Consider the following 72,089-nt stretch of genomic DNA (forward strand, 5'->3'; position numbering starts at 1 on the left):
ACAAATTAATTAAAAATGAAAGCTGGAATGTTTTGAGTCAATAAATATGCAATCCCTTTTTTATGGTAACCCTAAATAAGTTCAGGAGTAAAAATTTGCTTAACAAGTTGCATTGACAATAATAGTGTCAATAATATTTTTGAATGACTACCTCATCTCTGTACCTCATACATACAATTATCTGTAAGATCCCTCAGTCCGGCAGTGAATTTCAAACACAGATTCAACCACAAAGACCAGGATGGTTTTACAATTCCTCGCAAAGGGAACTTATTGGTAGATGGGTTAAAAAAGCAGACATGCCTTTGAGCATAGTGAAGTTATTAATTACACTTTGGATGGTGTATCAATACACCCAGTCACTACAAAGATGCAGGCGTCCTTCCTAACTCAGTTGCCGGAGAGGAAGGAAACCGCTCAGGGATTTCATCATGAGGCCAAATGGTGACTTTAAAACAGTGACTGAGTTCGATCCCGCTTTAAATGATGTGCAGCTTTTGAAGGCCTCATAAAGCTTTCATAAACACTACATAAATGTGTTACAAATCATCTATAACCGTATACCATGCTAAATAAAGGGTTCATAAATGTGGCATAACTGTGTGACATAACCACCAATGTAAAATGTGACATAACCAACTATGTCAAATATGACATAAACCTGTGCCTTATGAAGGGTGGCATAAGCACTGCTTAATAAAGGCCTTATAAATAATATTAAATTGAGGATTCATAAAGCAATTATAACCTGCCATGTATCTTGGTAGAGCTTTGCAACGGCAGGATGTTGGGTTCGATTCCTGGGACAACCCATATGTAAAAATGTATTCACGCATTAATGTAAATTGCTTTGGATTAAAGCGTCTGCTAAATTGTATATATTATATTATATTTCACTAAAACATTTCCAGGATAGCCAAACCGCTTTAGCTCTTCGGTGCATAGTCAATATTGGACCTTACCTCAACTTCCCCCAAAATACTGTGCTGCAGGATGACACACACCCAAGTGTAGTTGGCCCTACGTTGGTAGGGCCTTTTATAAATCTGTTTTTATTTTTTGCCTACTTCTGTTTTTTCCCAAAATTCCGTTTTCTTGGTTTTGATTTTACAGGTTTCGGATTTCCATTTTGTTTTTCTGGTTTACCCCACTTTTTCCCACTTTTTTTATATAATTTTTTTTCTGTGTTCACAACAATGCTTAAACCACATCTTTGAGGTCTGGGGAAAGTCTAATAAACTTTTTGAGTGTAGTTGCCCTTTAATTCAGTAAGCATGCCCTGCACTGTTGTTTGGTTAGCGGGTTTTTTCTATAGTGCATTAAGCGCACCTGTGATGTGATTCGGCCGCCAATGGAAAGGGTAGAGTAAAAGGCCAGCAACACTCCGTATTATTCAGAGCCCAATGAAATGTCACCATATATACATTCTACAGACCCTAGTGAGTGTTCCCTACAATACTTTTACTGCGGCACCCAGAATAGTTTTTGCTCTCAGCCAATATATTTTCTAAGTACATTGATTCGCGTTGGGGGCATTTATTTGAACTTGGAACATGTTTTAAAACCCAAATGGAATGCAAATTTCACTTACATATGAACAAATATGAATCATTGTTAACCTTTTCTCAATAGGGGGTCCTGTTTGCACTTTGTAATAATTTCGTTCCCAAATTAAACTGCCTCGTACTCAATTCTTGCTCGTACAATATGCATATTATTATTACTATTGGATAGAAAACACTCTCTAGTTTCTAAAACCGTTTGAATTATATCTGTGAGTAAAACAGAACTCGAGTTGGAGCAATTTTCCTATGAGGAAGTGATAAATCTGAAATCTGCAGGCTGTTCTGAGGTCGGTTTATTAATTTGCATGTCTTCTATTGGTTGAGATGCACTGCATACGCCTTCCCCTGGATGTCAGCAAATAGAGAGAATTGAAATGGAGTTGCTAGGCAGATCTGAGGCCTTATAAATGAGCTGGCAACGTGGGGTCCTCTCTTTCTTTCCTTCGCCATGACGCAAGACAGACCTCAGGATGGTGTTCTAGAAAGCTCCCGTTATAGCCCTTAGATATATCCGGCTCTGATTTTATTCGATATAGGTGTTAAAGACATTATAATGTTGTTATTTTAAACCAAGTTATATCAGTTTATATCAGTATATTGCGATTTTCGGGTATTTATTTGTGCTGCGTTCTAGTGAGCTGGCACGTTTGGCCCACATAGCTAATGTTTACTGCTAATTCCAAAGTTGAAGACGACAATCTATAACCGAGCAACGATTCTTTTGGACAAAGGACAACTTGCCCAAGATTCTGATGGGAGCTCATCAAAAAGTAAGAACTATTTATGATGTTAATTCGTTGTTCTGTTGAAAAATGTAAAACTCATATTCTACCATTATTTTCGGTGCGGTCTCGCTTTAACGCACGCTGTATGTCGTAGTAACGTTAATTTTTAAAATCTAACACAGCGATTGCATTAAGAACTAATGTATCTTTCATTTGCTGTCCAACCTGTATTTTTTAGTCAAGTTTAAATTTAGTTACTGATTAGATTAGGTGCCTCTCCCAAGATTTCTCCCGACATATTGTTGGCAACTTGGCTACTATTCTCATTGTATAACCACGATTTTTGCCGCTAAATATGCACATTTTCGAACAAACTCTATATGTATTGTGTAATATGATGTTATAGGACTGTCATCTGAAGAAGTTTGAGAAGGTTAGTGAAAAAATTAATATATTTTGCTGGTTTATTCGTTATCGCTATTGTTGGCTTGAATCAATGCTGTTGTGTGGTTGCCTATTGTAGTAAGCTAATATAATGCTATATTGTGTTTTCGCTGTAAAACACTTAAAAAATCTGAAATTTTGGCTGGATTCACAAGATCTTTGTCTTTCATTTGCTGTACGCTGTGTATTTTTCATAAATGTTTTATGATGAGTATTTAGGTAATTCACGTTGGTCTCTGTAGTTATTCTAGTTGCATTGGTGAAAGTTGTGATGGTGGCTGCCATGGTAAACGAAGATTTATACCTGAAATATGCAAATGTTTCTAACAAAACTTATGATATACAAAAAATATGTTATCAGACTGTCATCTGAATAAGTTGTTTCTTGGTTAGTGGCTATTTATATCTTTATTTGGTCGAAATTGTGATAGCTACCTATGCAGGAAAAAAATGGTGAAAAAAAAAAGTTGTGTCTTTTGCTATCGTGGTTAGCTAATAGATTTACATATTGTGTCTTACGTGTAAAACATTTTAAAAATCAGAAATGATGGCTGGATTCACAAGATATATCTTTCATTCATCTGGTGTCTTGGACTTGTGATTTAATGATATTTAGATGCTAGTATTTACTTGTGACGCTATGCTAGGCTATGCTAGTCAGCTTTTTTACTGATGGGGATGCTCCCGGATCCGGGATTGTGATGAAGTAGAAGTTTTAATGTTTAGATAGTCATTTTTATATACACTACATGACCAAAAGTATGTGAACACCTGTTCGTCAAACTTCTCATTCTAAAATTATGGGCATTAATATGGAGTTGGTCCCCCCTTTGCTGCTATAACAGCCTCCACTCTTCTGGGAAGGCTTTGCACTCGAAGCTGGAACATTGCTACAGGGACTTCCATTTAGCAACAAGAGTATTAGTGAGGTCGAGCACTGATGTTGGGCGATTAGGAGATGAATCAGATTCGCCGTTCCAATTCATCCCAAAGATGTTCGATGGGGTTGAGGTCAGGGCTCTGTGCAGGCCAGTCAAGTTCTTCCACACCGATCTTGACAAACCATTTCTGTATGGACCTTTGTGCACGAGGGTATTGTCTTGCTGAAACAGGGAATGGCCTTCCCCAAACTGTTGACACAAAGTTGGAAGTACATAATATTCTAAAATGTCATTATATGCTGTAGAGTTAAGATTGACCTTCACTGGAACTAAGAGTCCCATGAAAAACATCCCCAGACCATTATTCCTCCTCCACCAAACTTTACAGTTGGCACTATGCATTGGGCATGTAGCGTTCTCCTGGCATCCGCCAAACACAGATTTGTCCGTCAGACTGCCAGATAGTAAAGCATGATTCATCACTCCATAGAATGTGTTTCCACTGCTCCAGAGTCCAATGGCGGCAAACTTTACACCACTCAAGCCAAAGCTTGGCATTGCGCCTGGTGATCTTAATCTTGTTTGCGGCTCCTCGGTCATGGAAACCCATTTTATGAAGAGGCAGTTTGGAACTCGGTAGTGACTGTTGCAACCGAAGACAGACTTCAGCAGCACTCAGCTATCCTGTTCTGTGTACTTGTGTGGGCTACCACTTCGGCTCAGCCATTGTTGGTCCATGACGTTTCCACTTCACAATAACAGCACTTCCATGTCTAGCTGGGCAGAAATTTGACAAACTGACTTGTTGGAAAGGTGGTATTCTATGACGGTCCCACGTTGAAAGTCACTGAGCTCTTCAGTAAGGCCATTCTACAGTACTACCAATGCTTGTCTTTGGAGATTGCATGGCTGTGTGCTCGATTTTATAAGCCTGTCAGCAACAGGTGTGGCTGAAATAGCCTAATCCACTCATTTGAAGGGGTGTCCACATACACTACATATATACAAAAGTATCATGAATGGTTATTTACACTTTTCTATTATTACTTTTATTTTGAAAATGCCCAAAATACTGGAAGTACTTTTTCAGTGTTGCTGACTAGAAGCTGATCATGTGGTGAGTTTGCAAATCAAAAGCCCCGCTGCCACTGGGCAGCAATAAAACAAGTAAGTTAACATGTATTTATTGTAATTTAAATTAGTTTGTAGTGGTTAAGTATTGAGTTAGATAACATACTGTTGCTACCGCAATCGTTATTTAAACAATTTTAGTGACTTCACAGCAATTGTTAGCTAGCCGAAATGTAGCTAGCTAAGTTAGTAGGCTCAGCTAAATACAAATCCATTTAAATATAGCCATGTCTCATAGTCACGTAATGAGATTTGTAAATGAAAGAGGAATATAATAATACAAATGTAATGAAGTTTCCCATCTTCCCATTTACATTTTCTCCCCATCATTACGCACTCCTGCCACCATCTTTATGCACACCTGCCTTCCCCCGTCACGCGCATCAGCAAATTATTGGACTCACCTGGACTCAATCACCTGTTTTATTTATCAGTTCCCCCAGCTCTGTTCCCCGCTGCTGCATTAATGTTTGTAGGCCGTTATGTTATCCGTGGCTGATGCTGTTCCTGTCCTGTTTAGTACCTGTGCTATATTAAATGTTGACTACCCATATCTGATTCTCATCTCCAGCGTCAATTCTTATAGAATGCAGCAGCCATCAAGCGAAACATCAGGGAGTGCTGGCTTTCCGGTTGGTGGTGAAGTCGGGTCCGGGGCTGCCACTGATGGAGCCAGGGGTGCCTAAGCCAGCTGGTCGGGCTTCCACGCCCTAACTGGCTCGAGAGGTGTTCTTGTCCCGGTTGGCTCGGCAGGCGCCCATCCCACGTCAGGCCTCAGCCGGATCGCCAGGGTTTTACGCCAGCTGGCTTGCCAGGCATCTACGCTTCAGCCGGCTCATCAGGCTCCCATGATTCAGCAGGATCTTCAGGCTGTCACGCCTCAACCGGGTCGTCAAGCTCCCACGCCTCTGTCAGTTCGTCGGGCTATTACGCCCCAACCGGCTGGTCCAGCGCCCAGGCCTCTGCCGGCCCGTCAGGCTCGCCCAGATGGGATGCCAGGCTCCCCAGCATTACGCATTCCTGCCACCATCATTATGTATACCTGACTTCCCCCATCATGTGCATCAGCAAATTTTTGGACTCACCTGGACTCAATCACCTGTTTTATTACCTGCCCTATATTTGTCAGTTCTCAAGCTCTGTTCCCCGCTGCTGCATTAATGTTCATATGTCGTTATGTTATCCGGTGCTGACATTTACATTACATTTACATTTACGTCATTTAGCAGACGCTCTTATCCAGAGCGACTTACAAATTGGATATATATATATTTAACCAGGCAAGTCTGTTAAGAACAAATTCTTATTTTCAATGACGGCCTAGGAACAGTGGGTTAACTGCCTTGTTCAGGGGCAGAACGACAGATTTTTACCTTGTCAGCTCGGGGATTCGAACTTGCAACCTTTCGGTTACTAGTCCAACGCTCTAACCACTAGGCTACCTGCCGCCGCCTGACGCTGTTCCTGTCCTGTTTAATGTCTGTGCTATATTAAATGTTGACTCCCCGTACCTGCTTCTCATCTCCAGCGTCGGTTCTTACAGGCGCAGCACAGAAATGCCCTTATCCAGACAAAGGCACTTCCTAACAGGGCTGCTACATTTCTTTGATACTTTTAAGGTTGTGTCGTGTCTTTGGCATCATTAAAACTGAATAGTTTTTTTATCAAATAACTCTCTGTATTTATTATTACACGATTAAACTGATTAATCATGTAACTGTAATTAACTAGGAGGTCGGGGCACCAAGGAAAATATTCAGATTACAAAGTTATAATTTTCCTAATATAACTTTCAGATATTTTAATATCTGATCAATTAGTCTTCGAATTAATGAATTATTATTTACCTCACGTTAGTCTCATTCCAAACGTCGTAAATTGTTGGTTATCTGCACGAAAATCAGTCTTCACTATGAGTCATCCATACATCAATTGTCTTAAATCCTTTATTTACTAACTAAGTAATTCACAGAAATGCATAACAAACAGTAGATATGGTTACAAGGAAATGATAGGGGAATGTACCCTAGTGGGCTAAACCGGCATCGCGGATTGGTGGACAAAAGGGAAAAGGGGGTCGACTGAGATGAGACACTACAAAGTTGATAATTATAACAATTGAAATGCTAATCCTTTGCACATGAACACTCACTCAGTCAGGAATAATTGCAATCAATATTACACTGCTCAAAAAAATAAAGGGAACACTAAAATAACACATCCTAGATCTGAATGAATGAAACATTCTAATTAATTTCTTTACATAGTTGAATGTGCTGACTACAAAATCACACAAAAATTATCAATGGAAATCAAATTTATCAAACCATGGAGGTCTGGATTTGGAGTCACACTCAAAATTAAAGTGGAAAACCACACTACAGGCTGATCCAACTTTGATGTAATGTCCTTAAAACAAGTCAAATGAGGCTCAGTAGTGTGTGTGGCCTCCACGTGCCTGTATGACCTCCCTACAACGCCTGGGCATGCTCCTGATGAGGTGGCGGATGGTCTCCTGAGGGATCTCCTCCCAGACCTGGACTAAAGCATCCGCCAACTCCTGGACAGTCTGTGGTGCAACGTGGCGTTGGTGGATGGAGCGAGACATGTTGTCCCAGATGTGCTCAATTGGATTCAGGTCTGGGGAACGGGCGGGCCAGTCCATAGCATCAATGCCTTCCTCTTGCAGGAACTGCTGACACACTCCAGCCACATGAGGTCTAGCATTGTCTTGCATTAGAAAGAACCCAGGGCCAACCGTTGGGCCCTCATACCACCCTCATGGAGTCTGTTTCTGACCGTTTGAGCAGGCACATGCACATTTGTGGCCTGCTAGAGGTCATTTTGCAGGGCTCTGGCAGTGCTCCTCCTTGCACAAAGGCGGAGGTAGCGGTCCTGCTGCTGGCTTGTTGCCCTCCTACGGCCTCCTCCACGTCTCCTGATGTACTGGCCTGTCTCCTGGTAGCGCCTCCATGCTCTGGACACTACGCTGACAGACACAGCAAACCTTCTTGCCACAGCTCGCATTGATGTGCCATCCTGGATGAGCTGCACTACCTGAGCCACTTGTGTGGGTTGTAGACTCCGTCTCATGCTACCACTAGAGTGAAAGCACCGCCAGCATTCAAAAGTGACCAAAACATCAGCCAGGAAGCATAGGAACTGAGAAGTGGTCTGTGGACACCACCTGCAGAATCACTCCTTTATTGGTGGTGTCTTGCTAATTGCCTATAATTTCCACCTTTTGTCTATTCCATTTGCACAACAGCATGTGAAATTTATTGTCAATCAGTGTTGCTTCCTAAGTGGACAGTTTGATTTCACAGAAGTGTGATTGACTTGGAGTTACATTGTGTTGTTTAAGTGTTCCCTTTATTTTTTTGAGCAGTGTATATTTTTGGTGCTGAAACTCGGGAGTATGAGCTGCAACGAAGATCAGAGGGATGACTGACTGAAATTTTGGCATCAAGCAGAAAGAATGAGATGAAAGCGGAGTACCATCCGAGTTGCCACAATACGGAACTGGATTGAACTGGAAAAAAAATAGTCATATCCGGATAACAATCACATTGTTGGAATTGATGTCAGCTAAGGAGGACAGCTTGTTTGAACTTGATCATGGAATTGAACAGTTATCTCCCTAGGACAGATTGGAGGTGGATATTGCATGCACAGAGGATTACAAAGAACGCGTTATCATGCTGAACAGCCATGCACAACGGGTGATAAAGAAAAAACAGGACCTCAATCCACTACCAGCACGGGTGAGTGATGCTAGCTCAAACAGACCAGAGACAATCAGTAAGGCTACCAAAGTTGATTCATGAGAAATTCGTTGGAGATGTCAATATGTGGCAGGAGTTTTGGAGCCAGTATGAGACTACTATTCACAACAAAGATTTACTGTGCAATAAAGAGAAGTTTACCTACCTGAAAACGTATCTCACTAGAACAGCTGCAAATGCAGTAGCAGGACTGATGTTAACAGTCTGCTCAATAGCAGATTTGGAAGGAAACATCTTGTGATTAGTGTTCACATGTCAAAGCTGCCGAATCCCACTCCTGTGAAGAAATCCTCTGACATAAATGTATTAAGGCAGCTATATGAAATTCAGATTAGAAGCTTGGACTCACTGGGTGTAGTGTCAGAAACCTACGGAAGCGGAGGGATCACGTGACCCCTGAACGAGATGGCCGCATGAACTAAGAGCTCCGCACAAGTAGTTTCCAATTCCTAATCTTACCTCCACTTCAAGTTTTTAACTCCTTTAGCTTTAGTCAAAAAGTCATGGCGGCTACAAAGGCAACATTACAGGTGACATTTTTACCCGGACTCGAGCATTAGCGACGGAAAAAGCCTCCAAGAAGCAGCTAGCTTCAGAAAAAGCTAGCCCCATTAGCCAGGAGCAAGAGGACCCGTTCCCCCCCTCGAGGCCCAACGAATGCCAACCTCGCACTCTGTCGAAGACATCCTTTCTGAGTTGAGATCCCAACGTACAGAACTCAACATTAAATTAGATGCCATTAACTTTCAGCTCAGTGCGATAGGGGGCAAGGTGACAATCCTGGAAAATGCTTTGCCTGACATAAACAACAAGATAACCATAAACGCGGGGTGCCTGGACGAGGCAGAGGGGCGAATCCTATCCATGGAAAACTTATTGACAGACGCCATGGAAACAATAGCATATGCTAAAAAAAATAGAGCATCTGGAAGATAAAACAGAGGACCTGGAAAACAGGGGGTGAAGGAATAATTGTGTTCTATTAAATCTGGGCGTAAAAGAAGGGGGAAACATGCCACTGATCCGCTACCTGCAAGACAAACTTCCCGAGTGGCTCCACCTGTCCACCGACAGGCCCATAGAACTCGAGAGAGCTCACCGAGCACTGAGGCCCCCACCAGCAGCCAGACAACCACCGCGCCCAATCACCATACGTTTCCTGAGATTCACCGACAAGGAACGAGTCGTACAGGCGGCGAAAACCAACACCATTACAGTGGGATACGCCAAACTCACTTTACACCAGGATCTGTCAGCTGGAATACGCCGAAAGCGCTGAGAGTTTGACGAGGTGAAGATATACTCCATTGACCGGGGCATCTTTAGGGGATTCAAATACCCAAACGAGCTCAGGATTCTTCACCAAGGAGCCCTGCGACACTTCAAAACTCCCGAAGAGGCAAAACGTTTTTTGAAAGACAACATCCTGGTCAATGAGAAATGGACCAATGACTAAATGCGATTACTGTTATTACTAAAGGAGGTAAGACAACATATAGCCAATATCCAAAGACCCACCTGCCCTGCTAAATGTCATTATAGCCGTCTAATCTATATTTATTTTCCTTTAGCTGAGAGGGATAGGCTCTATAGCCTAACCTAGGCCTACTAATGTTTCAGCCTACTTTTAGTTCCCTTTTTTTGTTGCTATTATTCCTTGTGGTTCCCTATTTCCTAATATCCCAATGCCCCAGGGCAGTGATTGGGGACACTGCCCTGTGTAGGGTGCCGTCTTTCGGATGGGACGTTAAACGGGTGTCCTGACTCTCTGAGGTCATTAAAGATCCCATGGCACTTATCGTAAGAGTAGGGGTGTTAACCCCGGTGTCCTGGCTAAATTTCCAATCTGGCCCTCAAACCATCATGGTCACCTAATAATCCCCAGTTTACAATTGGCTCATTCATCCCCCTCCTCTCCCCTGTAACTATTCCCCAGGTCGTTGCTGCAAATGAGAACGTGTTCTCAGTCAACTTACCTGGTAAAATAACGGTAAAATAAAAAATAAAATAAATAAAATAAATAAATGTCCCTTGGGGGAGGTATATGTAGGCTGGGCTATTGATTTTATTTTCTCCCTCTTTTAACGTTGTCATTTACTCAATGCGGGGCGGAGAGGAGAGGATGAGGCATTTCTTTGATGGGGAGGGGGAGACGTTGTGCGTTGCTAACTGTTCCCGTTTTTTTTTCTTTTTCGGAACACAGAATTGAGACTGAGTGGGGGGTGTAATAGATCCATCGGGATATGTCGAGTTGTTTGGGAACTCGGCTGGGGTGTTCAGAGATTGTTATTTTATGTACAGCGTTTATTTTCCTTTTATGTGAACGCAGCTGTAACTACTATCCACCTTTACCCAGAGATGACTTGCACTAAAGTTCGATTACTGTTCGATGTTGATGACTAGTACCTTAAATCTATTGACATGGAACTGCCATGGTCTAGGTGCAATAAAACAGAAAAAGATACTATGTGCTCTAAAAAAGGAAAAAGCAGACATTGCGTAATTCCAAGAGTAATAATCAAACAGTAGAGGTACAGCCATACTTATCCATAAGAATATTCCATTCATAATTGACAAAACATATCTGATCCGGAGGGGAGATTTATTTTGATAACTGGGTCACTGTATGGACAACCAATTACTATCTTAAACATATACGCCCCTAACACAGATACTCCTGCTTTCATGTAAAAAATCATAACCCTGTTCAATGAGCATTGTGTTTCCTTTGGCGTGGTGGCCGGAGATTTTAATTGTACCCTTAACCCAACCCTAGACAAATAATCTCAAGTCCCCACCACAAATCCCAGATCTGCAAAGATGTTGAACTCTCTTACTAAAGAGATGGGACTGATAGATATCTGGAGAGAGACCAATAGCTCATCTATGGACTATACATACTACTCTAATGTCCATAACACCTACTCCCGTATAGATTACATTTTAATCCCAAAGAGTTTTATAAATTCCGCCACGTGTACAATCGGACCCATAGCACTTTCAGATCATGCCTCTGTCCACCTCCACTTTGACCTCTGCAAAACCATCCCGAGGTCAAAGAGCTGGAAATTCAACACCTCCAAGTTATCAAACGAAGCGTTCCATACATTGGTAACTACATGGATAGACAACTACACACAAGACAACAAAGATTATCCTGTTTCTCCGGCCACAATGTGGGACACTGCCAAAGCCACACTAAGAGGTCATCTAATTGCATATGCTTCCTCTAAGAAAAAAGCAATGGAAGCACACAGGCTAGATCTTGAGAGGGAGCTGGAATGCTGTGAAAAAGTACATACACAATCCCCAGACAGCACCTCCTGGAGTCAACTTAAAGCAGCCAAAGCCAAACTGAATGTGGACTATACTCGGGAGAATAAAAAAAACTTTTCTTTACTAAACAGAAATACCATGAGTATAGCAATAGGCCGAGTAGATTGTTTGCTTATCAATTAAAAAAAGAGCAGTCAGAGTGTACAATCATGGCTATTCGGACAGCAGAGGACGAGGTCACATTTGACCCAAAAAATATCAATTTAACTTTTCATGATTTTTACTGAAAACTACAGTATATACCTCTGAGAGAAAACACACGGAGGCAGAACTCCACTCCTTCCTAGAGGGAATCCCGCTACCTAAACTATCAGAGACAGACCAAGAAGATCTCCACTCCCCCTTCACTCCTGAGGAGATCCTGGTGGCAATTACCTCCATGCCACCTAACAAGTCCCCAGGCCCAGATGGATTCCCCAGAGAGTTCTAAAAAGCTTTTTGGCCCCAGCTTAGCCATATTTTCATGCCAATGCTGGAGGATTTTTGCAAAAATGGAGTTCTCCCAGACTCAATGCACACAGCTCACATTGGAGTGTTGCTCAAAAAAGACAAGGGCCCTCTATCCTGCTCGTCCTTCCGGCCCATAAGCTTGTTGGATTTTGACTACAAAATAATTACCAAATTGCTCACCAAAAGACTAAATACTCTTCTTCCCAAAATAATAAAAGCGGACCAAACTGGATTTATTAGAGACAGATACTCTTCTGATAACATTCGCCGTCTTTTAGATATTATTGATCAAGTAAACGCACAGAAGACCCCTGTCATGCTGGCTTCACTGGATGCTGAGAAGGTGTTCGACAGGATGGTGGAGCTTTCTGTTCTCAGTCTTATAAAAGTTCAATATGGGCCCAAACTTTATTAAATGGATCAAATCACTATACTCTCATCCAAATGCCATGGTGACTACTAACGGACTGAACTCTGACAGATTCCCCTTGGGACGGGGCACAAGACAAGGGTGCTCGCTGTCCCCCCTACTCTACTTGTTGGGGGCGGAGCCTCTGGCAGAGTTGATAAGGAGCAATCCAAGTATTATAGGTGTTTCTGCAGGCGGCCTGCAGCACAAGATTTCGCTTTAAGCGGATGATGTCTTGCTCTACATATCCAACCCTGAGAAATCCCTCCCATTTTAGACACAATTGCTCAGTATGGCACGTTTTCAGGTTATAAGATCAATTTTAACAAATCCACTGTCTGCCCTCTCAATATTACACCAGCTCTATGAAGACACTATGTCCATTCCAATGGAAGACACAGGGGTTTCAATACCTTGGGATATTCATAACACCAGATCTGAATAGCCTTTTCAAGGAAAATTATCTTCCACTCCTGGACCGAATCAAGAACGATCTCCAAACCTGGATCTCCCTCCCAATTAGCTTAGTAGGAAGAATTAATGTAATCCGTATGAACATCCTCCCTTGACTGAACTATTTATTTCAGATGCTCCCATGCTATCTTCCAGCTTCCTTTTTCAAAACAACTACCCAAAGCATCACCAAATTTATATGGGGCAATAAAAAACCTAGGACCAAGTTCTCCACTCTATCGAAACCTGAATCTAAGGGTGATCTTGCTCTTCCCTCCCTTCAATTGTACTACTGGTCTGCCCAAATCCGCAACATGCTAACATGGATCACAAACAGACAAGAGTCAACGTGGATTCAGATAGAAGCCCAATCCTGTGGTTCACTGCCACTAAGCTCAATTATATTCATTAATAACTTTAGTGAAGTGGGCAACATAGCCAAAACCTTTGTGATTTACAGCACCCTACTAGCGTGGAGGGACTGTAAGAAATACCTGGGCATTTCCTCCCAAATATGTTCTCACTCGCCTATAGTAGGCAACCCAGTCTTGCCAAAAGCCCTGAGGGATGCCAACTTTAATCTTTGGCATACTCTAGGAATCAGGACCTTTTCAGACCTATAAAACCACTACACTGAAATCCTTTCAAGAGCTCTGCAGGGAATTCAATGTGCCAAGATCCCTTTTTTTTATATCTTCAAATTAGACATGTCATTTCCTCATTTACTTCCAAGAGGAGGTTTAGAACTCAGTTGAATGAAGTTGAAACCCTTCTTGTCACAGCACAATCCATTAAAGGCAAAATATCTTATATCTATAGACTCCTTTCTGAGAAAGGAGGCTCCTCCTTTACTCCTTTGAAAATAATCTGGGGAAAGGACCTTGGTCTAACTATCAGTGATGAGTTATGGGCGGAGGTTTGCGACAGGGGTATACTGCTCCTCTACTAATGTAAAAATGAAAGAATCTAATCACAATATTAAAAAAAAAAATTGTATTACACTCCCTTGAGACTCAATAGAATGAAAACAGACATTTCTCCTAACTGTAAAAGATGTACCTCTGAAAGTGGAACCTATATGCATGTATTTTGGAGCTGTAGAGAGATTGCCAGATTTTGGCAATCTATACATACTGCTGCACAGAAAATACTAGATGTACAGTTTGATATGACCCCGTGTATCTATCTTCTTAACGCCCAGCAGGACTTTGTTCTTGATCCTGACAGAGAACATTTGCTTATGACTATTACACACTTTGCTAAGAAATGTATTCTTCTATTGTGGGCCTCTAATACCTCTCCTACATTGAAAATGTAGATTGACCAGATTGTTGATTTTCTCCCTCTTGAAAAGCTCACTTATGACCTCCGCAAGAGACAGCCCAAGTTTAATAGACTTTGGTCTCCACTACTCAACTATATTTCAAATTGGACAGAGTGAATGGGGTGATTAGGGAAATGAGCAGATACATGTTGTGTAAGGTGCTGTAAAATGTAAAAACTAATTATTTGCTCGTCATCTCAGCTAAGGCTGGAAATATCTAATAAGAACCTTGATAGTGCTACTGCAAGTTTTATATATATATATTTATTTATTTATTTTATTATTCTTTAAAAAATATATATATAATTTTTTTATACAGTATATACACTGCTCAAAAAATAAAGGGAACACTTAAACAACACAATGTAACTCCAAGTCAATCACACTTCTGTGAAATCAAACTGTCCACTTAGGAAGCAACACTGATTGACAATAAATTTCACATGCTGTTGTGCAAATGGGATAGACAAAAGGTGGAAATTATAGGCAATTAGCAAGACACCCCCAATAAAGGAGTGATTCTGCAGGTGGTGACCACAGACCACTTCTCAGTTCCTATGCTTCCTGGCTGATGTTTTGGTCACTTTTGAATGCTGGCGGTGCTCTCACTCTAGTGGTAGAATGAGACGGAGTCTACAACCCACACAAGTGGCTCAGGTAGTGCAGTTCATCCAGGATGGCACATCAATGCGAGTTGTGGCAAAAAGGTTTGCTGTGTCTGTCAGCGTAGTGTCCAGAGCATGGAGGCGCTACCAGGAGACAGGCCAGTACATCAGGAGACGTGGAGGAGGCCGTAGGAGGGCAACAACCCAGCAGCAGGACCGCTACCTCCGCCTTTGTGCAAGGAGGGGCACTGCCAGAGCCCTGCAAAATGACCTCCAGCAGGCCACAAATGTGCATGTGTCAGCATATGGTCTCACAAGGGGTCTGAGGATCTCATCTCGGTACCTAATGGCAGTCAGGCTACCTCTGGCGAGCACATGGAGGGCTGTGCGGCCCCACAAAGAAATGCCACCCCACACCATGACTGACCCACCGCCAAACCGGTCATGCTGGAGGATGTTGCAGGCAGCAGAACGTTCTCCACGGCGTCTCCAGACTCTGTCATGTCTGTCACATGTGCTCATGTGCTCAGTGTGAACCTGCTTTCATCTGTGAAGAGCACAGGGCGCCAGTGGCGAATTTGCCAATCTTGGTGTTCTCTGGCAAATGCCAAACGTCCTGCACGGTGCTGGGCTGTAAGCACAACCCCCACCTGTGGACGTCGGGCCCTCATACCACCCTCATGGAGTCTGTTTCTGATCGTTTTAGCAGACACATGCACATTTGTGGCCTGCTGGAGGTCATTTTGCAGCGCTCTGGCAGTGCACCTCCTGGCACAAAGGCGGAGGTAGACTCCGGCGGTTGTAGACTCCGTCTCATGCTACCACTAGAGTGAGAGCACCGCCAGCATTCAAAAGTGACCAAAACATCAGCTAGGAAGCATAGGAACTGAGAAGTTGTCTGTGGTCACCACCTGCGGAATCACTCCTTTTTTGGAGGTGTCATACTAATTGCCTATAATTTCCACCTTTTGTCTATTCCATTTGCACAACAGCATGTGAAATGTATTGTCAATCAGTGTTGCTTCCTAATTGGACAGTTTGATTTCACAGAAGTGTAATTTACTTGGAGATACATTGTGTTGTTTAAGTGTTCCCTTTATTCTTTTGAGCAGTGTATATTTATTTTTTTAAATTCTAAAGTCTGTCACATCTGTGAAGCAAACCAAAATGTTTTTATATGTTGATATCAGTATTTTGTCTCCCCCATACCCCAACTTCTTATCTTGCCAAATTTTTAAGGCGTTTTGTTTACACTCCTACTTGATGGTATATATTTTTTGTTGGTTGATTGTCCAATTACTTTTGAGCCCCTAAAATTGTGGGGGGGGGGGCATATAAAAAGTGCTGCAATTCCTACACTGTTCACCTGATTTGGATGTAAATACCCAAAAATTACAGCTGAAAGTCTGTTTCCTTTCAAATCCATTGTGAGTGCGTACAGAGCCAAAATGATAATGACTTGGTCAATGTACAAATATTTATGGACCTGACTGTATGCACGCAACCACTCATTTACACTACTGATTACACTACACACACCATTGTTAATTGTATATAGTTTAATTTAGTTAATAAATATATTTTTGTTATTCCTTGATCTCTGCGTTGTCTCCCTTTTTGTTACAGGCTATGAACCGGTTCGTGACACTCTATACATCCCACTTTTCATGTGTCTAGGATCAAACCTCTGTCTAACAGCCCTTTGTCTCCTGTTTCCAGGCCCACGCATCTTCCCCATCTCATCGACGGCAATCTGGCGTACCAGGTGAGGCGCCTCCTGAGTGTTCGACCTCAGGGATTCCAGTACCTGGTTGACTGGTAAGGTTATGGCCCAGAGGAGAGGTGCTGGGTCCCCGCTAAGAACATCCTGGACCCAGCCCTCATCACTGAGTTCTGCTGCCGGCACCGCGGTCAACCAGATATGTGCCCAGGTAGGATGCCAGGTGGCGCCCCTAGAGGGGGTAGGGGTACGGTCACACCCTGATCTGTTTCACCTGTCATGTGCTTGTCTCCACCCCCCACCAGGTGTCTCCCATTTCCCCCCATTATACTGTGTGTACTTATACCGGCATTTTCTGTTGGTCTGCTGCCTGTTTGTCTTGTCAAGTCTTACCAGTGTGTTCTCCCGTTTTCCAGTATCTCTAGTTTCTGTTTTCTAGTCCTCCCTGTTCTGACCATTCTGCCTGCCTGCCGTTCTGTCCCTGTTTGACGCTGTCTTCGATTACCAACCTCTGCCTGCCCTCGAGTCCAGTCGTCAGGTCACTGTACAGCTTACAGCAAACAGCACAGACATCACTGAACCCATCTTTCAGAGTGATCGCCTGGATAAAGATATTCATAGCTGACTCCCATGAACTGACTGCTGAATACTGAATACTGGATCAAGGTAACAGAAAACAGAGTTTTAGTCAGAAGATCAAACTACTGAAGGCAGGAAAAAGCCTAAACGATGACTGTAAAATCAGAGAACTGAAACTGTTCCTGGATGAACACAAACTACTCAGTTTAGGAGGAAGACAGCAACAGTCCAACTTCACATTCAGAGAGCAGCACCCATGGGTTCTGCACAACAAGCACAGAAACTCAGAAATGCTAATACAGTACCATCATGAAAAATGTGATGCATTCTGGAGTAAGAGACACTCTAGTACAAATCAGAGAGCGATACTGGATCTTGCAAGGTAGGCAGCTAGTCAAGAGCACAGTGGCAAGATGTATAGTCTGCAAGAGATTCAAGGCAAGGGGCGGACAGCAGGTCAATGCGCCTTCACCAAAAGACAGAACTGAATCCCCACCATTCGATGTCACAGGTGTGGATTTTGCAGGACCACTCTACGTGAAAGAAAATGGTTCTGTGAAGAAGTCATAAGTTGTGCTGTTCACTAGTGCTGTAACCAGAGCATTGCAGTTGGAACTAGCCTCAGATCAGTTAACATAGTTATTCCTGTTAGCTCTGAAAAGATTAATCTCAACGAGAGCATTATACAATGTAATCTATTCGGACAATGCAAAAACATTCAAGAGAGCTGATCAGGACTTGAAAGAGCTGTGGAAGGCAATCAAAGAGCCCCAACTTTTGCCGTTCTTCTCGGAAAGGGGCATCACCTGGAGGTTCATTGCCAAGCGAGCAGCCTGGTGGGGCAGATTCTGGGAAAGACTCGTCAGGTCAGTGAAAACATGCCTGAGAAAGGTTCTCGGGAGAGCTTCGTTAAACTTTGAAGAGATGTGCACAGTCCTGACTGAGGGTGAAGCTGTCCTAAATTCTAGGCCTCTGACCTTCGTGCACAATGAAGTGGATAAACCACAACCCCTGACACCAGCACGCTTCCTAGTGGGTAAAAGACTAACCTCTTTGCCGCCCAAGCCATTTCCGGCTGACGCTCAGCACCCAACGCTCAACAGCGAGGAAATTAAACTCAGATGGAAGTACAGGCAGAGACTTGTGACCAGCTTCTGGAACAGCTGGCGAAGAGACTGCTTGCTGGATCTAAAGTCAGCACACTGCTGTGACACACCACATTCCACACCCAGACAAACTTGGAAACTAGGAAGATTTATGAACTGTTTCTAGGCCGAGGTGGCCTGATTAGGTAACGTTCAGTTCGTACTGCCTCAAGGACTTTGTTGAGAAGGCTTATTCAGTTGATATACTCAGTAACCCATTGCAACGTTAATGGGTTACAGAGTTAATGTTTACAGTTAATTCATTAGAATTCATGTGATGGAGATTGAGAGAACTATGTACATATTTCTCTTATTTTGGTTAGTATTGGATTACGCTATTGATTGCAAGTACCAGAATGCCGTGTGACAGGAAGTAAGAAAAACGAGAACGCGCCAGTTACATACAATTGACAAATGATTATCCTGGCTTTCGCTATCAACTTTCTTTTATTGTTTTGTAGAATCTAAAGTGGTGGCTGTATCATGTTATGGATATGCTTGTCATCAGAAAAGTTTTTTTAGGATAAAAATAGATGGAATAGACCTAAGCGCAGGCAAGATCCACAGGAAAACCTGGTTCAGTCTGCTTTCCAACAGACACTGGGAGACAAATGTACTTTTTAGCAGGACAATAGCCTAAAACACAAGGCCAAATATACACTGGAGTTGCTTACCAAGATGACATTGAATGTTCCTGGGTGGCCTAGTTACAGTTTGGACTTAAATTGGCTTGGCAATCTATGGCAAGACTTGAAAATGGAGGTCTAGCCATGATCAACAACCAACTTGATAGCTCTTGAAGATTTTTTTTAATAATCATGTGCAAATGGTGACAATCCAGGTGTGCAAAGCTCATAGAGACTTACCCCGAAATGTCTCACAGTTGTAAATCGCTGCCAAAGATGGTGAGAATTTATCTGTTTAATCAATTTTGTATTCAGGCTGTAACACAACAAAATGTAGAATAAGTCAAGGAGCGTGAATCATTTCTGAAGGCACTGTACATGTCGTCTCCTTTCATTTGAATGTCTTTCAGTCTCACACCTGAACATGAATGTGTGGAATAATTACTACAAACAAAGCTTTGATGTTCATTGTCTGAGCTCTCTGATGGCCATTCACCTGAGACTGAACCAGACTGAGACAAAGAGAGAACCGAAAGTTGTGCTTTTCCTTTGTTTCCTCTTTGACTTCATGCAATCCAGTGATATTTTACATAACTGTAACCCTTCCTATAAGACTGATAGCTACACACACACACACACACACACACACACACACACACACACACATGCACACACAAATATTTTGAGTGTGATAAGTACATCATTCCTTGAATTGCCAGGAGAGGGGGCTATATATATTAATTGTGACATTCATGATTTCTTGTTTCTAGTTTTTGATTGTGTACTTGTTTGTCATTTTTACTGCACCGTTAGGAGCTAGTACAAGCATTTCGCTGCACGCGCTATAACATCTGCTAAACTATTTACACAACCAATACATTTTGATTTATATCTGTGACAGCTACGGTTTGTAGTTTGCATGGTGCACACACCCAGTTGCAAAGAACTAAGACTTTTTGGAACATGGATCATGACACCATCTCAAACTATGACATTGTTGGTTCATTTAAAGTTTGCATGTGAGTATTGTACTGGCAACTGAGTGAAATATATTTCTCCAAAGTGACTATTTACTGTACATAGATTGCAATGTATTGCTTGTATACAGTGTCTTACTGTGATATGAATGATCATTTACTGTTTTGCCTTAGTCAGAAGTGGTGAGGTTCGTGTGTGTGTGCACGTGTGTGTGAATGAACATGATGACACCATCACAAACTACAACATTGTTGGTTCAGTTGAAGTTTGCATGTGAGTATTGAACATACGCCCACAGAACTGTTGATATGCTTTGAAATATATATTTTATTTTCTACATCAGTTTAATTTAGTAAATACTTTCTTAACTTTTCTTAACTGCATTGTTGGTTAAGGTCTTGTAAGTAAGCATTTCACTGTAAGGTTTACACCTGTTGTATTCGACCCATGTGACAAATACAATTTGATTTTATTTGATATATTGACACTACAGTAACATTCATGGTGAGTTTTTTTCATGGCACTACACATACAGTAAAATGTGAATTATATGACAGCTACTGTATAATAGCTATACATGCTGTTACTGATACCAAAGGACAATAATATTATTCAACCTATTATTTCTAATTGACCTCCATTTGCTGTATGGTCTCTACTCACAGATGTCAGATCTTACTTTGATCCGCCTGTTGCAGGATAACTTTCCTGCAAAATGTGACATTTTAGACTTGATTTTCCCTTACGAAAAATGTATCAACCCCTACAAAAACCTGATTAATTATAATCTACATAATAATTCACATTTCCTGTTGCTGCAGGATTATTTTCCTGGTTTAGCAAACTGGCTCAAATTAAGATCCTACATCTGTAATTGGGTTTTTTCCCACTTTTATATGAATGACTGGATATTTGTTGAGTTGAGCTCCCATCAAATATCATCAAGGATAATTGTATTTGCATGCTGTACAGATACGCTATCTGGGGCGGAAGCTAGCCTAGTGGTTAGAGCCTTATAACGTCAGTAACCGAAAAGTTGCTAGATTGAATCCCCGAGCTGACAAGGTAAAAATCTGTCATCCTGCCCCTGAACAAGGCAGTTAACACCCCTGTTCCTAGGCCGTCATTGTAAATAAGACTTTTTTCTTAACTGACTTGCCTAGTTAAATAAAAAACATCCTATCTTACCGTGTGTGTGGGTGTGTGTGTGTGTAGTGCTGCTGTAAACCACAGAGCACAGGAAATCAGTACATCAAACATACCGTTGTCTCTCTCCTTCTCTCTCTCTGACTGACGTGTTCTTCCACACTCTATCTTGTGTCAGTTAATAGTTAACGGCGACAGAGCAGAGTTGTCGTGGCACCACGACCTCGACACCTGGAAAGTTCTAAGCTCCCTCCAACCTGGGCACCCCGGATCAGCTGACTCACCATGGGAAACTATATATGTGGTACACTGAGGTGAGCACACCCTGACGAACATGCACACACACACCAAACACGCACACATTTGGTTTGTTCTTGTTAGTGTGTTCTGCTTCTTTCAAAACTGTCTTGCAGTAGTTGATCTATTTTGAAAAAGTGGCTGTAAGTGTGCATGACATTCTTGTTGGTCTCCGAGAGATGATGGCCTGTAGCTGACAGGGCATATGGCCTCTGTCTGAATACATATACAAGCATGTGTACAGAGCTTCCTGTTGCAGCAATAGTGTTGAGTAGGGCCTGTCTAGCAGCATCTTCCAGGAAGCTATTTTTAACAATAACTTTGCAGTGAATACTCATTAAAACTCTTTAATAGCAATATGTTGTCCTTTGAAGTGCACACATTGTAACAGCTCTCTCCCATTTCTGTTGGATGACCAATTAAATGTACACTCTTCTCTGTTGTTAGAGTGTGAGTAGTGAATTACATGTATAAACTTTGTCCTCTGTTTCCTTTTTTCAGGAAGAAGAAAAATAAAGATGGTAATACTTCTATTTCTTTTATAAGAGTATGTCACATTTTCTTGTTATGCTTTAAAGTATTTGTTAAAATTAAATAAAAACATGGCTACGTGTATGATTCTCTTCAGGAGATGACAGTGATGATCATAGCAGCCCAGACACAGAAAAGAAGGTATGAAGTACAAACAATATTTGGCATGTCCAAACACATGGATGATATGACACTGAGTTGAGTACAGGATTAGGGTCAATTTCATTTAAATTCAAGAAGTACAGTGAAATTCCAATTATTTTCAATGCTTTTCAATAATACATGCATGTGTGTGTGTATAATTCTGTCTCTCGCTGGATCACAGTTAGAAAATAACTTTTTTGGGCTCTTCAAACAAGTAGCGAAGTTGTAAGGGATATGGATGATTAATAATAAGTATGTTAGATAAAGTTCACAGCATGTTTGTTTTGCTTGTCAGGTGAGAGGTGGATTCTGAAGTATAAAAGGCTGTATTCATGGTTCAAAAAGTGTGCACAGAAGTAGATCATAGTCAAAACTGCTGTCTGATATACACAGATAATGTGTGTCTGTGTGCTACATATTCAACAAGTACAGAAGCTTCCTTATGAGTCTAAAATTCTCCAATTCACCTGTGATACATTCTCACTAGATCAGTGGTCATGGGGGAGAGGAGTTATTTAAAAAAAAGTATATTCTATTTTAGCCAACAAGTTTTTCCTGATCAGGTCACATGGTCAGGGATAATTCCTGGCCCTTATAAAGGAAAAGATACAAGGAAAGGAAGCTTATTTAGGACAATTACAACCTAACTTTTGTTTCACCCCATTGTTTCCATTTTGTGACAGGAAGAGGATGTGACATACGCCACCATTGACCATAGCAACATCAAGACAACAGGAGTCATCGTGGATTCTTACGCTAACGACTGTGACTACGCCATTGTTAAACTTCCAACTTGCCCCGCCCACCAGTCGTTAATTAAAGAAGACTGTGCAGATGACTATGTCCTCATGGGCTGACCTCATGTATGTGTATGTGTGTGTGTGTGTGTGTGTGTGACATTTTGAAGGGGGACAATGTAGATGCAAGGTGGACACAGGCATGGGCAAAGCTGGACAGCACCTTTCTGAACCAAAGGACCCTAGATATGACTATGATAGCGCCCACAAATGGAACTTTTCTTGATGCAGTGTGGTTGCAGGAATTATGTGCTTCTATAGTTGTGTTTAATTATGTTTTACAGTCACATTATGCTTATGTTAATGTATACGTTTTTTTCCCTAAGAGAAACGGATGCTTTAGTTCAGACTTTCTATGTGGTTTATTTGGCCTCTTGACAGAGGGAACAATGCAAAAAAATGCTATAGCTATCATACTGACCCTTGAGATACAACTACCAACCACACCACACACATACACCCTGGGCTCGTGCCTAAGATAATGTTTAGTACCGCAAAAGAGAGAGATGAGATGTTTATGGTTTGTGATAGAAATACGTGTTTGAATTTTATGCAAAATATTTTCTTTGCACAAATCTATTTGAATGAGATACAGTAAGGTGAGAGCGGGATTGGAGATACTGTTGTTTTGTGAACCGGTCTTAGTTGTTTCTCAAAATCACCAGGATCTGTCCGATCGTAAATCGTATCCATGATGGATCAATGATGGATGCAAAGATGGATTAAATCAACATTGTTAGAACATGCCACTTTTGTATCCTTACGTTTATAACATCAATGGCAACTATCAACTGCAGACAATTTTCTGCAACTTCAAGATTGAATCAATTAATATTTTGGGGCTTCTTTAAAACTGAAGAGCGGAAGACAAGAGTTACTGTCAAAGACTTAAATGGCCAATAATGTGGATCCTTAGCAGGTAAAAAATAGAACCTCTGTCAAAATAGATCAATTTAGCTTCCTTCCTTAGCTTTAGTCAGCATTATTCACAAATCACATAATAGCCTACAGCTTAAGTATGTTAACCAAAACATGTTTCAATTCAAGGTCCATGCTCATCAAAATGGATCATATGGACTGATAATCAGCAGGTGATTGTTTCAAATCCTAGGTGAGCCACACTATAGATTCAACCTGTATGTTGCTTTGTCACTCTGTATCACTAGGCCTACTTATACTGGACTTCCTTTACTAGTCTCCTACACTACTCCCTTGATCTGTCTTTTTTTTCTTCTATTTTACCTTTATTTAACCAGGTAGGCAAATTGAGAACAAGTTCTCATTTACAATTGTGACCTGGCCAAGTTAAAGCAAAACAGTTCGACACATACAACAACACAGCGTTACACATGGAGTAAAACAAACATACAGTCAATAATACAGTAGAAAAATAAGTCTATATACAATGTGAGCAAATGAGGTGAGATAAGGGAGGTAAAGGCAAAAAAAAGGCCATGGTGACGAAGTACTTACAAAATAGCATAGCAAGTAAAACATTGGAATGGTAGATTTGCAGTGGAAGAATGTGAAAAGTAGAGATATAAATAATGGGGTGCAAAGGAGCAAAATAAATAAATACAGTAGGGATAGAGGTAGTTGTTTGGGCTAAATTATAGATGGGCTATGTACAGGTGCAGTAATATGTGAGCTGCTCTGACAGCTGGTGCTTAAAGCTAGTGAGGGAGATAAGTGTTTCCAGTTTCAGAGATTTTTGTAGTTCGTTCCAGTCATTGGCAGCAGAGAACTGGAAGGAGAGGCGGCCAAAGGAAGAATTGGTTTTGGGGGTGACCAGAGAGATATACCTGCTGGAGCGCATGCTAAAGGTGGGTGCTGCTATGGTGACCAGTGAGCTGAGATAAGGGGGGACTTTACCTAGCAGGGTCTTGTAGATGGAGCCAGTGGGTTTGGAGACAAGTATGAAGCGAGGGCCAGCCAACGAGAGCATACAGGTCGCAGTGGTGAGTAGTATATGGGGCTCTGGTGACAAAACGGATGGCACTGTGATAGACTGCATCCAATTTACTGAGAAGGGTATTGGAGGCTATTTTGTAAATGACATCGCCGAAGTCGAGGATTGGTAGGATGGTCAGTTTTACAAGGGTATGTTTAGCAGCATGAGTGAAGGATGCTTTGTTGCGAAATAGGGAGCCAATTCTAGATTTACCTTTGGATTGGAGATGTTTGATGTGAGTCTGGAAGGAGAGTTTACAGTCTAACCAGACACCTAGGTATTTGTAGTTGTCCACATATTCCAAGTCAGAACCGGCCAGAGTAGTGATGTTGGACGGGCGGGCAGGTGCAGGCAGCGAACGGTTGAAGAGCATGAATTTAGTTTTACTTGTATTTAAGAGCAATTGGAGGCCACGGAAGGAGAGTTGTATGGCATTGAAGCTCGTCTGGAGGGTTGTTAACACAGTGTCCAAAGAAGGGCCAGAAGTATACAGAATGGTGTCGTCTGCGTAGAGGTGAATCAGAGACTCACCAGCAGCAAGAGCGACATCATTGATGTATACAGAGAAGAGAGTCGGTCCAAGAATTGAACCCTGTGGCACACCCATAGAGACTGCCAGAGGCCCGGACAACAAGCCCCCCGATTTGACACACTAAACTCTATCAGAGAAGTAGTTGGTGAACCAGGCGAGGCAATCATTTGAGAAACCAAGGCTATCGAGTCTGCCGATGAGGATGTGGTGATTGACAGAGTCGAAAGCCTTGGTCAGGTCAATGAATACGGCTGCACAGTATTGTTTCTTATCGATGGCGGTTAAGATATCGTTTAGGACCTTGAGCGTGGCTGAGGTGCACCCATGACCAGCTCTGAAACCAGATTGCATAGCGGTGAAGGTATGGTGCGATTCGAAACGGTCGGTAATATTTTTTTTTTTACTTGGCTTTCGAAGACCTTAGAAAGGCAGGGTAGGATAGATATAGGTCTGTAGCAGTTTGGGTCAAGAGTGCCCCCCCCCTTTGAAGAGGGGGATGACCGCAGCTGCTTTCCAATCTTTGAGAATCTCAGACAACACGAAAGAGAGGTTGAACAGGCTAGTAATAGGGGTTGCAACAATTTCGGCAGATAGTTTTAGAAAGAAAGGGTCCAGATTGTCTAGCCCGGCTGATTTGTAGGGGTCCAGATTTTGCCGCTCTTTCAGAACATCAGCTGACTGGATTTGGGAGAAGGAGAAATGGGGAAGGCTTGGGCGAGTTACTGTGGGGGGTGCAGTGCTGTTGACCGGGGTAGGGGTAGCCAGGTGGAAAGCATGGCCAGCCGTAGAAAAATGCTTCTTGAAATTCTCAATTATAGTGGATTTATCGGTGGTAACAGTGTTTCCTATCCTAAGTGCAGTGGGCAGCTGGGAGGAGTCATAACTGGGTTTCTAACATCACTAAATTTGTGAAAGCAAGATGGAGGAAAGTTCACCATGAGTTTTCACATTATTGTATTCCCCTGTCCTTCTTTGAGATTTGTGGTTAGGAAAGAGGTGAACTCATAGAAAACGTCTTCATGGAAAGGAGATCTAAGCTGCAGTCCAAGCACGTCATTTTTAACCCCTCAGCCCTTGTGCTAGCTACTTTCGCTTTGGGGAATCCGGATGCAGTTTGATTGCCATCTTAAGTGGAGGTCCAATTCACTAACGTTGCCCCCTCTGCCCTCGATTTAGCTTGAGGTAGCGAGGGAAGAACTTCGATCACTTGTGGGGTTGCTATGACTTTTTAATGATAACTGTAGTCACATGTTGTTATGTTGTCTTGATACCATGCTGTGTTGTCATGTGTTGCTGCCTTGCTATGTTGTTGTCTCTATATGTAGTGTTGTGTTGTCTCTCTTGTTGTGATGTGTGTTTTGTCCTATATTAATATTGTATTTTTATTTATTTTTTATCCCTGGCCCCCGTCCCCGCAGGAGGCCTTTTGGTAGGCCATCATTGTAAATAAGAATTCGTTCTTAACTGACTTGCTTAGTTAAATAAAGGTTAAATAAATTATATAATAAAATTAATAAAATAAAATAAATAAAAACACGTCATACTGCGGTAGCGGTGAAGTGTCAAATTTAGCTAGCTTGCAATTTTAATTTATAGATTACATAGATTTTAGCGTTGGCAAATTGGCTTAGTCTCCTAGTGAGGACCCTGTAAAACGTAGCTACTTTCATAAAGGGATTTTGGGGAATTCTGAAATGTATTGGAATAAATTACTATAAAACTAGCTAGCCAACTAGCTGACAGGAGTGCTAGCTAGCTAAGTTAGCTTGCTAGGTACATTAATAGCTTTAGGTTGGTTGTTTTTATGCTCAATTTCAAGATTTCCACCATGGACGTTGCTTCTCCGATCATCACTCGCTGGGACGATGTAAAACGTCATTCAAGGGCTGAGGGCTGTCTACTTTGAATTTGGAATGCAGACCAAAACATACCCTCTTTCTCATAAAATTAGTTCACCAATATTCTCCAGCAGAGGGTGCACATCCCCTGCTTTATGGAAAGCACTCAACAGTATGCCAACGACATTAATAACTAACCCAAGATAGTTCATCTGTGTTGTTTACAGTGGGAGCAAATTATGCATAGTGGGCAGAACAAGCAATGAGGTGGACAAAGTCATGCACGAGCTAGCGAGATCCTACTGGCGCAATGTAGCATGTATTTGCATATTTCCATTAGGGAACGCCTCCATTGTGAAGTGTGCATGTGTGCAAACCCAATTCGACCTTGCACTCTTAAAACAACGCAATTTAAAAAAGAAAAGTCAAGTCTATAAAAATTTTTGGACTGTGTTCATAACATATTCTAGTTTTAAGAACAGAAAAATGTTTCATCAATGAGAACATTTGCAGAATGTCGGTCCAGTTTCAGCTAGTTCCAACCTCTCACACAATCCGTGACTGGACTTTCTCTCACTCCCATATTTGATGATGAGAAAACTTTCTAGACAGATGTTTCAGCTTTATAGCCCCTGTGTTGTTTCTGGGGTACCCCATTCTGTCTGTGAGTATACTGTATCATGTCACATCCTATGAAATTGACCAATACAAACAAACATACAGTAGTGTAAAGTACTTAAGTAAAAAATACTTTAAAGTACTGCTTAATTAAGTAGTTTTGGGGGGTATCTGTACTTTACTTTACTATTTATATTTTTGACAACCTTTACTTCACCACATTCCTAAAGAAAATAATGCACTTTTTACTCCATATATTTTCCTGACACCCTACTGCCTCTGATCTAGCGGACTCGCTAAACAAAAATGCTTTGTTTGTAAATGAATGTCTGATTGTTGGAGTGTGCCCCTGGTTTGCATAATATAAGCAATTTGAAATTATTAATACTTTTACTTTTAATTTTGATACTTAAGTATATTTAAAACCAAATACTTTTAGACTTTTACTCAAGTAGTTTACTTGAGTCGTTTTCTATTAAGGTATCTTTAGTTTTACTCAAGTATGACATTTGAGTACTTTTTCCACCACTGCAAACACACGTTTTCCAACTCAAAAGCAATTGATTAAATTCAAAAGTTTAGTTGTTATCTTAGTTCTCAGAGTCAAACTCTTGTCTCATGAATGTAACCACAGAGAATGTTGTGTGTACTTCAAATCCTTTCCCCATTAACTCTGAATGTAGGTTTCAAATGTAAAGAATCTGTTTTTATTATTTAATAAACTTGATATCTAAATTCAATCATAAATATAAACTCAACAAAAACACTGTAATTACACATCAGTATTATATAAATTGAGATTTTGATTAAACATCTCAAAATTGCACTCTTCCCCATGATTTGCAGATGACAGGAGTGTGGGAACAGTCAAATGTGTGTTATGAGAGCAGTGGTATACAGTTGTGCTGACTACACAGCAAGTCATAGTTCTCATTATGAAAACGCTAAACTGGAAAGAGCATCTCTCATCTGCCCACATCTCTTTGGTTGTAGAAAAGTCTGTTTTTGGCCATTTTCTCACGTCAGTCAGGAGTGATCAGATCTGTGAGGTTTTCCTTTTGTAACAGAAGCCCTGTGTCATGTCCTCCATCATTCCCATGTTTACTGGATCAGTTTCTTCAACCTCAATGTTCTCAGAGTGGCGTGCAGAGGTGTGTGTGTGTGTTATGTCAACAGGTCTGCAGAGGAGTTGTAGATTAAATTGACACTTTGTGTATAGATGGCGTAGGGTTCTACTTCCTCCACATAGTCCTGTGACTGAGAGAGAAACAGACTCATCACTATTTACAGTAAACTGCTATCTACGCAAAACATACAGGTATTAAGGTAATGTAACGTAACACAACGTAGGATATAGCTCATACATACCGGAGGAGCCTCGGGGCTGTGAATACACAGATAAAGCTCTTTATTATACAAGCAATAACATTGAACCAAATCATTTTTATCATAAAATATCAAAATCATTAGAATAATGAATATTCATACCTAATTCTGCAGGGGTGTTTTCGTGTGAAGTATAAACCCCCCAGAATAGCCATGATGAAGCTTATAGTTGCCATGGAGATTATGACTAATCGCCAGGGTATGACGACTCCTGACAGGGAGAGAAAATTACAAATAATCAGAATCAGAATACATTTCCCACTGGGCACACCACGTAATTTCAACATGGAAATTTGGGTAATATTTGGTTGAGATGTTGATCAATGAGATTTCAACGATTATTCACCTACTCAAAAAGACAGCCATACGTTTGATGAATACCCAATGTGTTATCACTATGCTTTTAACCATCTAAAAGCACAACCAAATTCCAATGGAAAACAATGTCTGATTTTTGGTTTCGTTGTCATCTAAATGTGTTATCGCTGCGCTTTCAACCATTTAAATGGGAATACAATGTCAGATATTTTGTATTTATACAAAAGTACACAGTGCAAGTGATTATTGCTGTTTGAGATTCTGCCCAGATTATTATAGCAATTGTGAAGATCTCCACAGACCTGTGATTTTTTTGCATGCTATCTCGATCATGCACGCTTTCTATGATTACGTAAGAATATATTTATAGTTAGGCTACAGTAGGCAATGGATGTACTACTCATTTTAAGGTTGAATAAATACTGTTAGGCCTACATTAGTTTGTAAGACAGCCTTAACTGTATGCTATGTATTTACTGTATAGTTATATTGAATAGTGTTTGATTGACAACGCAACCAGGGGAGGGCTTACATTTTATGGGCTCTTCACCAACCTTGCTATTTTGTTTGTTTTTTCGCATTGTTTGTAACTTATTTGGTACATAATGTTGCTGCTACCGTCTCTTATGACCGAAAAGAGCATCTGGACATCAGAACAGCGATTACTCACCTTGAACTGGACGAATAATTAAATGAAAAAGTCGCATCTCTAGGGTAGGTGCGACGCTAGAGTCCCACCTGGCCAACATCCGGTGAAATTTCAGAGTGCCAAATTCAAAATACAGAAATACTCATAATAAACATTCATAAAATATACAAGTGTTATACATCGGTTTAAAGATGAACTTCCTGTTAATCCAGCCGCTGTGTCAGATTTCAAAAAGGCTTTACGGCGAAAGCATACCATGCGATTATCTGAGAACAGCGCCCTGCTTACAAAAGCATACAAACATTTTCCAGCCAAGTAGATTAGTCACAAAAGTTTGAAATATCAATCAAATTAACCACTTACCTTTGATGATCTTCATATGTTTGCACTCACAAGACTCCATGTTACACAATGAATGTTTGTTTGTACCTCTTTATATCCAAAAAAACTCAGTTCTGTTGGCGCGTTTTATAAAAGCCTGAAACAATGTCTAAAGACTGTTGACATCTAGTGGAAGACATAGGAGCTGCAATCTAGGTCCCATCCATTTATATGGTGGATAGGCTTTCAATGGAAAAACAATCAATTCAAAAGAAGGCCACTTCCTGGATGGATTTTCCTCAGGTTTTCGCCTGCCATATCAGTTCTGTTATAATCAGACATTATTTTAACCGTTTTGGAAACTTTAGAGTGTTTTCTATCCAATACTACCATGCATATCCTATCCCAGTTTACTTTGGGCACGCTTTTCATCCGGGCGTCTTAACATTGCCCCCTACCCTAGAAAGGTTAATGAGGCGGACGGGAGAGATTTACTCCAGACACCCGAACAGGCGTCATTCTCAGGAGAAAGAGACGGAGGTTTCGCGGAAAGAGATCGGGGTGCCTTGTGGACGATGATGATTGTGGACTACAGGAACAGGAGGACCGAGCACGCTCCCATTGTCATCGATGGGGCTGTAGTGGAGCATGTTGAAAGCTTCAAGTTCCTTGGCATCCACATCACCAACAAACTAACATGGTCCAAGCACACCAAGACAGTTGTGAAGAGGGCATGACAAAACCTCAGGAGACTGAAAAGTTTTGGCATAGGTCCTCAGATCTTCAAAAGGTTCTACAACTGCACCATTGAGAGCATCCTGACTGGTTTCATCACTGCCTGGTATGGCACCTGCTCAGCCTCCGAACTTAAGGCACTACAGAGGGTAGTGAGCACAGCCCAGTACATAGTCATTTAGCTCAGTTACCTTCACTTTCTTGGGAACAGGAACAATGGTGGCCCTCTTGATTTCCAACAACAACGAGACGGCCTACAGGGAGGAGGTGAGGGCCCTCGGAGTGTGGTGTCAGGAAAATAACCTCACACTCAATGTCAACTAAACAAAGGAGATGATCATGGACTTCAGGAAACAGCAGACGGAGCAGCCCCCAATCCAAATCGACGGGACAGTAGTGGAGAAGGTGGAAAGTTCCTCGGCATACACATCACTCACAAACTGAAATGGTCCACCCACACAGACAGCGTGGTGAAGAAGGCACAGCAGCGCCTCTTCAACCTCAGGACGCTGAAGAAATTCGGCTTGTCACCAAAAACACTTACAAACTTTTACAGATGCACAATCGAGAGCATCCTGTCGGGTTGTATCATTGCCTGGTACGGCAACTGCTCCGCCAACAACCGTAAGGCTCTCCAGAGGGTAGTGAGGTCTGCACAACGCATCACCGGGGGCAAACTACCGGCCCTCCAGGACACCTACACCACCCGATGTCACAGCAAGGCCAAAAAGATCATCAAGGACAACTACCACCCGAGCTACTGCCTGTTCACCACACTATCATCCAGAAGGCGAGGTCAGTACAGGTGCATCAAAGCGGGGACCGAGAGACTGAAAAACAGCTTCTATCTCAAGGCCATCAGACTGTTAAACAGCCATCACTAACATTGAGTGGCTGCTGTCAACATACTGACTCATCTCTAGCCACTTTAATAATTAAAAAATGTATGTAATAAATTTATCACTAGCCACTTTAAACAATGCCACTTTATATAATGTTTACATACCCTACATTACTCATCTCATATGTATATACTGTACTCTATACCATCTACTGCATCTTGCCTATGCCGTTCAGCCATTGCTCATTCATATATTTTTATGTACATATTCTTATTCATTCCTTTACAATTGTGTGTATAAGGTAGTTGTTGTGAAATTGTTAGGTTAGATTACCTGTTCGATATTACTGCATGGTCGGAAATAGAAGCACAAGCATTTTGCTACACTCACATTAACATATGCTAACCATGTGTATGTGACAAATAACATTTGATTTGATTTGGGACCAAGCTTTCTGCCATCCAGGACCTCTATACCAGGCGGTGTCAGAGGAAGGCCCTAAAAATTGTCAAAGACTCCAGTCACCCTAGTCATAGACTGTTCTCTCTGCTATTTGCAATGCCCCCCTCTTTTACGCTGCTACTCTCTGTTATTATCTATGCATAGTAATTTTAATAACTCTACCTACATGTACATACTACCTCAATTACCTCGACTTACCGGTGCCCCCCGCACATTGACTCTGTACCGGTACCCCCAAGACAGTATGTAGCCTCGCTATTGTTATTTTACTGCTGCTCTTTAATTATTTGTAACTTTTTTTTTTAATTGTGGGGGGTGGTATTTTTCTTAACTGCATTGTTGGTTAAGGGCTTGTAAATAAGCATTTCACTGTAAGGTTTACACCTGTTGTATTCGGCGCATGTGACAAATAACATTTGATTTAATTTAAAGAAAATCTAAAGAATGGATAGTTTCATCTGAGCAACTGGCTTAATTCTATTCTTTAACTATTAACTATATTTTTGGTTTAGTTGGGGATGTAAATCCAACATATAATTTGTTAACCTGTCAACAATTTAATAGGCCATTTACTGTATTGCAAAAGTGAATTGTGTTTGGTTGTCAATGCAACATTTGAGGGGTATTCAGACCCCTTGACTTTTTTATACATTTTGTTAGGTTACAGCCTTATTCTACAATTGATTAACTTGTTTTTCCTCTCATACATCTACTGTACACCCAATACACCATAAAGACAAAGCAAAAATGTAAAATTTTTGATAATTTCTAAGATAAAAAAAATGAAATATTCAGTACTTTGTTGAAGCTCCTTTGGCAACGATTACAGCCTCAAGTCTTCTTACGTATGACACTACAAAATTGGCACACCTGTAATTGGGGAGTTTTTCCCATTCTTCTCTGCAGATCCTCTCAAGCTCTGTCAAGTTGGATGGGAAGTGTTGCTGCATAGCTAATTTCAGATCTTTCCATAGATATTTGATCGGGTTCAAGTTCGGGCTCTGGCTGGGCCACTCCAGGACATTCAGAGACTTGTCCCATAGCCATTCCTGCTTTGTCTTGGCTGTGTGCTTAGGGTCTTTGTCCTGTTGGAAGGTGAAACTTCGCCCTAGTCTGAGGTCCTGAGCGCTCTGGAGCAGATTTTCATTAAGGATCTCTCTCTGTGCTTTGCTCTGTTCATCTTTGCCTCGATCTTGACTAGTCTCCCAGTCTCTGCCACTGACAAACATCCCCACAGCATGATGCTGCCACCACCACGCTTCACCGTAGGTATAGTGCCAGGTTTCCTCCAGAAGTGACTCTTGGCATTCAGGCCAAAGAGTTCAATCTTGCTTTCATCAGACGAGATAATCTTGTTTCTCATGGTCTGAGAGTCTTTAGGTGCCTTTTGGCAAACTCCAAGCGGGCTGTCATGTGCCTTTAACTGAGAAGTGGCTTCCGTCTGGCCACTCTACCATAAAGGCCTGATTGGTTGAGTGCTGCAGAGATGGTTGTCCTTCTGGAAAGTTCTCTCATCTCCACAAAGGAACTCTAGAGCTCTGTCAGAGTGACCATTGGGATCTTGTTCACCTAAGGCCCTCCCTCCCCCGATTGCTCAGTTTGGCCGAGCGGCCAGCTCTAGGAACTCTTAGTGGTTCCAAACATTTTCCATTTAAGAATGATGGAGGCCAATGTCTTCTTGGGGACTTTCAATGCATCAGAAATGTTTTGGTACCCTTCCCCAGATCTGTGCCTCGACACAATCCTTTCTTGGAGGTCTACGGGCAATTCTTTGACCTCATGGCTTGGTTTTTGTCTGACATTCACTGTCAACTGTGAGACCTCATATAGACAGGTGTGTGCCTTTCCAAATTATGTCCAAACAATTGAATTTACCACAGATGGACTCCAATCAAGTTGTAGAAACATCTCAAGGATGATCAATGGAGACAGGATTCGCCTGAGCTCAATTTCGAGTCTCATAGCAAAAGGTCTGAATACTTTTTATTTTTAATACATTTCTGTTTTAGCAACATCATTATGAAGTATTGCAGAGGATTTTCTTTTATTTAATCTATTTTAGTGAAAGTCTGTAACGTAACAAAATGTGGAAAAAGTCAAGGGGTCTGAATACTTACCGAAGGCAGTGTATATTTTGTGCCACTGACTTAGGGCTCTATTCAATCCGCATTGTGGAAGTTCAGCTTTACAGCGCGATTGAAATTTAGAGGCAATGTTCCCACTTTAGCTGAGATTGCACAGTAAGCACTGCATCTGTTGGCTCAATCGGAAATTACATAAAAAATTATAGTGCAGAGTGGATAACGCTTCAGCTTTACAAATTGAATAGTGCCCAAGGTCTGTCTTTAATTCCAGTAGGTCTACAAAGGTATAATTGATATGTTGGGTCCATGTCTCCATCTCAAACAGGAATCAAAGTTAAAGAATAGGACTAAATCTAATCAAACTTTATTTAAAGTGCATTTAAAGTTTAATTTCATATAGTCATATTCTTTAACTTAGATTTTTGGTTGAGATGGAGACGTGAATTCAACACATGAATGATTCAATTTGAAATCAAACCAAGATTGAAACCCTAGGCCTATATGTATTGTCTATTTTTCGTTGCATTGAAACAATAGCTGTTGATGACTTTGCAAATGCTATACAATATATATATAGGCCTAAATCTATTTTTTTATGATACAGTGTATGACGTATAAAGTATGGTTACATTTCATTTGCTCTGTCACGCCTATCCTTTGGAATGACTGATATCAACAATGAAAATATTTAGTTATGAGGAGATCTCCTTATAATCATTCTCACAGTAGCACATTGGTATTAGTCAATGGCAAATATCAAAGCTTAAGCAAGCCTGTGTTTGGTTAAAACCCTGGATGGGAGACAAAATGAATAGATGTTAGATAGATCAACTCTGCAGTAGGTGCTGCCCAGCCTTTAGTTTTTTTTCTGATAGTGGACATAACGTTGAAGATCTGACATTGTTTCAAAGGTACATATTCAACATATTTTAATACAAGGTTTGTTTATGCTGAAAATGGGTTACAATGATGACTAGAGCCCTTGGGGATTCTATGGTTGAAATTCCACCCTCAAAACAAGTTGATTACTTTTTTCAAATCCAATGTATTTTCCATGTAGATTCCGCGTCACAATACGTTGACAAATGACTCTGAAACAACGTTGATTCAACCAGCTTGTGCCCAGTGGGTTACCATCATCCCATCCTATTTCATTTACATTCAATCTAGTAAACTTTGTCAATAGACTCTGAAGGATTTTATTGACTAAAAAAGCTACGATGTTCACTCCTATTCTAAAAGAGTGAGATATTAGTCATACAGTGTCCTTCTAAATACAGTGTCCTTCTAAATTCTAAACAGTCAGTCTATACCTGGTGTCACCATATGCACCTCCTCCCAGGAGGGATGTATGACAGCACAAGTCAGGTTGCCCATAGCAATCCCCTCAGGCAGGACCAATCGACTCTCTACTGTGTTGAAGCCATCTAGGTTCAATGTAGTGGTTGAAGTAGAGTTCCATTTTTCACTCCAGCAGATGGAGGCAGCTGGTTTCCCACCTTCAGCCAAACACACAGCCACCTGCCTACTGCCCTCCCACTCTAGCCAGGCAGACACACTGGGAGGGGCTGCACACAGGGGGAAGAGGGGGGAAATGGGCATATTGAGAACAACACATGTATTTTGTATTTTGCAATATAGAGAAATGAAAGCACACAGAAGTCATGCTAAACATTACAGATCTATGAAGGTTTCTTACCTATTAGTGATACATCAATGTTTGAGGCGTAGCTTCCTGCTTTGTACACCGACTCACACTGGTAGATTCCCTCATCTCTCTTTGAGAACTCTGGAATCTGTAGGTAGGATTCACCCCTGGATGTGTTGAGCATGGCTTTTCCATCATTGCATGTGTTCAGATGTTGGTTATCATTACTAGATGATATTTGACACGTTTTTCCATCCAGTTGTATTTTCCAGATGGTGTAGATCATCTCACTCCAAGTCTTATTGCTGCACTTTAACATGGCATTATTCCCCAGGTGGAAATGTTCACTCCTGGCAGCTAAAGAAATACTATTAAAATAACTACTTCAAAGAATTGTACTTATTTAAATCAAAATGACTTTTGGATAAATGGACGGTAAATGAATAAATGGTTTCATATTAAATGCATGTGTGATACAGTTGTATGAGTATTATTATAGGCCTACGTATATGTATCATTATCTTTTTACAATACATACAATATATAGAGGAGCTTGATGTGGCTATGTCGGATATTCAGACCTATCTCTGAGTCATGCAGACTATCAGGCCTCATTCCAAGGAACAGGAAACTTTTTTGAATCATTTCCTCTTTCTCCTCTCCTGAAACATAAAGCCCTATCTCTCTCTGACCATAAATGTGGCAACATGCTAGTGGCGATTAAACAGGTTTGGTAAAAAAAAAAAAATAATACCAATGACGCTGTGTTGTAGGCCTAGAGGCACAGCGGAGGTGAGGAAAGGGGAAGTGTGAGAGATCACAGAAATGTTGTGGTTATATCCTGAGAGAATGATCAAAGTGCATGTTAGTGGCAGATCATGTTAGCAAAATGTTATTAAGCATTCAACATCATCAGTTAAACATGATTTCATCAAGTGTAAGTTCAATCAATAGAAAAGCATGTCTTAGTTCAGGGGTCGGGAACCTTTTTGACTAAGAGAGCCATGAAAGCAAATAATTTGGAAATGTATTTCAGTGAGAGCCATATAATATATTTTAAAAGTGAATTAAACTAAATGTCAGTATAATAAGCCTCTGAATTTGTCGAAGTGCCGATTTACATTCGACCGTTTCATCGATGTAATTTTGTCATTGCAAATTAGACACACCGCAGAACCTGCTCTCTCCACAAAGGCGAATTCTTCGGTCCATTCGTCCTGAAATGTACGATACTCGTCATCTTTTTTTCTTTTCGCCATCTTCTTCGTCGAAGGGTTAGCTTTGAGCTAATGACCGAGCAGACTGATTCAAAAGGAGGCGTTTACCTGTTTTACCTAGCAACGGCCAACGTAGGCCAGTATCATTTAATTAAAATAATGGACAATTGCTCCTGCAGCCCTGAACAGGACATGAGCAGTGAACAATCGATGGATGGATTAAAACAAGTGAGAATAGGCCTCCCGGGTGGCGCAGTGGTCTAGAGCACTGCATCGCAGTGCTAGCTGCGCCACCAGAGTCTCTGGGTTCGTGCCCAGGCTCTGTCGCAGCCGGCCGCGACCGGGAGGTCCGTGGGGCGATGCACAATTGGCTTAGCGTCGTCCGGTCTAGGGAGGGTTTGGCCGGTAGGGATATCCTTGTCTCATCGCGCTCCAGCGACTCCTGTGGCGGGCCGGGCGCAGTGCGCGCTAACCGAGGGGGGCGGGTGCACGGTGTTTCCTCCTACATATTGGTGCGGCTGGCTTCCGGGTTGGAGGCGCGCTGTGTTAAGAAGCAGTGCGGCTTGGTTGGGTTGTGCTTTGGAGGACGCATGGCTTTCGACCTTCGTCTCTCCAGAGCCCGTACGGGAGTTGTAGCGATGAGACAAGATAGTAATTACTAGCGATTGGATACCACGGAAATTGGGGAGAAAAGGGGATAAAATGTTTAAAAAATAAAAATAAAAAATCTTTTTTTTTTTTTTATATATATTTTTTTAAATCTGCGAGCCAGATGCAATCTTTAAAAGAGCCACACCTGGCTCGGGAGCCATAGGTTCCCGACCCCTGTCTTAATTGATCAGCAAAACAGTCTAGAGGAAGAAAAGTGGTCATCTGAAAGCCAAAAGTGGTCATCTGAAAGCCAATGTCTTATAAAATGTGTCTTACAAAAAAGTGATAGTTGAACAGTTGGAGGTTTATAGTCATTATTAGAAAGTTCAGTTTGTTAGTTAAGTGTTTTACTTTAAAAAAAAATTGCAGTACATAAAACTTTCCGCTCTTAAAACACCTCCCAATGTTATACATAAGATGTGATATCATGGGAGGATGACTGCTAGGTTACTGAAGTTTCTGAAGTGGGATGTTTTCTGGGTCACACACTGCTCTTTCATTCTTGTTGATGTTTACTTTAGACAAGTATATAACTTCTGTGGTGGTTACAGAAACCCACAGGACCCCTACACACTGCCTGATTAGTAATGTCACTTTCCTCAAATCAATCTCCTCTCAAATACAGGGGAAAATATGTTAGGTAATCTGTAAACCATGCCACACCAACACACCCAAGTCTCTAGCGTGTGATACGCTGCATGTTCCTTCCCGTGGTAGAAAACAATGGAACCTTTTGTTTAAAACATCTTTATATAATCACCCAAATCTGTTCCACTGACTTTGTCTTCAGTTTGACCACAACAGAGTAGTCAGAACAGAACTCTCGATACACATGCCATAGAAATCTAGAGCCCTTGGGGATTCTACCAGCAGCCGACAGAGTTTACAATTTAGAACGGGGGACTCCTTAGTCAGAGCAGTAGGAAAATATAAAACATATATTTTGATCAGTATTTTTTGGTCATAAAATAAATATTTTGACTGTATGATATAATCATATCTATTTTAGGGTATCTATGGATAAATGCTTTGAATTTTGTATGAATAATTTAACCCTTTACACCAGTGGTCACTAACTGATCTCCAAAGCATTCCTAGTCGATCACCAAACATTTTTGTAAAAAACCCAAAGCAAATAATTGACTTCCGATTTATGTTTTTTTTTTAATTGCACTGTTGGCGGTAGGTGGAGAGTATATTAAGTGCACCTACAGACCTACCACTGGCCAATCAGATAGCTCAGATCACCGTGTCTGCACAGTTACCTTGAGCCATAGACTGTAAAAAGAAGCATTGGATGCACAGCAAAGTTGATACTGTGAGATTTAAAAACGATTAAAACCATGACTAGAGAGAGACTGCTGTTTTTATGAGTAAGTTCCTGTTTACGTTGTTATTCAGCATTGTCAACAATTTAAGCCATAACATGCATGTTCTCCCTACTTCCACTCACGCTACAACCAGCACTACAGCTGCAATGAAGGAGTACAGTATAACAAAGTGTTCTAATAAGCTTGCATTGTTATTATTAGCAGCTTGTGTTTGTTTAATATCGAGCAATATTTCACTTTCTCTGGTCATAGGAGTAACAACATGAATTGGTGCATGAGTCAGAAATAATGCAATGTGACATCAGTTTGAAGACTGTATGCCTTTTATCTCAGCGGAGGGAGAGCAGAGGAACGGTGAGTCGGGTGACAGGCAGCCTCACTGCTGCTCCCTCCCTCCCCTCAGACTGACCATTAGATTCAGGCCATTAGTTCAGTAAAAAATATATACAGTATATTTATAATAATACAACAAATAATATATTACCAGAGTGATCATATGCCTAACATTTTTTTATATAATTTCAAAATGGTCTGAGAAGAACAACATTGGCAGGTCATTTCAAGCATAGCCAGTGGTAATATATTGGGCCTATAGCCTACTGCACAAACCTTGTTGATACAGAACTGTATTTATTTAGTTAATGTTGAATAGGCTTACGTTTATTAAGTCATGTTTTTTTTTAAACAGAGCGGTTTGCATTTTGATTCAGAAAGTGATCTTGACTCAGAAAAGGTTGGTGACCACTGCTTTACACAGTTCTCAAAATTAACCAAAACCAACCGGATAAACAAAATGAAGTGATGAGATCAAAATGAAGTGATGAGATTCTCAAACCTGTTTCTAAGCTCCAGGTTGCAGAAACAGCCAGGAGAGAGATGACTCCTATAATCCATGTCTTCCCCATCTCTCTGGTTGTTCTATATGGCTCCTGACAATACTCCTGTACTCCTTAAGACACTGCTGCTCGTTCCACCTGTCCCACCCTAAAAACAAAATCGTAAACTCCCCCCTTGGACACTATACCGTTATCCCTGAACCCTAAACTGGCTGTATTATTGTTCCATTCTGTTTCCTCTTGTCTCAATGTGTTATAACTGTACTGTTTAAACTTTCTCAATGCTCTCTTCTCTTTCCTGCAAACTCTAAGTCTTAGTTGATATCTGCTCTCTGTCTCTGTCCTGATCTACTCATTTGACTCCTTTACTGATGTTACTGTAACAAGCCCCTAAATAAACTAAATAATCCCTCCCTCTCTCTTCCCCTGCTTCCTCTGTACAGCTATCTCGCTCTCATTCTCCCACACACGGTGACGGTTGTTGACTCAGACGCATGTTTCCTCTCCCGCCTGTCACATGACCACAGAGTGCCACACAGCCTTTAAAGTCTCTGAAACAGCAATAACTGCAGGTGCCCTGCCAAAACTCTTTAAAACACTGGTTATCATACTTCTTACTGTCATTCTGTTCCAAGTCACGGATTTTAATTTGTCCAATAAACTAATCCAATCTGTTACTTGGATTTATTGCACCAATTACTGAAATGGTTGTTCCAGTTTAAATGGTTTAGATAGTATCCTTTCTTATTCGTCCAGACCCGGAAGTCATTCTGAATGCAGGTGAGTAAATATTCCAAATGTTGCATATTCCCATGCTGGTTGGATTCCAATAGTAATTACACATCACTTTGCAAGCCATCATAATGTGACTTGCAGGCCTGAAAACCATCAGTTTCATGCCACTGTATTAGGATAAAACTAGGCCCTCAAAGTAATACCTTTTTAAAACCTGTATTGTGTTTAAGAATTTAATTTGAATGATAGCCTATTTGCTGAGGAACTCACTCGATGAAGGCCACAGGACTAAAAATGGATGAATGTAACAACCATGTCTCTGCCACTAAGAAATACAGTCATGGGTGGTAACTCTACAATTTACTCGAAAGGTGAGGCAATGGGGGAAATAAGCAGTGTGTTAATGTAACATTGAAAAGTATGGATTAGTATGGACACTGGACTAGCGTTCAGTGTTGATTTAACACTGGATAATGTGCTGTGCGGGTGGCATAACAGCCAACAGGTCTTTGAGGTCCTTACATTACTTTAAGTCAAAATGTTCCTAGTTTCATGTTGATACATAATTATTGGTACGGCTTTATAATTACTAATCGGCTCAGAGTGAGCACTCATTACCAGCTAATAGATGTTTAGATGGTCTGTTTTATGTGCTATACGTGTTTGTGTTGAACAAACACTCTCCATATGACTGTAATGATCTCGCTCTGCAGAGATGCCATCACACTCAACAGGGAAGATGTTGATGACTCCTCCATCACATTGAGCTTTTCAAATGGGAGATTAACTGACATGAACAAACATTTAGCACATTCGGGGTGTGGTCGAACAAATACCCCCAAACAGATATGATGTAGTCTAGCAGAACAACAACCTTTTACCCCTTGCAATCCTGTTGACATCAGTTACATTTTTCTGAACCACAGAGGGGAGAGATGAGGAGGATGTGGGGAGGAGGGGGCATTGGTTTTGTCTGTGCCACTTATCTGTATGTTCTTTGGAAACGTAATTATGTGCAAGCTAGCAAAAAAGGACAATTAAAAAGCTGATGATAATGAATGAATCTAAAGTTGATCAAAAGCTGAACACTATGACCACTCAATTCGAATACTATATTGTATGTGAACTAATGTTCAACAATGCCTTGTGTTCTAACTAAGGATGGGTATAGGTAGGATTAAAGTTGGATATCAATAATATGCCTTGTGGCAGGCACTGTGTTCAAAACGGATACTTAATGTAAAACTGTTTTATAAATAAAAACACGTACATGATTTAAGATTCAGTACATTACAGCAATATAGTGCATATCGATCAGATGTCACAGATGTCAAAGCAGCAGAGCTGCCAACTCTCACGCTTTGGCGGTGAGACACGCATTAGACCATCTTCTCACGCTCACACGCCACACCGCTTATACCTCAAGCATTGAAAAGTACTGTTTTTATTTGTCTAATTAGTCCATTGTATAGTCAATATGTTAACTTTTCAACTGTGCTCCAAATCGTTTTGAAATCGGAGCATCTGCGCCTGCAATTTAACATCACGAGCGGAACCTCTGTCATTCTCATGTCCTGGCAAAGCACTGTGAATCGCGGCACATTGAAGCATATGATTGGCCTAGTTGCGTAAGAGATCAAGGGGATTGAATGCGCGTTTTAAATAAACGCTCCTCAAGAAGAGTGGAGCTGAATGGAGAGAGAACATTCTCTGCTGAGTTTATTAAACCGTAAAAACAGCAGCACTGTAGCGCTGTCTTATGTACAAGGATGTCAACAAATGTAGGTTGCTGTAACTCCCGTCCGTATTGCAGAATGCAGCCTTTGACAGCATAAAGTTCGATGTAATCCACAAATGCATTAGTTTCATCGTTTGGTGATTGGCATTTAGTCTGTGACAACTCAAAGGCAGCAGAAAGACGTACTGTATGTTTAAGCAGGGATGTTTGGTAGGGTAAACTGATTTTTAACAATGAAAATAATTTTGCCAAACAGATTGTAAACCAAAAAGTGTAAACTTGATTCTAGAGGGGGGACAATACATCGAAAATTAATTTGGGTAGTGTCCAGGGGCAGATTTATGTAATCTTGTCTTCAGGAGATTTTATTATCTATTTACTTTAATTAGTCTGATCAGTGGAACAATATTCATTATTAACAATGGGTGTTAAAATACAGGGTAATTGCTGTGCTTGTCAGCAAGAACCCTTCTGTTATTCCCCACACTTAATTTATTATTCCACTTCTTCCCAATTTTTCCAGTGTAATCACATAGTTGAAGTCTGATATGCCTACTTGGGGCTTTGAAAATTAATTAGATGAGGTTATGTATTTTTGCAGCCATTCATTGACAGTTATGCATTGGATAGGAAATGCTCCAGCCCTCAAATACAAGTTTTGACATTTTAGCTTTGTACACATGCTAGGCAGAGATGGTAAGTGGACTCACATCACATAAATGCATCCTAATTTGTCTATGTAGAGTAAGTTGATGGTAAGGACTTGTAGGCATAAACCACCTGAATGTTGATCAATTAGATGTTTCTTGATGGTTGGGTGATTTGAGAAATTAATTGTTATACAAAAACATTTTCAAACACCCAGCACTTGGGAAACATAGATCAGGGGTGGCCAACACTCCTGGAGAGGAAACAGGATTTTCTTCCAGCCATATTTTAAAGAGATAGTTTACCCAAATTACAAAATACAAAATGTTTGTGTCCTTACCTTGTAAGCAGTCTATGGACTGCAATCTATGATTTGGCTACCCACTGCCATACACCATTAGTATTAGTATTTCCTGTGCGGAGCTTTGGTGTAGTGGTAACATGTGTCACATACAACTTTCCACCTGAGAACAGGGATCAATCTCTGCTTCCAACCTTTCCACTGTTTCTCCCACTTGCCTGTCTCCCCATTTCATTACTGTCTGAATAAAGTGTCAAACCACCTAAAGAATATTAGCATACTTAAAATGTAATCCCCCCAAAACATTTAAAGTAACAAAGTCATTGAATTTTGAGTGTTCGTTTAATGTTCAAAGCATCAGGAATACAGTTGGGCCCAGCTTCCCGACAGCGATGGAACTTGGGGCTTTCGAGGGTTTTAACGATGCATCTTTCTTACAACGGCCGAAGATGTAACATGTGTTTCCCAAAACACCACGCAGAGAAAATATTTGTTAAGTGCGTCATTCAGGCATGTGTCGATACTGATAGGATGGAAAGAAAGGAAACACTTCTCTCGGATCAGCGTTATCCATTTCCATCTTACCTTAACATTCTAAATCAAGATTTGGCACATAATTTCGCACGTTACACCTCTTGAAATATATAGAAGAAAAATGTACAGACAGTGACGTACAAATAGCTAAATAAAACTCAATTGAATTAACATTAAATATATTTCAATATCAATCATATATAGGTCTATGTAGCCTAAACTATTTATTTTGTAATACAGTAATCTTTGTTTCCATTTGAAGAGTCTTTATACCCTTTGCTTGTTATGCAAAGAAATGGAAAACTTTGTATTTGTAGTCACTGTCACATTTGTTCTGAAGTTATCACCAGTCACAGAAAGACAGATAAACATCTTTATTTTGTTTTTAGCAGAGATCTTCTGTGTATAAAGTGATATGGAAGGGCAAAAAAGCATCTAATGACGTACTTAGCTGTTCTATGAGAGGTCTGAGACAGTTGTTAAATAACAAGCATTTCAAGAGCAAATTTAGTAACAATGGTTTTGGGAAACAGCTATGAGATTTTAATGATATGGTTTTAATGATAAACGTAGCATTAAGATGCTTTTGGGAAACCGGGCCCTGACCTGTGGTTTACATTTACATTCCACCTTGGTCATAGGTCTAAGCCACGTCAAAATGCGTTGAATTGCAGGAAAATAGCTCTAAAACACATTTTCCTGGGGGAGGAACCCCAGACCCCCCTCTAGGGGTTTTGCCAGGTAGCAATGAATATCACATAGCAAATCTCACTCCAAGCTTTCTTGAAAAGTTGGCAGCCCTGAATTTTGTTTTAAGCACTTCACAAAATGTCACCTGCCTGTGTTTTTACTACATGAGAGCCACATTGTGAAGAGCTACTGCAACTAATAATCCAACTATTGTCTGTTTTTATCTTCCTGGTTTGCTTCAGTGGATTAAAATGAGTCTTGCTATGACAAGATTTGGTCATAGCTGTAGATCAGACGAGGGTGAGCTGGCAACCTAGAGGAAGTCCTTTTTTGCCCACACAGCAAATCCTCCAGTATTAAAAATAAACAGAACACTGAGAGTGTTCAGTCTATGGACCCATATAGACACTGGAAGGAACATTGTTAATTTAACACAAGGCTTAGTGTAAAGCCTTATTCAAATATTTCCCAGAGTGCCTTGTGACTAAATTGTAGTTACCGCCTAAGACTGTAATTGTTAGTGACAGAGACATGGTTGTTGCATTAATCCATTGTTGGTCCTATGGATTTCACCAAGTGAGATCCTAAACAAATATGTTATCAAAATATATATGTTTAGGGCCTATTCACAAAATAGATGGCAACATGAGGATGGAAAATGATGTGGAAATATTGAAGCAACATCTCAAGACATCAGTCAGGAAGTTAAAGCTTGGTCACAAATGGGTCTTCCAAATGCATACTTCCAAAGTTATGGCAAAATAGCTTAAGGACAACAAAGTCAAGGTATTGGAGTGGCCATCACAAAGCCCTGACCTCAGTCCCATAGAAAATGTGTGGGCAGAACTGAAAAGGCGTGTGTGAGTAAGGAGGCCTACAAACCTGACTGAGTTACACCAGCTCTGTCAGGAGGAATGGGCAAAATTCATATGACTTATTGTGGGAAGCTTGTGGAAGGCTACCCGAAATGCTTGACCAAAGTTAAACAATTTAAAGGTGATGCTACCAAATACTAATTGAGTGTATGTGAACTTCTAACCCACTGGGAATGTGATGAAAGAAATAAAACCTGAAAGAAATCTTTCTCTCTACTAACTGACCTAAGACAGGGAAAATTAACTGGGATTAAATGTCAGGAATTGTGAAAAATGTAGTTTAAATGTATTTGGCTAAGGTGTATGTAAACTTCCGACTTCAACTGTATGTTTGTGCATGTACATTGATTGATTAATTAATTAATCTTATGCTACTCAAATATAAATTACAAACATTTTCTAAACTGATCCAATATGTTACTTGGACTTATTGCACCGGTTACTGAAATGTTTTTTCCAGTTTAGATGTTTTAGGTAGTCACATAGCTAAGGCTACATTTACACAGCCAGCCCAATTCAGATCACATCTGAAAAAGATCTGAAGTGATTAGGCAAAAAAACAATTAGTGGGAAAAATATCAGAATTGGGCTGCCTGTGTAAATGCAGCAATAGTTTTCCCAACCCTGGCAGTCATTCTGAATACAGGATGTTGTTGATTCAAATTCCAAAGTTGGATATCCCCACACTGGCAGAATTTCAATAGGAATTACTAGCTTAATTACTGACTCTGTCATACTGACTCTGTCATACGCGTTACATTTTTGTTGTCCTAGGCTACATGACTAAAATGCTAGTTCACTAGCCTAACTTGCTTTCATGGACAACGGCCAGCTAGTTAACATTAGCCAGCCAACTACATCTAGCTACATGTTGAACGTCCATCCTCTCAGGCCAGGGCAAAATGTATGAATTTATGGCTGGATCAGAATCGCCATTATAATCATTGGCAGTACGGAGGTTTAAGTAAAACCAGAAGTCCAAATCCCTATCTCCATCCATGGCTAATTTAGGAAAGGGACACTTCTAGCTGGCTAGCTAGGAGGACACACAACGAGACACAACGAGATGCAACAATTAATGTTTTCTGTCAGTGACGTTTGGTTTCTAATGTGAGGGGATTGGTGTGTTGCCAAATCCAAACTGGCTTCCCTTTAACCTTTTTTTGGTGCACCAGGACCATTCACAGCTGAGCTAAGTTCAGTTTGGTGGCAACAATGTTATACTGTTTTAGACCAGACTGCATAGACATACAGAGACAGAGGGGTGCTGTTTCGTTCGCTTGAACGCTTGCTCCGATGAGATAAATTCAGAAACACAGAGAGACAAAAAATTATTTTGTATATTCTTTTCTTGGTCATTTTTTGAGGGAAGTCTGGCTTCCCTTGTCATCCACGAATACATGCCACTACTGGCTCAGCGGCTCCAGAGACATGCGCCCAGCCTCTGACCACCATCTGTTATATGCGGTTATATGCGGGCAGGGAAATAGATCATGAGTATAGAGAAGAAAATACGTTTAGAACTGATAATTGATTGCATGGTGCAATAGTAAATTAAATTAATTGATTATTGAACGTTATGGTGGACACAGCTTGGTAGAACCAAAACATATACTACTTCTGCTCAACAAACTCAAACTCGAAAACGCAGCGTTTGGGGGGGCTGCAGTTCACGAACTACATTGTGTTTATCACCCTCACGGCAGTCAAGCAATGCATTCTACCAAAAGTCGTTCACAATCTAGTCAGGTTGCGGCCACAACTAGACCTTGTTTCAAATGTATCAATAAATAATCTTATTTGTATGCATAGCAATCAATATATATAGGCTTACGCTGTTTAAAGCACACATTTACAAGTCTCGATCTCAAGTGACAGCTCCAAAAAGCCTCCTATGGTGAACGACGTGAACGAGAGGCTTGTAGAATCGTATATATTTTGAGTTTTCAGTTTCTTGTTCACCTTTAGAGGGTCCTGCCTGCGTTGTGCATTACTGACTCAAATTAACAAAAATGAGTGAAGATTCATTATTTGGACTGAACGAGTCAATAACAACAGAGTCAGTAAAATGAGCCGAACTTCCCATCCCTAGCCTGATCCTCTCTGGTGATGTGAAATTCCTATTAGAATCTAGCCGAAGTTAGGCTATACAACAGTTCATCTGCAACCTGCATTCAGAATGCGTGACATTGTGAGAAGACTTAGACTATCTAAGTCATTTAAACTGTAACAAACATTTAAGTAAGGGTTGCATGCTGGAGAATTTGGTAATGATGGGAATAGATTTGGTTCAAAGTGATGTGTATCAGTTTCAGGACCCTGTATTAGGATAAAACTAGGCCCTTAAATAAGGCCTTATGACGTAGATATGGTATTGTGTGAAATATTGTTCTATTATTATTCATAACATATTCACTTAGAATCTCACTTGGTGAAGTCAATAGAACTGGAATTGGATGAATGCAATAAGAATGTCTCTGTCACTAACAGCTACAGTCATGGGTGGAAACTGTACTGTTTACTCAAAAGGCAAGGCACTCTAGGAGATATTTGAATTAGATTTATATAACTCGTTTCTACCAACTGAGCACTTCATATGGTACGAGGAAAAAAACAATCACCTCGCCCACCTCCAACGTGCATCATCCACCTGGGTGATGCCCCTAGGTGATGCATAGCGACCATTTTTATGCCGCAACGCTCACCACCACAATGATATGCCAATTGGAAATGAGGGGGATGATTAGGTGGCCTTGATGGAATGGGGCTAGGTTGGGAATTTAGCCAGGACACCAGGGTTAACACCTCTACTCGTAAGAAAAGTGCCATTTTTAAATGACCAGGGAGTCAGGACAACCATTTAACATCCAAGACTGCACTCTACACAGGGCAAGGGTGGTATGCTGCTGGCAATTGACTTGAGTAAAACTAATCACAAACGTTTTCCCATTTTTGAATTTACTACAAACACTTACATCAAACTTCCAAATTATATTTCTTGACAATAAAAAAACACATATCCTTTAGAATACATATTTACACATGTAGAAACCTGAGGCAGTGACAAGTCACTGGTTTTTATTGCCCATCTTGAAATACCAGTAAAATACATTTAACATGTAATATAATTGGAAATAGGCCTAGAACAAATCTGAGGTTTATACAGTTCATCATAACAGGCTAGACCAACTAATCAATCAGTTCTTCAACGCAATGCTAACCTGTGGAGATCAGGGCCCGTATCCACAAAACATCAGAGTAGGAGTGCTGATCCAGGATCTGTCCACATTATCTTATTCACTATGATTTAAAAAAGGCAAAACTGATTCTAGATCAGCATTCCCACTCGGATATGCTTTGTGGATACAGACCTAGAGATCCACAGCTGTAGTTCTGTGGGGTAAAAGTAAATAAAAAGTCCCCTTACTATCGACACTTTATACTGACACAATGTTAAATAATTGGTTCCCTGTGTTTGGTTATAGTATGTTGCCATTGCCCTGAAATTGAGAAGTCTCACGACCAGGTTTAAAAAGTAGCGGTGTGATCAAGGTGTGATGGAAAAGAGCTTCAGATAGTGGACAGTCTGTGTCCACTAAAATTGCTGGTGAATCCTCTGACATCTTCAAAGACTGCTGTTCTATAGTCTGTCTTATAGGCAGCTAAGTATTAGAATAAGGTGTGCTAGATTAGGGTTGGAGTGAAAATGTACAGGATGTTAGCTCTCCAGGAACAGGGTTGGAGAGCTCTGCGACTAAGCAGTGTGTTAGTTGAATGTTCCGGTGTGGGTCCACAGACTCAACACTTTCAGTGTTGATTTAATACTCTGTCTAACACACTTATAATTTTTTTTACACAAGAATTTGCTGTGCATAGTCTTAGTGATGTTGAAGGCTATTATCTGCAGTACAGTAGCTTGAAAATAAATTAGATAGGCATATCAAATCAAAACAATACAGGCATTATCCTTACACTGATATCACTACAATTCCATGTAATGTATTGTGTTATATGGTATATTGACTCCAGAGGATACTGGTGGGAGGAGCTATTGGAGGACTGGCTCATTGTATTGGCTGGAATGGAATTAATGGGACGGTATCAAACACATCGGACATATGGAAACCACATGTTGGGCTCCGTTCCATCGATTCCATTCCAGCCATTACATTGAACCCGTCCTCCTATAGCTCCTCCCCCAGCTTCCTCTGATTGACTCATGGCACACACACACACACACACACACACACACACACAGACACACACGTCATTCACTCACATAAACTGTTTGTCCGGTTGGTGTGTGTCCATGTGATTACAGAGATGACTCTCCTGACCTTGTGGTTTGATTTTGTGGTGTTAATGTTGTTGTGGCTGAACTGTTCAATGTAATTTGGCCTGTGGAAATGTTTCTGTAGTAGACCGCACACATACCCACCAACACATCAGACCATTACTATATACTCCTAAGCCATTTCCATGGCTGTACTTTTGGTATCGTTTGATCCTCTATGCATACAGGAATTGACCAACCGAACCAGATGAAGATATTAATTTCATTAGAGTAAACTTGGCTGTCATTTTTGTTCTTGCTGACCACTTTTCAAACCAATGTCTTAGAATCAGCAGGTTTCAAACATCATTTTTCGTATGTATTGACGCTCAGTTCTCTTTTAGGGTTTCAAGTCTGTGTTGAGACTGGTCCTGTATAGATCAGTCTGGACCTAACAGTGCTGTAAACACATTCTCATTAACGATGATCACTGCTCGCATTCATTTGGGTACATGTGTGCATGCGTGTGTGTGGATGCTCTCTGCTCTTCTCTGATAGAGCTTGGCAGTTTCCTGTCAGTTAGGCAGAGTCACAGTCCATTCCCAGAACTGACACAATGTCTTGAGTGGAGTCTGCCGTGACAATCACAAAAGCCATAGCGACAATACAACTGCATGGACATGGGGAGAGTCCCCAAGGAGCTAACATAAACGGTGGACTGAAATTAGCTATCACAAGCACCTATAACTTCTGAAAAAGAAAATAAGACGGAGCAAACTGTCAAAACGATGACATCCGACCGCGGCCTTGTGGACAGGCTATGCTAATTCTACCCTGATGTCCTTGATTGCGATCACCGCTATGTGTTGTCATTTACAGTAATTGCATAGCGTTTGTTGGTAAAGTGTTAGTGGAAAAATGTGTGTGTGTGTGTGTGTGTGTGTGTCGGCTTGTATTACTATCCTCGTACCAGAAATTCCCAAAAGTCCCCACAAGGATAGTAAAACGTTGAAAATGTTCCTTCGTGGGGACATTTCCCACACCCCCACAAGCTTTTTTAAGCTTAGGGGTTAGGTTTAGGCTTAGGGTTAGAATTGGGGTAAGAGTTGTAAGTAGAAATCAATTGTAGGTCCCCAGAAGGATAGTAGAACATATGGTGTGTCTGTGTGGGTGGGTGAGTAGGTGGTTGTGTGTGTTCTTTTCAAACACATGAGCCACAAAGGCCATATGTGGTGTTGCAGAGATGCATAAACCCTAATTAGTCATGTTTTCCATTTGGTTGCCACTCTGCCTCCTTTTTCTTTGCACTGACAGCTTTTCTTTCCTGATTACTTTAGCCAAACTGTGGGAAAGACAAAGGCATCACTGACCCAAATACACAAATACAACTTCTGACATCAGATGTACAGGAATGAAAGTTCGAAGAAAAGCCTATTCAATAATATAATATAATTTAAAAAATATATACAATTCCCCCGCATCTGATTTTAAATTAAGATAATTAACCAAGAGTGATGAAATGGTGGCCAAAACACAAGCCTGCAATTATGTGTAATACTGCCCCCAAGCTGGCAAAAATGATTAGCGTCTCGAGGAAGGGCAGTTTACAATCTCCATGGTTACGATGTGGCTCAGATCTTGAAGTTTGACAGCTGCCTATAGTAGCTAGCTACTTTGCTTGATAGCTTTCTATCTATCCTCTTACTATTTTTTTGTTTGTTGATGAAGTGGTTTTAAACCGGTGCAAAAATGAGTATATCAGTAACTCGAACATTTAATAAGCAAAATGAAACCAACAAAGGTTTTACACAACAGCGGGTACACGACTATCTATATGGTGAGTTAGCTAACGTTAGCTAGGTAAGTTAGCTGGTTTGCAATAATTATCTAGACAGTTTGCAACCGAACATGAACTGTTTTTGTTGTGGATGTTGCATTACAGACCCCGTATATACTGTGTCCGGGGAAATGGACCATGCAAGGGCCAGCTTCAAAGCACATGCATCCGTGGACCGGGTGGTAAGTTAATCAACGTTAGCTAGCTAGCATAGCAACCTCGACCTAAACCCTTACTTTCAAATGACCTTTCATGTGATTACAGATTCACAATCAATGCTTATCGCTCTCTTCATTCGTCAGTAATGTCACATGTGTCCATGACTCTAATGCAATACCTAATAGGACTTTTCCTGACCTCTGGTTCCCATGACAGTTTTTCATATCGTGCATAACTGCAAGGATTTATTTTGAAAATAAATTCAATTCACACCTGGTGAAATAATGTTAATATTATTAACCCTGTAATTATTATTAATTTGACAGTAACCCTGTAACCCAAATACGGTCACCGTAACAGCCCTAACCCTGTGAAAGACCTCTCTCCATGTCCCCCTGCTCAGAGGAAGGTTCCAGAGTATGGGTCCATGTTCAGTCACCTACCTCACCACCCTCGTTACACCTTGCGTCTGGACACCACTGACCCTGTGCCCACTTTTATTGACCGCCGCTGGCGAGGGTACACAGAGCAGCGCAGAGAGGCAGTTCAGCAGCTGGCAAGGTAACACACACACAGACACACACATGCTATCCCTACAGTAAATACATATTTGGATACTGAAGTAGATAGATTCAAGTTAAATTCATACACCAAATATACAAATGTATGTGGACACCCCTTCATATTAGTGGATTCGGCTATTTCAGCCACACCCGTTGCTGACAGGTGTATAAAATTGAGCACACAGCCATGCGATCTCCATAGACAAACATTGGCAGTAGAATGGCCTTACTGAAGAGCTCAGTGACTTTTAACGTGGCACCGTCATAGGATGCCACCTTTCCAAAAAGTCTGTTCGTGAAATTTCTGCCCTGCTAGAGCTGCCCCGGTCAACTGTAAGTGTTGTTATTGTGAATTGTAAACGTGTAGGAACAACAACAGCTCAGCCGCAAAGTGGTAGGTCACACAAACTCACAGAATGGGACTGCCGAGTACTGAAGCGAGTAGCGCGTAAAATCGCCTCGGCTGCAACACTCACTACCGAGTTCCAAACTGCCTCTGGAAGCAACGTCAGCACAATAACTTTTCGTCGGGAGCTTCATGAAATAGGTTTCCATGGCCGAGCAGCCGCACACAAGCCTAAGGTCACCATACACAATGCCAAGCATCAGCTGTAGTGGTGTAAATCTTGCTGCCGTTGGACTATGGAGCAGTAGAAACGCATTCTCTGGAGTGATGAATCACGCTTCACCATCTGGCAGTCCAACAGACGAATCTGGGTTTGGCGGATGCCAGGAGAACGCTACCTGCCCCAATGCATAGTGGCAACTGTAAAGTTGGTGGAGGACTAATAATGGTTGCGGGCTGTTTTTCATGGTTTGGGCTAGGCACCTTAGTTCCAGTGAAGGGAAACCTGAACATTGCAGCATACAATGATATTCTAGACAATTCTGTGCTTCCAACTTTGCGGCAACAGTTTGGGGAAGGCTCTTTCCTGTTTCAGCATGACAATGCCCCCGTGCAAAAAGCATGGTCCGTACAGAAATGGTTTGTTGAGATCGGTGTGGAAGAACTTGACTGGCCTGCACAGAGCTCTGACCTCAACCCCATCAAACACCTTTGGGATGAATTGGAATGCCGACTGCGAGCCAGGCCTAATCGCCCAACATCAGTACCCGACCTCACTAATGCTCTCGTGGCTGAATGAAAGCAAGTCACTGCAGCAATGTTCCAACATCTGTTATAGCAGCAAAGAAGGGATCAACTCCATATTAATGCCCATGATTTTTTAATTAGATGTTTAAGAGCAGGTGTCCACATACTTTTGGTAATGTACTGTATTTCATATACTTGATTTACTTGATAATTAAGGCACATGTTTGTCTTTTTGTTCTTTGTTAGGGTCATTCCTGGTGCTCAGTTTCAGGTCAGAGGGCACAAAGACAGCAGCGTTTCAGGCATTGATCGTTGGAAGTTTTTCAAGTGGTGAGAGAGAGCACATACCCGTAATGCGGCAGCAGGACATTGTGGGATCAAGAGTTAAAGAATGAATGGTGTCAGAGAGGACACCAGGGCCTGAAGGAAGACTCAGGCATCAAGTCATGACAGCATCAGAGGTCATTTGTATCATGAGAGTCAAATCACACAACCGTCATTATCCTCACTGTAGCACCAACGGCATGGTCACTGGATAGAATGTTAGCAGACCAACGTGTTATCTTTCTCTGTAAAAAATAGAACCAATTAAAACCAGTAGTTATGATTTTTGTATCAGTTCAGGTGGATTTGACTCTGTTTGAGTGTGTAGTGTTGAAGCCTTATCCCATAGTAAAGTAAAACATTGATTGTTTCTGATTATGTTTTTTGTATTCCTTTCCCTCCCTCAGCCCCCTGATCCCCTTTGCACAGCAGGTTCCCCCCGATGTGGTCTTTGCATTGCCCAAGTAAGTCATGCTGCCAAAGTCCCCTGAAAAATGCTGTAAACATATTAGGAACCCCTCGCTTCTCTATCACTCTCTCTCCCTTCCTCCCTCCACTCAGAGCTAACCCATACTCTACAGTGGAGGGGGGTAGTGAGCAGCTGCCCACTCCATTCCAGCGCACCATGGGAGTGCAGACTGACTACAGGGACAGTGAGGCCCAGACGGACCCCTACACCCCCGAATACGTGGTACGGCCCGGGACGGCCCCCCCAGAGCTGTTGACACTGGCCACACTGACATGGGGTACATACGAGCTTCAGAGACCCTACCGCTTCACCTCCTGTTGCACCTCTACAATACTTATACTGCAGGACAGGCCATTCTGACCCATCCTCACACATGTTCCAACACTACACAACTCCCTTTACCCTAGCCTCATCACCTTGACTCCTCTGACCCTATCTCTCTCCCTCTACCCCGACAGGTCGTGGTCTTCCGGCGGGACTGGCGGAGGTGGAGATGATTGAGCGAACCAGGGTGAAGCGGGCATGGGAGGCCACTCTGCCCCCCATGAACGACCTGAGTCAACTGGACAAGAGGAAGAGGATGATGGATGAGATGGAGAGGAAGGAGTGGGCCTTCAGGGAGGACGAGATCCAGAAGTGAGGGAACGAGAGAATAAAGGAAGGAGTGCACCACACAAGCAGCTTCAACTACTCTACCATCTTTTTTTTATTCTTTCCCTCCTGCCCTCGTCCACCCATCCCTGCTCTCCCTCCCCTTGCCCCACTGTCATTCTACCCCAGGCTGCAGGAGGCTCGTCTGGCCCTGCTGATGGGTCTACTGAGGCAGAGGGAGGAGGTTCAGCAAGAGGCCACGGTGGACAGGCTGGACCTCAAGTACTCCCAGCACCAGAGAGACAAGGAGAGCAAGCTGAGCAAGATACGCAATGACTACATCGTCTGTAAGACAATGGGTGTTTCTCAATATGCATTCTACCGTGCTCCACACTCTCGTGCTCCTAGTGCATTCTCCGATGACTTTCTTTTGAGTACTTCTTGTGAGGATGAGTGTGGAGAATGTATAAAACATTACATTTGAGGAGCACACACACTCCCCCTACTGTATTAACTCACGCTGCACCTCCCCATTCACTGAACTTTCTTCCAGCCACGACAATGGCAACAATAGACAAAGCAAGATATACACAAAGCAAACGTTTTACTTCGTAATTATCAGCTAGATATGTACATCGTAATAATCTAGCTAGCCAGCTAGTTAAACAGGCAAAAAGAACCTAAAACTAATGTTATGTGGGTAGCTACCAATTCTTCGTGGCTAGCTAGCTATCCAGTTAGCCCTATTGACTTAATATGGACTTGGGACTTACTCATTCACTTAACCGTCTTCCAGCTAGGACAATGGCAATGGAGACAAAACAAGATATACTCAAAGAGTAGTAGCTAGCCAGTTAGCCCTATTGACTTATTATGGGTTTGCGATCTACGGTACGTAGGCAGGTTAACATGCCAAAATTAACACAGCATGTATTTATTAACATATCAAGATAAAATATTGTAGTCAGGCAACATATGAGATGTGAATAGGCAACATTTCATTCTGAAGTTGAAGTGTATTTTCTCTCGCTTCAGCTCAAATAATGGCTACCAGTGTTGTCAATACATTTTGCGTAATTTTTTACGTGGTTGTGTCATATTTCTTTGTATACTTTCCTTTGAAGCCTGCATCGTTGCATGCTTAAAAATATGTACAAACGGAGTACGCATTCGAGAAGTGCCCTCCCTGCTCCGTTTAGCATACTTTGATTTGGACTCATATTCCAACCCTCTCTTGGTCCAATTTGTGTGCCCGGAGGACGGTAGAATGCATTTTGAGGAACACCCAATGTCTGACTTTTGTCTAAGGCAATGATGCATAGAAAATCTGCGTATATTTACATTTAGCATGTCATAAATCACTGTGATATACTCTGATAAGTGTTCAAACGCCTCTAACCTTCCCTTTAACTTTGATTTAATACGATGAGAACAGTAGGGCTTAAAGATTAACTGTCTCTCTATCGTTCTCCTTCTATTCCACTCTTTCTCCCTCTCTCCTTCCCCCTTTCTCTCTCTCTTTTCCCTCCCTCTCTCTCCTCTCTCAGCAATGAGGAAGCTGACGGCAAAAAGAAAGAATGTGGAGGGAAAGCTAAAGCGCCGTGACATCATCAAGGACTACTCCAACTACTCATCTCAGACGTACGCCCCTCTGTCCCGCATCGGCCTGTTCCCTGACCGCCACTCCCAATGCAACATGGTCAAGAGCCGCTACCTTGATACCTACGAAGGTTTGAGTGTGCTGATCTAGGATCCGTTTGATATTTCAAGATCATTATGAATAAGATTACATGGACATGGGGGACCTGATCTTAGGTCAGCAATCCTACTCTGAGAAAAATGAATACAGGCCCTGAATCTCAACGTGATGGTGTTTTAATAATGCCAGATCATCAAAATGGCTAAGATAGAAGGTAGTGAGCTCTCTTCCTATCTGTCAATCACAGGTCTCCTGGAGCTGGAGGCGGGACTTCCGGTCTCAGTGACAGAGCCATGTATCAAAGCCCCCGTACCCAAAGTCAGCAAGGGCTTCGTCAAACGCTCTGCACGCAGAGAGATGGAGCTCATGAAGACACACCAGGTCACAAACACAAACACACACACACACACACACACACACACACACACACACACACACACACACACACACACACACACACACACACACACACACACACACACACACACACTCTCAAAAGATGTATAATACTATTTTTGTCCCTCTATTTGCAGGCTCTGAAGGAGGAGAAGACTCGTGTAGAGGAGAAGAAGACCCTGCGCTTCCTCTTTAAGACAGAGAAATCTGTTCCTCGACCACAGACCCCAGTGGTGGACGAGCCCCCTGAGGTACAGTACAGTCTGTCTCAACACACCGTCTGGAGATGTACACTATCCCCCCTCACTCACTATGTGGTCTGTAGCACATCTCTTCATTCTCTCTTCACCCTGTCATTCTGGTGTTTTTCCAGGGGGACGAGGAGAGAGAGTTGGCTGTCATCTACTTGCAGAAGCTGCTGAGGGGAAGAAGCATTCAGAACCAGGTGTGTTTTTATGAAGAGAATGATAAGCTCTATGATAAACCAACCTTTCTCTGTGTGTGTCTGATGTTATGGGATGCCATCTCTGTGCGCTGCTGTCTATCTGTATGTGTGTGTGTCAGATGTTTGAGGGGAAGGAGAAGCGTCTAGAGCTGATCCAGGAGCTGAGAACCACTCATGCCCTGCAGAGAGAGGAGCAGGAGCTCCAGAGAGCAGACACACAGCACACACTGGCTCTGCAGAGACAGAGAGAGCAACACACACACAAGGTGAGAGAGAAAACACACACACAGACAGGTACAGACACCTCTTCCTCCCCCATCCCTCACTCTCCCATCTTTCTGTCCCAGGCATCCTTAGTGGAGGGTTACCATGCAGGTGTGGCAGGGGCGGAGCTTGTGGACATGCTGGACTTCCTATCGAAGGAGCTGATTCGCCTACAGGAGGAACGCAGGATCCATGCCTTCACCTTATTGGCCGAGAGAGACAGGCGCCTCCGAGAGGCCGAGGAGAGTGGGCGGAGACAGATGGAAGAGAGGAGACGTAGAGAGGAGGATGAGATCTTCAAACAGGTGTCTGTCTGTCTGTCTGCGTGTATGTGTCTGTCTGCCTGCATGCGCACGCCCGTGTGTCTGTCGTGTGTGTGTGTGTAATGCCTGTACTGTCCTGTAGGTGATGAGGGTTCATCAGGAGACAGTAGATCTGTACCTAGAGGACATCATCCTGGGGACTCTGGACCAGACAGCAGACCAACAGGCCAGACAGGAGATACGCAGAGTGGCAGAGGAGGTCAACAACATCGCCTACGCCATGGAGGAGACGTACGACACACACACACACACACACACACACACACACACACCAGGGTTTCCGTTAGCCGGTAATAGCTGGCTTTTGGCCTATAAAAACATAGAAAAGCTGATAACTAAAATTGCCCCTATCCAATTGTCCAGAAGAATAATAAAAAATACCTTTGTGATATAATGCTTTTTAGCCTATTCATTGATGGAAATACCAGTCAATGTAAATACATTTGACTGGTCATACTTAGCGGTCTATAGGTCAATTTGCGTAATTTAGTGGAATTAAATTGGCGTGTATAGGCAGTATTTACAGTATATTTGTTGTGTATCTTATTTATCATACGAATACAGCGTACAGATACAGAGCCTTTGAGCTGAAAATCTGTCAGACAGCACGAGAGCTGCTGTGTCAGCATCTCAAATGACAACGGAAGACAAGCCTCATCAGCGCTTCACACACCACCTTGCAGTGAGCTGGAGGCAGTAGACTATGCACTTTGGAAATGTACTTAATTGTTTGAAACCTGAACATTTTAATAGATATTATGAGGCATGTCTTACCTTGCTTCAAAGTAGCCTGTTAGATCTCTCTTTCTACATTTCTAACGGATATTTTCATCTCTGTCACATGAAACAACTCGCATGTGCGGTGCTCTTTAGACAACAGTGTTTTCCAGCTAATTGCATTATGGAATGAACATTCACACGTAGCCTACTGCCTTGTGCACATCGCTTATAATATGAAGAAATAATAGTTGATCAACATTTTAAGCTAAACATTCTCATCTGTTGCATTAGGCTCATTGCTTTTTATTGTAGTCTGTTTGAATAGGCTATTTCTTTCTCCACAAGCTGACCAATAGAATATGTAAACCTTTCAACTCTGGGGATATTAGATTGACAGGCTGGTGATGTTGCTGTTGGTTACTGGTCTTGTTGATGAGGAAAAGCAAATGTGGACAGTTATTCTAACATCTTCAAAGTGCACGTCAGAATTCAGTGAGAAGGACGCACATTGTTGCATCCTCGACTTGCATGTTCTGTTAATATGAATTACTATCATCTAAATGTGATTTCTGTCATTCTGAGCGCTGTGGGTGGACACCCTAATCAGGTTATGCACCCACTGCATATGGGTCCAGCAGATTTCTCAATTGTCCGGCGCCACATTTTCCTATCTGAAACCCTGACACACACGCCATCTAACATACCATCCATACACACTGTATCTCTGTATCTTTGTATTGCACAATGTAAAAGCTGTCCCCTTGTGTGTGTAGTCGGAGCAGCCTGCAGTCAGAGGAGATCGTAGCAGAGCTGGTGTACAGCTTCCTGATCCCTGAGGTGCAGAAGATCAACGTCAGAGACAGAGGTAGGCCGTTTATTCCCAAAGCACCCAGTACCATCACATGCTGATAATACATGATAGCGTAGTAACACAATAATAAATACATAATAATCATTTAGTCTCTTCTGTCTTTCTCTCTATCTCTTCATCTACCTTTCTCTCTGTCTCTCCTTCCTTTCCTCTCTCTCTTTCTCTCTCTCTCCCTCCCCTTCCTTCCTCCAGTGCGTCAGAGCCAGCGCAGGCACCTCCAGGCGGCTCACCAGATCATCCACGGGGATGAAGAGAGCTCCGTGGCCCCTCCTCCTGGCTCCCCTGGGGCCCAGCGCCCCCCCTCGCCCTCGGACAGGGCCTCCAGCCAGCTCCTGGAGGAGATGCTAATCCATGTGGAGCAGGAGCTGGAGGGAGCAGGTAGGGGAGAGGAGGAACGCAGGGAGGTGGGAGAGGCACAGCAGAAAAGAACCATCTGAGAATAGATTCATTTCTCAACAGTAGAGAAAACACTTAGTGTTTCTTCAAGCAATGCATCTCCAAAGAGTTCAGTGTCATGCTTTTGATAAAATAAAACTGTATTTCATTATCATTGTGTTTGGCTTGTTCTTACGTGCTGTGCTTGATAAAGTGAGTTGATAAGAATTTTGAAAAAGCTGAGTCTAAGATATTTTTTCATGGGTCATTGGGTCAGAAGTTGACTAGATCAAATATATGTATTGTATGGGTCATGTTACTAAAGGCTCTTACTACAGGCTACTGTCTACAAAACATGTCGTCCCATGAGTATAGTGTGGGGGAGGCTGTGGTTGTCATAAACCCCACCTATTTCTACAATTTATCTTCTTAAAATGTGAAACCTAAACCTAACCTTACCCTTAAGCTTATGCCTAGCCGTAAATCAAGACCAAAAAACTGGAACCGTTTAACTCCGTTTTGTTTGTAGCCACATCTTGTTTGGACAGCATTGTGTCAAGTCACTCTGGTTCACACTGACCATGGCGTGTGCAGAAAGTAGCCCATCACTTTCTCCAACTGATCTGTCGATAGCACCTGCTAAATTCAGGGCATCAATGTTGTTGAGAAAAGTAGCAGAAATGTTGTAGTTCTTGATGGCTAAAGTTAGGTAGAAAGGACTATCAACACATACTGAGCAGCTCACGTTATAGACAGAAGCACACTATATGGGAGACCAATCCAAACTCATTTACTGGCATGTCCAGCCCAACCATTATCTCAGCCAATCATGGCTAGTGGGAAGGTTCCTGTTTAATGATCCCCTCCCCTTCCAACAGGCAATCTGTTTGTTTACGTCTCCATGACTGCGTTTACACAGGCAGCCTCAATTCTGATATTTTGCCCAATTATTGGCATAAGATTTGATCTGATCGGTCAAAAGACCAATTAGTGGCAAACGATCAGAATTGGGCTGCCCCTCATGAGGTTATAGATGGCTCTGATGAGGACAACAGCCTCCTGGTTACCGTTGCCACTGGCAATAAAAACAACACATTTAGAATCAAGGCAGATAAAATAGCAATAGTGGGCTAGGTGCTAAATACATTTTATATTGGGACTAGCACTATAAAAAATACATTCTGTAGAAGTGGGTTTTAAGGCCCGTTTTAAAAGTTCAGAGTGAGCTCTCAGATGGTCAGGGAGAGCATTCAATAGGTGAGTGGCAAGGAGCACAAGGCTCGGTCCTCCATATTCGGAAGGCTTATTTTGGGGTCTTGAAGCAGTAGAGAGTGGCTTGAGCGGAGAGTGCTAGGTTGCTTGCTGATTGAGATGAGGATGCTGATGTAGGTGGAGCTCAATCCATTCAAGGCTTTAAATACAAGCAGGAGGATTTTTTAGCCGATCTTGTAGCCAGTTGAGTTGGGCCAGGATCGGGGTGATGTGGTCTGACTTCTTGGTCCTGGCCAGGAACCTGGCAGCACTGTTCTGGATAAGTTGGAGCCTATATGGTGCTGTGGCTGGGAGGCCATCAAACAGTGCATTGCCATAGCCAATCTGAGAGAAGATGAAGGCATGGATGAGTTTCGAAATTGTGTAGAAATGATAATAGACCAACATTCATGCAGTTTCTTGACTGTGTCCAGCTTGTTAATAATCACCTAAATGAAAGCTAGACAGTCAGGGAGCACTGACATTAAAAAAAAATTGCACATTTTGACGGCGAAGAAATGTATTTAAAAAATCTATGCAGCCCTCCTGACCTCGCTGAAGACTGAATGCGGCCCCCGGGGCAAAATGACTTGGACATCACTGATCTAAGAGGTCAGCTAAGAGACAGCTGTCGGCTGTCTGATGTTTTCCAATCTGAAAAAGTGGTTTCCACTTGAAAATAAATAATTGGCCAATCACTGACCCTTTGTAACTGTCAGAGTATCAGGATAATGTGATGAAGATTTCTCAGGTAAACAAACAAGTAGAGTCAAGGTAGATGTAATCATGTTAGGCGAAGAGCCAACTTTTATTTCAGTCCCTGTTATTACTGGATGTTTCTGGTGTACCATGTAGTCTAGTGCTTGACTCAGGAGTTCATGGATGTGTTTTTCTAAAACAGTGTTCCTTTTTGTTTTTCCTCGGTTCAATCCAAAGCCTGGAAGATCTGTATTGTAGCGTGGTTGAAATGTAAAAGTAATTTCAGATTAAACCAACATGCAGTGTTTACTGTGAGTGCAGTCTACGCGAACGTAGAAACGTTGACTTTAAATGTCAATCACGCTATAGCGCAGATTGAATCTAGCCCATAGTGAGGGTTATTAGATTGATGTAGTTTCTTTATCACATCACGTGACTGTAGATCATTAATACCCTGTCTCTTGCATGTCTCTCTTTTTTACCCCATTCCCACACTTTCTCTTTCTTGTCTATTATTTCCATTTTCTCCATCACCTTACACACCCCATCCTCTCAATTCTCTGTACCGCTTCCCTCTGAACCCTTTTTCTCTTTCTTTCTCCCCCCCCACACTCCGTCTCCCCCTCTCTCACCCTCCTCACTCCCACCCCTTTCCAAATCTCCCTCTTCCTCTCCTCCCCCTTCTCTCCCTCCCTCTCTTGCTCTCTTCCTCCCCTCGTCCCCCTTTCTCTGTAGTAGTTGGTTTCAGCGCCACCTGCTGGACCTTCTATGCGGTTCCACTACACCCTGAGGAACCTACAGCTGCAGGAGTGTTCTCATCTCCCTCTTCTCTCCAGGAAACATTAGGCCACACACATACTCATTACTATGCTCTGACTTTGCTTCGTTCTTCCTGCTTTCAATACATTTAAGTACATCCAAACTAGTGAAGAAAGACAGTGAACTTAGTTTAAATTATAAAGGACTTTCAGAGACAGTAGTAGTTTGCTCCCAAAATGCTTATGTGGTTGAAAATGCTGTGTCCTGATTGGCAGATCGCCTGGGTGTGATCGGTCACAATGTGATTGACTGACTGCAGGAGAAGCTGGCTATCGTGCTGAAGGTCCACGTCGACTCTAAGAGGCCCAAGCCTGAGAAACAGTGAGTCTCATTTGAAATATTGGATTTCATTGAGACATGAGACAGAGTCATGTGTCGTAAAGTATTCCGTTGGATAATGTGCCTCCCCACTGGGCACACACTGGTTGAATCAACGTTGTTTCCACTTCATTTCAATAAAATGATTTTGAACCAACATGGTATAGGCGTTGAATTGACATCTGTGACCAGTGGGTAGTGATGCTATGTCTTCATAGTGACCTCCTGTCCCCCTAGCCTGCTGTACCCTAACATTCTGGTGTGTCTGACAGATATGAGGACTGTGAATGAGGAGTATACCAAACAGGTCCTCCAGATTCTGAACATCCAGCCAGACAACTCATTTGACCCACTCATCCTGCAGGTGGTCAGCAAGGACCCCTGAGACAGACGCACACAGACAGGTTTCAACAAGGACACCTAAATCACTTTGACAGCGAGCTAAATCACCCATCCTCAGACTGATATAGGATGGATGCCCAAAAAATGTAACAGGGATCAACAGAGACATCTAAACCATGGATCCAGAGATCTGTAAAACTGCCTATGTGGCAAGAATTAAGCTTTTATTTAATTAAAATATATGACAGTTTGTGAAAATGCTCGGAAAAAGAGCTATGCGTTTCATATTCATTGTGTTCATGCTTGTATGTTTTTTTCTATTTTTCTATTAGCCATAATTCAATTACCGGTAGGCATCTTGCCAATTCAAAACAATTTTCAAAGACTTGTTTTTAAAGCACTAATCCAAAATCCTCTTATACAGGAATGCACAAAGGACATTGTTCAGTACATGATGTGTATTCAAAGGGATTTATCTGTGCCCTATTGTTCCTACAGAATTTAAGGAGTGATTTTGTTTACTGTGAAAAACACTAATTGGCTGCTGTAATCTCGTTCCTTAATAAATCTGGTCAAGTGCCTCCTTAAAAATGAGATCCGCGATAGGCGAAACATCGCCAGTGGCACTAGTATTTTTGTTTTGAAGAAATGAGCATCCAGCATCATAGTAATAAAAATATATAACATGGGGGAAAAAACATTGTTGTTTGAAGTAACGTCTTTGTTGTTGTAATATTGCGAAATGGACGTGGCAGTTTCACCACTATGGATTCCAGCGTTAAATGTGAGATAAAATCATCAATCTAATCCAGGGGTAGGCAACGCTGTTCCTGGAGTGCTGCATTCACTTCATGTTTTTGATTTAACCAACGTGGTAGACCAGGTGTGTTGAATTTAGGGTATAGCCACACAGAGATTTTACTCTGTCTGAAATTTACTGATTGTGACAATTTTTCAATGAAAGTCATCCGTTGGTGGATGATGGACAACCCAGATGAGTGTCTGTCAAAAAACACACAAGATGTCTGGAAAACAGTTGAGATGAGAAGAACTTTTCACCGACAAAAATGCAAAATGCGTTTGAATGTCTGTGTGGCCTTAGCCTTAAGCTCTTTTGTTGGAAAGCTGTTATATGTAAAACACATGTGACCAAAAATGAATTCTATATTTAAAGTGTCATATCAACCTGAAGTGCTCTATTGTATCTAACCCTCAAATAAAGAGCAAGTTTGACTATCACAGAAGTGTAGAATGTGTGGCTGGATCAAGTGGATGGGAAGTCATGTATTGGGCTGTTGGTCATTAGAGCCTGCTGTTCTACTGAACATACTTGGTTCTACACCAGACATCACAACAGGGCATTGCCACTGGATCAAACAACACACACAGAGTGAGAGAACAAACAGACAGAGGCAAAGACTAGTTCATTTCCAGGCTATCCTACTCTTTATTTAATGCAAATGACAGTACCAGGGAACTATTCCTCAGGGCACGCAAGGGAAAGTATTTACAGGGGTGGACATTTAGCATACCTTCACAGAATAAAAACAAACATTTCAAAATGAAATAAAAATGTCAGTCACAAACAGAGGCATTCAAGTAGTACTAGTAGTAGTATTGTTATACAGGGTTTTTATCTTTTATTATTTTTTCTTTAAATCCAGATAGCATATTCTTCTGCCACGAGAGTGTGTGCGAAGCCATAGTCTGTATATTTTATAGTCCACTATCCTTGTTCTTTTTTTGGTAACTGTTTGAAACGGTTTTGGTGTGATTTGACATGGTTCACTCTGGTTGAACTGGAGTTGGGGGAGTGGTCACAGACCTGGTGATGGGATAGATAGCAACATGTCAATGAAAGCAAATATTACAGCAAGCGGGACGGGATTGGTGTGAGGCATGACAAACCCCTTGGGTGATACTGAATATCCCTCAGATGGAGAGAGGGAAGGAGGTAAAGAAAAGAGAATGTACTGCATTTCCTCTGAGAATGGCTTGTCACAAAATCAATATCATCAATTGGCTTAATGGCTTTGATACCAGAAGCAACATTTTGACTGAATACATACTGTACTCTAATGTATGTGTATATGACACTTGACCTAAAAGGCAATCCCCATACCCCTATTTAAACACTGGATACAGTGTGCGTGTGTGTGTAAAATATTTGTGCATCCTAGTGAAATCATTAAAAAAACATTGAACTCAAGCAAACTTTGCTTCAAATCAGGTCAATAATCTCAAACAATATATGTATGTTTTTACAGATTTGTCATAACCTTAACATAGAGAAAACAGAGGATAAGGAAGACATGTTGACACCAAGGAGAATGTGTACATACAGAGAAAGAGAAAAATGCTAAAGTTGATCTAACATTGGTACAACGCTAGACTGAAACTGAGCTCTGAGAGGGGGGCAGCAAGTCATTCAACGGCACCTAAGAGGGATGCAAGGTTATGTTGTGAAAGGGGGTAGGAGGTGAGGGGGCAAGGCGAAGGTGTATGAAAGCAAAGGCACTCCAAACTATAGATACACTATACATGACTAGTTATTGTTACAATACACTTGTTATCTACTGTACTGTACAGGTAAAGGTTGAACTATATGGCTGCATATAGCATCATCATCATCTACAATCTCCAACATATTGCCCTGATTTTTTCTTATTTTCATTTATTTTCTCCCCCATATCTTTGTTTTTGCTCATAAACAGTACATGGGTCTGCATATACACACATACCACGATCACAACATAAAATACAACATACATAAGTCAGGATTTGGTGAGGAGCATATGAACTGTACATATACACATTGTGTAGTTGTGTTTTCATATATGTCTGGGTAAGTAAGACGCTCGACTCAGAACCTGTACCAGTGAGGTGGTTGTGTGGTCCAGGTGGAGAGATACAGAGAAAGAGAAGAAAGCTAGACTAACGTTAAATTAACGTAGGACCAACAGATTAATATTAGACAAACACCGAGTCAATGGTCACAATAAGAGAGCCAGGAGTGACAGAGGCCTAGATAAGAACTCTTCTCGCAATCTAGCCAGAAACCATGTCTGAAATTCCAAATCAAGTGCCTAGAGGGTAGACACTAGCTGTTGATTTGGAATTTGGCACATGAGTTGAAGAAAAAGTATGCATGACTTTAAAATGTCTTCATCTAAAGACAGAGCAGGTGTGGGGGAGACATCCCCTAGACACTGACAGCACTACTACACAGTGACATGATCAATGGAGAGAGAAAGTTCAGTAATAGAACAATATGTAGTCGGGTCTACAGCCTTAACATACAAATGATGACACACAGGGAAATAGTAAAGTGACGGCTGAAAAAAAGGCTTTTCCAGCCATAGAGATCACACCACCTTGCCTCTTCATGTCTTTAGGCAGCAGCAAATATTGCCCCTGCTCTGTGAGCCAACAACTTACCGTTATGGATTCTGAACCATTGAAGTTTCATATATATATATATATATTTTTGTACATAATGCAACATAATATATAAACTAATATATAAACTAATATATATATATATATATATATATATATATATATATATAACACAAGCACACAGAACCAGAGACATGTCACACATATCAATCTAAATGATCCCACCCAACCCGAGCCCAGAGAATATAAAACAAAAATAAAAACATAACAGAACTGTTCGCTAACCGTTTAAAAATAACCCAGAGCAAACCTCTGACATCCGTGTCCACATATATCAGGACCTTCATGCATGGGGTGTCTTTGTAAGAATGTTAAGTGTGTGTGTGTGTGTGTGTGTGTGTGTGTGTGTGTGTGTGTGTGTGTGTGTGTGTGTGTGTGTGTGTCTTATGCCTAATTAGCAGAAGTGTGGAGGTCAATGCAGCGGTAAAAGGTGAAAGGTCACTCTAGGCACTCCTAACCTTACTCAAGCCATGCACTACAGGAAGAGGAGCTAGGGTAGACATCCTAAGCAGGGGGTCAGAGGGGAAGTGATGAGAACATGAAGGGGTGGGGTATGGAGAGGGCATGAGGAAGGGACTGATCCTTCATGTGAATGTGTGTGTGTGTGTGGGGGGGGGGCTTCATTGTGGACAGGGAAGAGGAGGGTGTGGGGTCAGCTAACTACTTTGATACGTAGGATTGTCCTCTTGGAAACATTAGCAGGCTAGTATTGTGTATATAGGGTACGTTTATATATGAATACTCTTATTATTCATCAGCCTCCCCCTGTCCCCCACCACTCCTTCCTTCTAACAGACAATAAAGATGTCCACAGTGGAGTAGGTTGCAGATATCAAACACCTAGATGGGTGACTTGGAGTTGTTGTTGTAGTTGTCATCTGCTTTAAACCCTGCCATGTCATCATCCCTCCACTGGCATCACCCCTGGCTGGGGCGGGGGGTTCAGGAGGTGGAGTTGGAGGCCGAGGCCGAGGCAGTAATGGTGTTAGGGCTGCGATCTGTGCTGTTACCGTCTAGGGAAGAGGACAGGAGAGAGAAAGATTGTTCACTAATTTACACATCCATTCATATGTTTATCAATGATAAAACCGGTGTTTTAATAAGACATTTTCCTGAGAGAGAGAAAATAAAGGGAAGATGGAGAGGGATGGAGGAATGAAGAAGTGTGGGTCTGACCTGTGGTGGCGTTGGTTGGGGTGGAGGCGGCGGCCTGAGTGCGGGCGTGGGCGGGGATTAGGATGTTGGCCAGCGAGGGATTACTGGACAGCTCTGTGAGAGAGACAGGATACACCAGATCACAGCAGATTACACCCACCACAGGTAAACACATCAAAACACACCTCAAGCACAGGTGACACACACACACAGATGACAGCAGGTAGCATTAGTACAGAGACATCATTATACATAAAGGAGAAGTAACTGTCTTACAGTCAACTCAAACACTGAAATAAGTCTCTCTGTACTTCCAATAAAACTGGGATGAAAGAAAGGTAAAAGAACAGACAGAGTGCAGTACCCTGCGTGGTGAAGTTGAAGAGGGAGGGTTTTTCTCGCCCGTTGGGCAGCTTGACGTTGGGGTCCCTCAGCTCGTCGAAAAAGGAGTGTGCACACGCCTCCAGGGGGGTGAAGCGCGAGGTGGGCGTGTACTCCAGCAGCCGAGAACACAGGGCGATGGCCTCCGGCGGCGTACGGGGCCGGAACACCTAGCAGCCAATCACACGCAAGGACAAGAGTCAAGGAGCCAATCACAAAGACAAGACTGGAATCAGTTAACCAATCAATTGAAAGCTAGTATCATGCACACAAAGATGTATGTTGTCATGATAGCAGGTGTGAGAGGGGTGTAAAGACTATGGATTTTGGTTATCAATTTATACGTTTCTGCTTATTGATATGAAATGGAGAATGTCATTATTACTTCCTATGTTACAGATATTATCTTAACAGACTGAGGTCATCACAAAGGTGAGGGTGGTATACATAAATATAGTATAAACTTAACTATTGGGGTTAGTACGCTTGTATACCTTATATTAAAATAGTTTGTCCATAAATTGTCCTTTATATTTTTTCAGTTCAAGTGTAAAGGGCCCAGCCCTACATCGGCAGGGTAGGAGACTCTAGATCAGCACAGAGACAGCTTCTACCCCGAAGCCATAAGACTCCTGAACGTCTAATCAAATGGCTACCCAGACTATTTCCGTTGCCCCCCTCTTCTACATTGCTGCTACTCTCTGTTATTATCTATGCATAGTCACTTTAATAACTCTGCCTACATGTACATATTACCTCAATTACCTCGACACCAGTGCCCGCGCACATTGACTGTGTACCCCATGTATATAGCCCCGCTTTTGTTATTTTACTGCTGCTCTTTAATTATTTGTTATTTTTATTTCTTACTTTTTTTTAGTTACTTTCTTAAAACGGCATTCATGCTTAAGGGCTTGTAAGTAAGCATTTCACTGTAAGGTCTACACCTGTTGTATTCGGCACATGTGACTAATACAATTTGATTTGAGACTGGGTGGCTAGGGGGTTGCAGTACTACAGAACAACCACAAGGTGGAGTCTGGAACGCCACCATGAGGCCCTGCTCTACAACACTGCCTGCTTATTGGCTAGGGGTTATCCAATGCTGAAGCAGTGGGCAGGGCTGGGCCCTGTTCAAATACTGTACAATGTCCTCTTCCCTAACTCCCTTCATTGAATTTATCACTGACCTGACCAGGGCCCGTTTTCCCAATAGTGATGGAATTTAGGCTTACAAGTGTTATATCATATAATTTCATGAAATCACAAGTCCAATACAGCAAATGAAAGATAAACATCTTGTGAATCCAGCCATCATTTCCGATTTTTTAAATGTTTTACAGCGAAAACACAATGTGTATTTATATTAGCTAACCACAATAGCCAAACACACAACGCCATGTTTTCACCGCATAGGTAGCTTTCACAAAACCCACAAATAGAGATACAATTAATCACTAACCTTGAACAACTTCATCAGATGACAGTCTTATAACATCATGTTATACAATACATTTATGTTTTGTTCGAAAATGTGCATATTTGAGGTATAAATCGTAGTTTTACATTGCAGCCACCATCACAAATAGCACCAAAACAGCCAGAATAATTACAGAGCAACATTGAAATACATAAATACTCATCATAAAACATTTATGAAAAATACACGGTGTACAGCAAATGAAAGATAAACATCTTGTGAATCCAGCCAATATTTATGATTTTTTAAGTGTTTTACAGCAAAAACACAATATATATTTCTATTAGCTCACCACAATAGCCAAACACACAACGCCATTTATTCACCGTAAAGATAGCTTTCACAAAACCGACAAATAGAGATAAAATTAATCACTAACCTTTGGACAACTTCATCAGATGACAGTCTTATAAATGTTATACAATACATTTATGTTTTGTTCGAAAATGTGCATATTTAGAGCTACAAATCCTGGTTTTACATTGTGAATACATAGCCATAATGCACAAAAAAATATTTTGGACAGTCACCTAATCTAACCAAAGAACTCATCATTAACTTTACTAAAAAATACATGTTGTACAGCAAATTAAAGATACACTGGTTCTTAATGCAACCGCTGTGTTAGATTTTTTAAAATAACTTTAGTACAACATACAGCATGCCGTATGTCAGACAGCGCTCACATATTCTCCGCCTTGTTGGAGCCAACATTTACCACAAAAATACGAAATAACATCATAAATATTCTCCTACCTTTGTTGATCTTCCACCAGAATGTTGTGCAAGGAGACCTAGTTCCAGAATAAATCGTTGTTTGGTTTTAGAATGTCCATTTCTTCTGTCAAATTAGCAACTTTGGCTAGCCATGTGGAGCTCACGTGTCCAATAAATGTTTGCGCATGGAACGAAAAATTCCAAAAGTCCCAATAAACATTGAATAAACTGGTCAAACTCGGTTGAAAAATCCTACTTTATGATGTTCTTCTCATATGTATCAAATAAAATCAGAGCCGGAGCATTTCGTCGTGTACACCGAACGCATTTCAGAAGACAATGTTAGGTTCCCTTGTGCGCATCTGACTACTGACAAAAGAGCGGACCTGTCGCTCCAAAAGCTCTCATTCGGCCTCACATCAAGCTAGACACCCCAGCCAACCTTCTACTGCCTGTTGACATCTAGTGGAAGGCGTATGAAGTGCATACAGATCCATAAATATAAGCCAGTTGAATAGGCAGGCCCTGACACAGAGCCTCATTTTCAGGATTTTCACTTCCTGTATGGAAGTTTGCTGCCAAATGAGTTCTGTTTTACTCACAGATATAATTCAAACAGTTTTAGAAACTTCAGAGTGTTTTCTATCCAATAGTAATAATAATATGCATATTGTATGATCTAGAACAGAGTACGAGGCTGTTTATTTGGGCACGATTTTTTCCCAAAGTGAAAACAGCGCCCCCTATTCACAAGAAGTTTTAACGATGCATCTTTCCTACAACAGATGAAGATGTAACAAGCGTTTCCCAAAACACCACACATAGATCGCTAAGTACGTTGTTGGAGCATGTATCAATACTGTAGGATGGAAAGAAAGGGGGCGCTGCGCTCGGATCAGCTTTTTACATTTAAATCATTCCTTAACATTATAAATATTTCACAATACTGATGACGAATCAGCTCATAGAGAGATATTAAAACTTACGGCTGCAAATCGAAGACAGCTTATTCTAATGCTTACCCAATAAAAATGCACCAATTCGGCACATCATTG

General features: G+C 41.6%; 4 protein-coding genes across 6 annotated transcripts in view; 2 read left to right on the forward strand and 2 right to left on the reverse strand.

Moving 5' to 3' along the window:
- The first annotated feature begins 20,579 nt into the window (after nucleotides 1–20,579).
- On the forward strand, nucleotides 20,580–23,820 carry si:ch211-214p13.7 (uncharacterized). Its single transcript, XM_055872039.1, has 4 exons — nucleotides 20,580–21,616; nucleotides 22,101–22,120; nucleotides 22,228–22,271; nucleotides 22,958–23,820. The coding sequence occupies exons 1-4, from the start codon at nucleotides 21,588–21,590 to the stop codon at nucleotides 23,129–23,131; spliced, it is 267 nt and encodes an 88-aa protein (XP_055728014.1). The 5' UTR covers nucleotides 20,580–21,587; the 3' UTR covers nucleotides 23,132–23,820.
- Nucleotides 23,821–28,769: 4,949 nt separating this feature from the next.
- On the reverse strand, nucleotides 28,770–40,876 carry si:ch211-214p13.9 (cell surface glycoprotein CD200 receptor 1-A). 2 transcript variants are annotated; one of them, XM_055871728.1, is made up of 7 exons: nucleotides 40,490–40,876; nucleotides 37,210–37,296; nucleotides 36,507–36,812; nucleotides 36,121–36,375; nucleotides 29,499–29,607; nucleotides 29,379–29,394; nucleotides 28,776–29,267 (listed from the first exon to the last, which is right to left on the reverse strand). In XM_055871728.1, the coding sequence occupies exons 1-7, from the start codon at nucleotides 40,557–40,559 to the stop codon at nucleotides 29,175–29,177; spliced, it is 936 nt and encodes a 311-aa protein (XP_055727703.1). In that variant the 5' UTR covers nucleotides 40,560–40,876; the 3' UTR covers nucleotides 28,776–29,174. The 2 variants fall into 2 exon arrangements, with proteins under 2 accessions (XP_055727702.1, XP_055727703.1); XM_055871727.1 differs by lacking the exon at nucleotides 37,210–37,296 and having other exon boundaries at nucleotides 28,770–29,267.
- Nucleotides 40,877–51,904: 11,028 nt separating this feature from the next.
- Nucleotides 51,905–60,585, forward strand: cfap91 (cilia and flagella associated protein 91). The gene is made up of 17 exons (XM_055871729.1): nucleotides 51,905–52,121; nucleotides 52,227–52,303; nucleotides 52,684–52,841; nucleotides 54,183–54,266; nucleotides 54,668–54,724; nucleotides 54,822–55,006; nucleotides 55,188–55,365; nucleotides 55,510–55,667; nucleotides 56,868–57,050; nucleotides 57,267–57,400; nucleotides 57,553–57,666; nucleotides 57,789–57,860; nucleotides 57,980–58,126; nucleotides 58,208–58,429; nucleotides 58,530–58,678; nucleotides 59,941–60,032; nucleotides 60,231–60,585. Exons 1-17 carry the CDS (start codon nucleotides 52,034–52,036, stop codon nucleotides 60,473–60,475), a joined length of 2,343 nt encoding a protein of 780 aa, XP_055727704.1. The 5' UTR covers nucleotides 51,905–52,033; the 3' UTR covers nucleotides 60,476–60,585.
- Nucleotides 60,586–65,265: 4,680 nt separating this feature from the next.
- Nucleotides 65,266–72,089, reverse strand: part of gsk3ba (glycogen synthase kinase 3 beta, genome duplicate a) — a 39,967-nt gene continuing 33,143 nt past the window's right edge. For both annotated transcript variants that reach the window (XM_055871730.1, XM_055871731.1), the window contains exons 9-11: nucleotides 68,821–69,007; nucleotides 68,478–68,570; nucleotides 65,266–68,314 (exon numbers count right to left, since the gene is read on the reverse strand). In XM_055871730.1, coding sequence (XP_055727705.1) covers nucleotides 68,244–68,314; nucleotides 68,478–68,570; nucleotides 68,821–69,007 — 351 coding nt within the window. In that variant the 3' untranslated portion in view covers nucleotides 65,266–68,243. The remainder of the gene's footprint in view (nucleotides 68,315–68,477; nucleotides 68,571–68,820; nucleotides 69,008–72,089) is intronic.

The sequence above is a fragment of the Salvelinus fontinalis genome, chromosome 19, assembly GCF_029448725.1.
Source record: "Salvelinus fontinalis isolate EN_2023a chromosome 19, ASM2944872v1, whole genome shotgun sequence".
In the NCBI taxonomy this organism is placed as follows: Eukaryota; Metazoa; Chordata; class Actinopteri; order Salmoniformes; family Salmonidae; genus Salvelinus; species Salvelinus fontinalis.

What these genes read in the sequence shown, in the direction of transcription:
- si:ch211-214p13.9 (XM_055871728.1), bottom strand. Translation starts at nt 40,559, where the DNA reads ATGGGGAAGACATGGATTATAGGAGTCATCTCTCTCCTGGCTGTTTCT. An exon ending in CCTACAACACAGCGTCATTG is followed by an intron (nt 36,813 to 37,209) that starts GTATTATTTTTT and finishes GTATTTCTTTAG; the next exon opens with CTGCCAGGAGTGAACATTTC. An exon ending in CATTGATGTATCACTAATAG is followed by an intron (nt 36,376 to 36,506) that starts GTAAGAAACCTT and finishes CCCTGTGTGCAG; the next exon opens with CCCCTCCCAGTGTGTCTGCC.
- si:ch211-214p13.7 (XM_055872039.1), top strand. Translation starts at nt 21,588, where the DNA reads ATGGGAAACTATATATGTGGTACACTGAG. An exon ending in TATATATGTGGTACACTGAG is followed by an intron (nt 21,617 to 22,100) that starts GTGAGCACACCC and finishes TCCTTTTTTCAG; the next exon opens with GAAGAAGAAAAATAAAGATG. An exon ending in GCCCAGACACAGAAAAGAAG is followed by an intron (nt 22,272 to 22,957) that starts GTATGAAGTACA and finishes ATTTTGTGACAG; the next exon opens with GAAGAGGATGTGACATACGC.
- cfap91 (XM_055871729.1), top strand. Translation starts at nt 52,034, where the DNA reads ATGAGTATATCAGTAACTCGAACATTTAATAAGCAAAATGAAACCAAC. An exon ending in GCAGTTCAGCAGCTGGCAAG is followed by an intron (nt 52,842 to 54,182) that starts GTAACACACACA and finishes GTTCTTTGTTAG; the next exon opens with GGTCATTCCTGGTGCTCAGT. An exon ending in CGTTGGAAGTTTTTCAAGTG is followed by an intron (nt 54,267 to 54,667) that starts GTGAGAGAGAGC and finishes TCCCTCCCTCAG; the next exon opens with CCCCCTGATCCCCTTTGCAC.